Source organism: Sinohyriopsis cumingii, unplaced genomic scaffold (assembly GCF_028554795.1).
Source record: "Sinohyriopsis cumingii isolate HCF-2022 unplaced genomic scaffold, ASM2855479v2 utg000813l, whole genome shotgun sequence".
Classification (NCBI taxonomy): domain Eukaryota; kingdom Metazoa; phylum Mollusca; class Bivalvia; order Unionida; family Unionidae; genus Sinohyriopsis; species Sinohyriopsis cumingii.
In genome coordinates this window covers 1,333,289-1,384,809 of record NW_028315934.1, presented here as the reverse complement: position 1 = coordinate 1,384,809, position 51,521 = coordinate 1,333,289, and the positions used below count along the sequence as shown (strand labels likewise).

Sequence of the window (51,521 nt, the reverse complement as noted above, 5' to 3'; positions counted from 1 at the left end):
GTTTGAATTCCAAATAAAATTTCAATACTTGTTTTCGTCCAAGAATTATGTATGAGCACTTACATATTTTCCAGAGAAAAGAATTAATCTCTAAATCCAAATAATAAAAAAAAAAATTAAAGTATTCAACTCCAACTGGTCACAACTGAATAAAAGAAAAACACCTTGACGTCGAAGTGTTTAAAAGCCCAACTAAAATTATCTCTCAGTACATCACTAATATATCTTAATACTGCGCCATTCCGATAAAACCAAAATATCGAAAAAAAGATGCTATTCACGTGTGTAAAGTCACGTACGCCCTGTACAGCCTCGATTCCATCCTATAAATCCACACTAAGAATAAATAAAAACAATAAAAAAGGAATTTATTTATTTCAGCTCTTACTAATTTTATATCAAGGTCAGAATATAGGTCAGCTTTTAGATACCAAGTTCTGTTATTAGGTATTTGCGAGAAAACAGTCAGGTCAAACTAATTTCTGGAAAATGTCAAATTCCAGTAAACAAAATTACATTACTATAATATGTAATGGAATAAAAAAAAATAAAACTAACAATCCAACAATTAAATTAAATCAAATATAAATTAAGTCAATATAACATAACAATCTGACTGATGAGTTTCCTTCATGAGCTGAAATGAGATATTGGGAATGAACTTATCCGTGACGGTAACAACAGCTGGTCATTGCTGCGTATTTCCTGCTCTACGCTAATTGTGCAGGTGTTCTTCACATACAAAAGGGCGGATTTTAGGGGTAGGGGATCAGTTGATCCCCCTTTGCAATAGAATTATATCATATTTCTAAATATTATATAGCAAGAAATATGGTTATTTAAAGGAAAACGAAAAATATTTTTAATAACTCGAAAGGTGTTCAAAATCCTCCAGGTACACTCATTCTAAATCTACCTAGTCGACATGCTCAGCCAATACATGCGACAGCAATAATCTTGTAAAATATCTCTTGCAATTTTATTGAAATATTTTACCACTGGGGCAGTGAAGTCAAAAGGTTCTACACTTGCTATTTTCATTTTAACAAGAGGTGAAAAATGTCAAACTATATGAAATGCCGTAAACGGTTCTTTGTTCAAGTTACTAAATGAAAAAAGTTTACGATAAACACACACACACACACACACACATGGAATTGTGAAGTTAAAATTCCCCTTAAATTCTTACGAAGAGAAAAGAAAATCAGCTAAATCGCATTTAAAACCATTCTCTTCAGGGAGTATAAATGTGATTGTTTTGGCAGCTACCAAGCCATCACTCCTCGATTCCACCGCAGATACACACATATAAATAATTTTCATAGTTTCCGTCATGCTCAAACTATGTCGCATTGATTCACTGCGCACCTACAGCATGACACGTCACACGCGCTCTCGTCTGATTGGAAGAGAGACTGCGCTCTAACTGTATTTTGTAATGCGACATTGGTATCGTGAAAGATGTCAATCAGTTTCGATTCCCCCTTAGACTATAAATACCAGTGGCTCGTCTAATGAATTCACATGTTCACATGACAGGATGTGGACAAACTTTGAGTCGTATGCCCTACTTTGGGGGATGCTGTTCAGCATCATGCACTATCACGAAGATAACTGATACGGATATTTGGAAAAGAAGGATTTATGCAGAGAGACAAGGCTGTTTGAAGAGAGTCTTGATGTACAGTCCCTTTTTCATACGGAGTTTAAGGAAGAGAAAAAAGCCCAATGTGATGCTCTGTGTGTTAACAACTCCCCATGGCCCTTTTCAGGGCCACTCCTATGTCTAGAAAAGATATACTCTTTGACGATTGCCTCCCAAAATGTGTTTGTCTGTGTGTTGAACAAGTACTTGTTTGTGTATGTTTTCGTTTTCCCAATAAACTCTTTTGTCCCCTATACAACCTTTCTGTCCCTATAAACCATCTGTTCATATAAACCCTGTTGTCCCGATAAATCATTTTAAGGCTATAACAATTGAACAAAGAGTTTCCATTACTTTCCTGATACTAATTCACTACCCACTAACGCCAGTCTTTTGTAACAATGTTTCCCAATCTGATTAAAATCAGGTCTTCACGGTCAAACGTCTACAGTGGAGATCTGATTTTAATCAGATTGCAATGTTACCATTTTTCCCAGTGTCCAGTGCCGACCCACATAGGTAACTCACTAGACAGGCTACTTAACAGACCTGCATAGGCAATTGAATAGACACCACTTAACAGACCCACACAAATGACCCATCATCATCGCTAGTCAGGTTACGATATGAAATGGTTATCATATTGGAACCTTGGCTAGCGAAGATCATGACCCATTAGACATACGTCTTAACAAACCTTCATCGGTGACTTAATGGGTTCCAAAAATACCACTTGACTGACACGGACACCCCACTGATATCTTAATGAATCGCATGTGGAACATAAATGTTAGACGAAAAGACCAAGCTTGACATTTGAATTGGTAGCCGCCAGTTGGGGTTTGTATTATGTGCCGACTGGTTGAACGTTGCTTCCCGACATCGATAGGTCAATTGATTTATTTACTCAAAATGAACATCTCTCTCTCTCTCTCTCTCTCTCTCTCTCTCTCTCTCAACATAATTTAGCGAAAACACAATACAACTGAGTTCAAGGAAAGTGACTGAATTCATCAGAACGATCTACAGCAAATAAGACACGTGGACAGGAGTTATAAATTTATAATGTGATATCCAGTCAAGACTATGAATTTAATACGCTTGCATTAACTTGAAATATTATATCTCTGCTTATATTTAAACAACCATAGTGAACCAAGAAAAAACACATTTGAATATTTCTGACACATTTTGATTTTTAGGCACATACACACACACACACACACACACACACACACACACACATAATACTCTTTGAATTTTCAGCTTCGATATCCACGTTGATGCCCCAACCCCTAGCCCCCAATAATCCTAAATTATCTTCGTATAAGGCTTCAGTATATAGGAAGATAAATCTGATGTTAGATCTGACACTGAATTTTATGTTTATAACAGGACTATATCACAACCCTACCCCCCAAAAAATGTAACTTTTGGAATATACAATGAACTTATACTATTTTACTTAAAGAAAAACTAAAACCATGAGTTGTACATTACCCAAGATGGTGCTAAGTAATCAAATCATCATCATCATTATCATCATCATCATCATCATCATTTTAGAAAAGCTGTATTTTATTGCATTCCCTGTACGTTTTACCGATTAAAGTATTTAGTTCTTGTTCTTCTTTAATTGTGCAAAAATTTATCTGACACTTTCTGAGACAGCTGGAAGGTGTCCATTTTTGTGCAGATACGGTGCATTATTACAGTCTGGGAAACTTACTAACATATTACTAATTTATTTTTATTTCTAAGTTGTATGTTTTCATATATGGGCATAATAATCATAATTCTACTTGGTATATAAATCTATGCTAATTCAGCGCTAGTTGTAAAAATAAAAACAAAACACGCGATCAAGAACATTTTTTAGCTACCGGTGTCTTCTCCACACGTGATGTTCGATCACTACTGATGGGATATTACACCGAAAGTTTTTATTTACATCAGTTTCGCCTTTTCTGCCGCAAACCCGCAGTTCTACAATCAACTTTCTCAGGCGAGAAAACATTTTTTATAATTGGGATACGTAGCATATCGATACATTATTACTTGTCCGTTTTCTCTGTTCCAATTTTTTGAATGACTAATGACCTATATTCTCCGTCATGGAATTGTAAACTGTCTTATATAAATCAATTTAGTCAGTATAGTTATATTTGTAGCCATCTCTTTCAATGGCACTGTTTTTGCTGCTGACGCTAATAAATGCATACTAATTAGAAACAAAATATTGTTAAACATTTCTCTCTGATCTTATAATGTTGGTTCACGTTTGATTAATCTATTGTGCATGAGATTGGTGATACCATTTCTATACAGTGGGGTAGTGGTTTGAGAAAACGGAGTTGAACCACAAAAGCTTTTGGATCAATGGTTTCAATTTGAAATTGTGTGGCAAAGTTATGTCTTATCTATATAATCTTCTTGAAATGTATCGTTGATATGGCTAGCTAGTACGTTAAAGCCCAGTTAAGGTATATGGCAAGGTTTATTATTAGTTGCATAAAACATAACACCAATGCAGTCAATATTGTTTTTCAACTAAATTAATGATATCAATAAATACTCCTCGAAACAGTCAAATAGACGTAATGGACAAATTCGCAGGTGTGCCAGTAAGAGAGAGAGAGAGAGAGAGAGAGAGAGAGAGAGATTTGGATTTTTAACGTAGCTTTAAACAATTTCTCAGTCAATTCACTACGATGTCTGCAATGTGATAGTTTATAGTGATGTTTAGCACTGGGGCATCATGCCGCAGACATTTTGCATAAAGTCCCACCCAGTCACATTATCCTGATACCAGGCCGACCAGTCCTAACACTAACATCTTAGTGTTGAGCGCCAAGCGAGGCAACTGTTAGTACCATTTTTGTAAGTCTTTGGGGTGACTCTGCCAGGGATCAAATCAAAGACCTCCCGTATCCGAGACGGACGCTCTAACCACTAAGCCACAGGAGCGGTCTAAGAGAGAGAGAGAGAGAGAGAGAGAGAGAGAGAGAGAGAGAGAGAACATTGTTAAACTAAGCAACATAATACATTTTGTAGACATTTATTTCCCAAGAAAATACAAAGTGAAACTGTAAAAAAGAACTTATGAGTTAACTCCTAAATAGTCCAACACGTTTTGTCGACAACCAGGCCCAATGAATAAAGTTTTAATTAAATTATATATAAGATCCAACGCTAAAGGTGTTGATGTACCTGTAGTCTCAAATGTACTAATTACAATAACCTGAAATGTGATGATGTGACAACGGTCTTTTGATGAATCACAATAACTTAATCAACAACAGTTAGTTCTTCAGTTTTACATTAACTGTCCTAAACCTTAAAGCGCATTAAGCTGACTTATAGCGTTCTTGTGAGTGTATACTAGGAGTCGTTGTGTGCATGTGTGTAGAATATGAGACCGTGTCTGTATAATCTGTGTGTGTATATGTCTTTGTGTGTTGATAGAATAGAAGACCATGCGTACGTGTGTAAAATAGGGGTCAGGTAATGTGTATGTGTTTATGTATGTGTATAGAATAGGAGATAGTTTGTATATGTAGAATAGTAGACCGACTGTGTGTGTAGAATAAGAGGCCGTGTATATGTGTGTGCAAAACATGAGACACGTGTTTGCAGAATATGAGACTATGTGTGTCTATAATCTTAGACACTGTATATAGAATAAGAGGCCTTGTGTGACAGCGCAATAGGATATGTGTGTGTGTGTGTGTGTGTGTGTGTGTGTAATAAGATACCGTGCGAGTATGCACAATATGATCCCGTTCGAATAGGAGGCCATATATATATCTGTCTGTTTGAAACTATAATTATCGAGATCAATGACTAAATGTGTCATTCAAAATGAGAGCTCAATTGTCATAGGTCGTGTATCACTCTTAACTTCCCTTTCCGTGATTTGATTTAGTTTAGTGCTTCGCGGCACAACAACACAAGAAGGCTATTTAGTGTCCATGCTATTGGAGCAAATTGCCCTTTCGAGGAAAATATAACGAAAACTGATCTGTGCTTATCGAACTGTAGGATCTGGATATATAATATTTCGGTCGCAAATCTGACACGCTAACCACAAAGCCACTTGCAGCTCCTCTAATTTCATAGACTTTTTTTAAAGAGTACAACACATGCACTCTAATTTGAAGTATCTCTTTAACTTAAAAAAACAAACAAACAAATATATGTCTGCGTCATTGGTTTAAAGGACTCGCCTCATATTGTCAGCTGATACCATATATTGTAGCCAATTACAAGTTGTGTAAAGGAGACGACCCAGTAGGTACGTGGTTTGAGTATGTCAGGACTACATATAACGGTGTCTATTTAACAATTATCCGGTTGGGGTATTAACTTCTAAACCTACCTAGTGCTCTTCGGTATATTCTATTGAAAAGCTTTAGTATGTCATGCGTATATCCCCGTAATCTTCATCTAACTTCTACAATTAAATAATCGTAAAAGTAACATACACACACATACACAGACATACATACATCACCGTAACACGTCCGTCATTAAAAGCGATTATGAACCTAAATTTTATTTTCAGTGATTGTTAATTATTTCCAGAATAATTGACAATATTTGCATAGAGGTCCTACAATTATAATATACGACAAGCTTAGTAAGTAATGGAGTACATTTGACGAATTATAAGTTAGCTGTTCGCTGTTACGTAGCTCTTGCCTGACAAATTCCAAACGGACTATGCGAGAGATTTCGCTTGTATTTTTCATCTTTGAGTAAGTACGTTATAATTTGTACAAACTAGCAGGATGTTATGTGTTTGTTTACTTCGTGTTTGTGTGTCTGTGTGAGAGAGCCTCTGATCGAATACGATGCTCAAATATACGGGTATTTTTTCAGAGGTACAGGACAAGTAGGAACAAATTTCTTTAATGGAACAATATTCTTTGCATACATGTATAACACAGAGAAAGATGTTTTCAGAAATTAATCGCAGCAAATTATTCTCAGCATAAACTTCTTAAATCAAATTCGATTGCAAAAGCATGCCTCTTCCCGATACTCGGCCCATTTGATTCAAGGTTTTGTTATTTGTGTCCAGCAACTATTTTTCCAAATGTACCTATGACAAGAATGGTAAAGGTTCGCGCGTGTATCTATGATAATAGAGATAGTGCTTATGTCTGCGATCGTTCGGTTTACTTTTAGGAATCATGTCATTGTTATTGTTGATAAATGTATACCCCAGGTACCGCCTTGATATGGATACATTTTATGGGAGGTTACTGCACCAACCCCATCATGCTCTTTTGACGTATATTTAGATTCTTTCAGAAGCATCTGGAATGACTTAGTATTTAGTACAGAGTCAAACACCGAGTTACCATGCGAGTGTGCCCGCACCGCACTAATGTATATATCCACGACAAGGTTCTGTCCTCATTAGAGACGTAAGTGCATTTAGCTTATCGAGCATGCATCTTGGTACAGGCAAAGCGACCATTGCCGACACCAAAGATAATGCTGGCAAATTAAAATCTTTTCTAACCTGTACCCAATATATATATATATATATATATATATATATATATATATATATATATATATATATATATATATATATATAATTCCACTTCATATCCCCACATACAAAGTTACATACGTAGACTAAACAGAGCAGAACGCATGTTTTAATTTAATACCTTCTTTGATAAATACCTCTGGACGTACCCAGACATTAAATATACAGAAAGATCAAGGGTTGGTGTGTACCAATTCGAATTGAATATTTATGAGTGATATTTTAAAGTAATTTAAAGGATCGAAATTAAAACAAAAAAAATATATGTAAGATGTCGTTAGCAGGGCCGGCGCCAGACCCGGCCAGACTATCTGGCGCCCTAGGCAAGGTTAGATTCTGGCGCCCCCTCCCCCCCCCCTCCGGAACATATCAATTTCCAAATTTATAAACAATAAAAAAAAAATTAAAAATGCGCCCCCTGAAATCAGTGCCCTAGTCGGCTGCCTAGTTTGCCTATATGGTAGCGCGGGCCTGGTCGTTAGGCTTTTGAATTAGACATTGATAACATGACAAAAGTATATATTTTTACTGCAAACTATCCCCGTTCGCCTGGCTGCGGGATCTGAAATTTATCTTTTCGTCTGTTTCTTGAAGTGAAATAACATAGATAATGCGACGTACGTCGAAATTAGGATAAACGGAACTTAGATTTCAATAGCAATCCATAAGCGGACAGACGGATAGTCGCACAGCCAGAGTGACATGACCAGTTACAATCTCAGTATACCAATATAACATTCAATGAACCAATCTAGCATACACTCTGTTAAATGTGCACAAGTAGGTATAATATTATACTGTTAAGAAAAGTTTTATACCTTTATGTGACGATATGCATTGCATATGAGTCAATAGACCATGTCGTAATATTTTTAAAAAAAAAAATTAAGGATGATTTTATCCCAACGGAAAGGGAAGAAATGAAACATGAGAAAACTGAAATACATGGTAAAACTGTTGAAATGGTTGCAGGGCACAAGACTTTTATATTTTGCGCTGTATATATGGGTCTTTCATTATGATGCAAAATGATTACCACAATTTTAAATGCTCGACGTCTGCTGAACGAATCTCTCACGCTTAATAAAGGATTGTCTGTTTCTACTGACAACTATTGAGTTATCTTCAGTTTGTCGCAGCGACAGGTCAATAAGTCAAATGACTATTCTACCTTAATCCGGTACTAAACATCATTACAAGAAATAACTGAATAAAGATAATGCGATTTATTTCAAAAAGGTTCATGCGTTTAGTCATACGTAGCATCACGTTACAACAAGGGTCATGCATTTAGTCATACGTAGTATCACGTTACAACAAGGGTAGCAAACTGCAATTGCCGTAAACCATGGGTTATAGATACACTGTTTTTTTTTTCTTTCTGTTTCCGTTACGTAATTAAACATTTTGTATTGTTTCCGTTCCAAAAGAGTGCCATAGACCTTGCGGTGAAGTAGTCAGTCTTCACAGTCAGTAGATCTGTTTGAACTGGTGTATTGATATTAAAGATATAACTATATATTTAGGCAGATATACAGTTACAATGATATTATTTCCTTTATTAATGCCAGTAGTATTAGAAAACATTATTTCCCAGTGGCTAATTTGAAAGAATTCATAAACTTCTCACCATGATTGCATTATACACAACTATGCATGCAGAATCACCATGACTGTTTCATATACAAAAATACATAAAGATTACTAAGACTAACACACACACACACACACACACACACACACACACACACGGTTACCTCTATTTCACTGTTTATAAAGATCTGTATGTATCAGTGCGAGTCATTTCTGGGTGATAGTTAGCGTCAGTTTTATTTTATTGAGATAAGTGCCGCTAATAGGTTGTATAATTTAGTACTAGACAGGGGAATATGTTTTATAATTTAGTACTAGACGAATGAATAGGTTGTGTAATTTAGTATTAGACGGGGGCATAGGTTGCATAATTTAGTATTAGACGGGGGAATAGGTTATAGTATTTAGTACTAGACGGGGGAATAGGTTGTATAAGTTAGTATTAGACGGGGGAATAGGTTGTATAATTTAGTATTAGACGGGGGAATAGGTTGTAATATTTAGTACTAGACGGGGATATTTCGCATCTTTTAAGGCTTAATTTCTTCCATGAAATGAACTCTTCGTTAATTAGATTTTTTTCAGCTGATGCATGATTTGTAACGATTTATTTTATTTTCTTGTCTATCCTTGATCTTGTCTAACTGATGACAAAATTATACATACTGTAAAGACAGTGAAATTGTATTTATACTGCAGTAAACATCTAGAATTAAAACCCAGTAATGTATTATTAACCATAATGAGTACACATAAATAGTAAAACTAGACACCCTTGACCTTCTCGCCGTAGGTTCATATTGGGTGACACTCTGTGGCTCCACGGAGATTGTACATTGAGGGTACATTTTTATATGGTTAGCATTTGTAGTGTTCATTACTTTCAAAATTTCTAAGGGAATTAAATTATATTTACATCTGAGGACACTATGAGACTATAGAGGGAATGTAACGAAGAAAAGTTTCGATAACACGTCATCAGCCTACAAAGGTGGTGTGCTAAACAGAAGTTAATTGGGTGAGAGTAGTGAAAGGGGTGAGATTAGCGACAATGGGAATTAGCATTAAAAACACCCCCTGAGTAAGATTAGCGACAATGGAAATTTAACATTAACCACCCTGGGTAAGATTAGCGACAATGGAAATTTAACATGGGCAAAAAACCCTGGGTAAGATTAGCGACAATGGAATTTAACATTGGAGAAAGGAAAAAAAAGGAAATATTGAGATTAGCGACAAAGGCATTCGAACAATGGAAAAAAAAATATCGATTCTAGGGACAAAGGCAATTGAGCATGGGGAATAGAGTTTGGGTCTGTCTAGGGACAAGGGGAATTTAACATGGGAATAGAGTTTGGGTTTGTCTAGGGACAAAGGGGAATTGAACATGTTAGAAAAAAAAAAACTACTTTAGGGACAAGGGGAATTGAACATGGGATTGTTTTTATTTTTTTTTTTTTAATTTTTTTATAAAGGGGTAGGCAATCGAAAGGCTATCTCTTTTCGAGAAATGTGGGTGGCCCTGAAAAGGGCCTTTGGTTTTTCTTCTTCTTCTGCTTCTAATTTCTTCTTTTTCTCCACCAACTTCTTATTTTCTCTCCTACACTCTTTTTCTTCTTTTTTTTTCTCCTCCTCTTCTTTCTTCTTCTCTTCCTCCTCTTCTTTCTTCCTCTTCTCATTTTCTTCTTCTTTTTCAATTTTTTCATTCCATTTTCGTATTCTTATCCTTTCCTCTTCATCCTCCTTCTCCTCCTTTATCTCTTTCATGACACCACTTATTATGTCCTTTACTTTTCTTAAGTTATTAATTTCCATCTTTAGTCGATGGGGACTATAGGAATAGTGGTCTTCATTGAGTCTCACTAACATCTGCTCCATTATTCCTAAATTGTCTAAAACGTCTTGTAATTTTTGCATTCTGTCAAGGTGGTTCGAAGCCATCTTCTTTGTAGAATGGTTTGAACGACGAATACTGTGGGTTCTTATACGAAAAGCGCGGACGTGAAGGAAAACATCCCCCCTAAAACATAAAATTGATCTAACCTAGATCATGACCAAACAACGCGCGGACGTGAAGGAAAACATCCCCTACTTTTCTCATTTCATATAATATACTATCCACATAAGTGAAGCAACAATAAACAAACCACAAATCTACTATTTACACACGCAAATCATTAAAACAAAATCCATAATCTACTATCCACACAATCGTACGTGAGCCGTTACAAAACCCAAACTATACTCTCCACATACGCTAAGAAACAATAAACAAACCCCAAATCTACTATTTACACACGCAAATCATTAAAACAAAATCCATAATCTACTATCCACACAATCGTACGTGAGCCGTTACAAAACCCAAACTATACTCTCCACATACGCTAAGAAACAATCAAGAAACCCATAATCTACTATTCACACCAACGTACGTGAGCAGTTACAAACACAAACACAAACACACAAACACATACACATACCCTCGCACTATTAAAAAAGAGTTAGTGTTTATTATCACACTACTCTACCTACACACATTGGCAAATTGATGGTTATTTCTTTTCTTGAGTATTGGGTAGTCCTGAAAAGGACTGTTTTTGAAACTTCAGAGGCACCTGGCTAATGGTGGCACCTTCCGGGTCTGGCACCACAGACACAACGCCTACTTCAATCATTGGTCCAATTGACTGAAGTGGTTGGAAGAGCTGACGAGGGTTGAGTGGCTTCACTATCCCACTCCTCCGTTTGCCGAATAGTGAACACTTCTTGTTCCCTTTGTCTTCTTTGTCTTCTATTCCTCATTCGAGGATGAACAATTGGTCTCCTTACCTCTTGTGGGTCCTGTACTTGTTCTTGTTGTGGTTGTAACTGTGGTGCAGTCATTGCCTGTGGAGGTTCCATCACCCAGGGCTTCACCTCACATTTCTGTATCATGAACACGTGAGACCCTATCCCTCTCTTTTTTTCTTCCTCTTCTTTCAGTTTTCTTTCTTCTTCCTCTTGTTCTATCCTGGCTTCTTCCACAAGGGCCTCTGCAGCCAGCTCGTTCAGGAGGCATCTGGCATACTCCAGATGCATCTGAAGTTCCATTAATTTAGTCAGTCTGCTGCTCATTCTACTCATTTTTCTAGTGTTGATCAATCAACAAGGGTAGCTGGACTGTCGAGTGACTTTTAATTTATACAAAAAGCGCGGACGTGAAGGAAAACATCCCCCTAAGACACAAAATTGATATAACCTAGATCATCACTTAAAACGCGCGGACTTAAAAGAAACACTTAGTCACTTTTTTATACTGCTCATCACTATTCTAAAAATTTTTTTTATTAATCACTTCAATATACTATCCACATACGCAAAGCAATCCAACCCCCAAATCTACTCTCCCACACCTCAAACACCAAAAAAAATCATTTTAATCTACTATCCACACCAACGTACGTGAGCACTTACCAACACACAATCTTATACACAAACACATACACTCGCACTATGAAAAAAAAGAGTTAGTGTTTATGTTCACACTACTCTACCTACTCACATTGGCAAATGGATAGTTATTTCTTTTCTAGAGTATTGGGGTAGCCCTGAAAAGGGCTGTTTTTTGTTACGACAATCTTTTATTAGTTTCTAAGAATGCGATGTCCTCTGAGGATAGACTTTCTGGCGATAGGTCTGCTTCTTCGGAAAGAGAAGAAGAACTCTTTGGTGTCGATACGACAATCGACAAAGCCTCTGTCAGGTTCAGGTTGCTGCTGCTGCTGCTGTTGCTGTTGTTGTTGCTGTTGCTGCTGCTGTCTCTGAAGTCTGTACTTCTCTGTCCATTCTTCTTTCTCCCTGTTCACTTCTTCTCTGAAGAGCTCTTCTATCAGGTCTTCAGTAACTTTTAACATTCTCACATTCTCTATCTCTTCTGGCTTCGGTATCAGACTGTGTCTGACCCTATGCAAATTCACGTAGGCTTCGTTTAGCTTAGCTAGTTTGGAGCACATCTTCGTAGGAGGATGAGTCGACAATGGATGGTTAGACTGGAAACAACCCGGTTCTTAAAGTCAAAGCGCGGACGTGAAGGAAAACATCCCTCTACGGTTTTCGAGCCGCAACGTTCAATGAGTGTCATGAGAGGGATAGTAAGAAGTCAAAGAGCATAAATCAACATTCCTTTAGCCAAACAAACCACAAAGGCATTTTTTTCAAAACACAACATTTTTTATTCAAAATCACTTAACATTAACCAACAACTCTAACATTTTTTAACAATAATCCAACAATATAACATCAAACATTTTTTCAAATGACAAACATTTTTTCAATTTACACTCTACTTTAAACAGGGTTGGCAAAGTTGTGAATGAAATTGTGATTTCCACTGTTGCAAGTCATTGAGTCATGGATGGACACTACGTTTCCTAGCTTAAGACAACAAAATAAGCATACTAGTCACAAAATCAACGATTTACTTTCTCATCGTTTCTAGAAAAATCACGATCAAAATAAGTCACTAAATGTTCTTTTGCTGATAATAAGTGATCAATTTCGATCTCGACTTTCTCTTTGAATTTGTCAAAGAGGGCTTTGATGTAATGGATGTCTCGAGTCGTTAATGGAGGACAGAAATGTTCACGCAAGTCTTTATACCACCAACGTAACACGTCTTTTTTAAACAGACTCCAAGCTTCGTCCAGATATTCGTTGAATTTTTCTTCTTGACTGATGTTTTGACATTCATAGTAATCATGCTTCATCCATGTCGTAATTGTGTCTGCCAGGTATGTAGCACAGTAGGAGACCAATTGCTGTTCTTGTTCTGGACATCTCGACTTGATCACGATGTCCTTTTCGTCTTTGTGTTGGGATTCTCCTTCCACGGTCTCCTCACATTCCATCTTCAAAGCTTCTCCACTAGGTAAAGAGGGAGAACAGTCTTCCATGGTTTCTAATAATCTAGAATGACTTCTCTCAAACTGTTGATTTCTATCGTATTATCGAATTCTGCATACAGGATGACGTTCGCTGTCTTGTCCAGTGGTTCTGCAAACTGAAGTTCCACACGAATCTGGCCTGATTTTATAGGGTGGAAATGTCCCTCGCAACTGCCTTGGTCTGGAGTGAAATCGAAAGCCCACAAAGCATAGCCTCCTGCGTAATCTTCGTACGTAATGCCGTGACTGGTGTTGGTTCCTAACTGGCCGGTGGCTTCGTACAAGGACAAGAACGATCTCAAGTAATTCATCTTCGTGTCACTAAAGTCAGGTTCGAAAGGTCTGGTACACAAGGTCTTGCCATCGCGACTGACTTCGATTTTCTTCACCTTAAAGTGTTGAAAGTTGAAAGGATTTTTTTTGAAGGCTCCGTTCAAGGCTTCATTCTCGACCATACCAAGGATTAAACGTTTGGGTAACTGTCCTTGAAACAGATGATCTTCGATCATGGAATGGTGGCTAGCGGGAATGGTGAACGTTTTCACTTCCACCCTTCGTATGGGATACTTGGCGGTCGTTCTGCTCAACGTTTGACTGATGTCGTTTCCCACTTTGGGTAACACTTCCACGCGTCGTACGTAGAGTTTGGCCTCCTCAATTTTGCTTTTAGGATTGCCAGCATCAGTATCAGCCAACAAATGGAAAGCGGCACTGCTACGATTCAGTCTCAAGCGGACATTGACCCCGTTTAGCAAATATTTCTCTTGCAACCACATGTCCAAATGCAAACGATCCATCAGTTCTAAACTCTTTCCACCTAGGGTTTTGCTTCGTCTTTCCACAAATCCGTCATTGTCTTTATCTGTTTCCTCAAACGCCTTCGCTTCGTCAGGTTCCCATAGCACACAGGCATTGAGATGAGTATTCTTGGCATCTATTCCGTATGTCAAGAGATTTTCCAGGTAGGCACGGTAAGGGTAAGTATCCATGCTGATGCTAACCAGTTTGTTGTTCAAGTACAAGTCCACTGAGCTGAACAAGGAATGCATGAAATTGTTGACGGGAGCTATATTCTCAGTGTCTTCTACTGCACCATTATCCTTATCTAGAACTTTGATTTTCAAGTACAAGTAACTGCTATTCAGATCGATGTAATCTTCGGGCTGTCCCTTGATTTCAAACTCGATGGGAGCGGAATCTGCCAATGAGGAAACGGGATGAAATTACACCCATTGGGATTCTTGCATGGTCATCATGGTGGGCGGCATGGCAAACAGATCCAGTTCCGACTTGGAACAGGCGCATGACTCTCGGTGCATCATTTTTTTGTTGCTGTGTCTCAATAATCGAAAACGTCTAAGTCTCGAACGGTTCTTCTTTTCTTGGCCTTTCTAGTTTTAGAAGTGTGAAGTCTGGTGAAAGGGTGTTTTCTTCGTCGTCTCTTTCTGCCTTGTCCTTGCTGAATGCCTGACTCGGTAGCGTGCAGGGCATTTATAGGTGTGTCCCGTTGGCCCAAAAGGTCTTTACCCGTTTGCAGCAAGACATTTTTGCCTGCCCTCATGAAAGCTTCTTTAGGGTTTTGTTTGTCGATGATGACATTTTGGAGAAATTCTTTGCCTTGCGTCAGTGCCGCATCTTTCAAGGCGTGCAATCCGCGTGTCACTATCGGTTTCAACACCGGAGCCACCGAACGAAAGGCCGATTTTAACATATCTCCTAAACCGTGTCCTCGCTGTCGAGCAACCCCTTGGTACACTGGATACATGACTTACGAGTCGTGAGAGAACCGTTTTCGAAAATGGAGTTTCACCGTGACTTTTCCTTTGGTGAATGAAATATTTTGTCCCAAATCTCCTTTTATAGCAATGTTGACCGTGTCCAAATACGACTTGCTGACAGGCAAATAGTGAGGATGGACAAATTCGCGGTGGACGTGATAAGTGTTTCCACCTTCCTCGTCAGTGGCCGTGGCAGAATTTACTTTGAAAGGAATGACACGCAGTAACGGCACGGAGGTGTGTCCCACCACGTTATACTCCACAACATCGGAGTACACGAAGATCAAATTCAGTCCCTGGTTCAGTTCTACCGGGAAACGAAAATACCTCTCAAAATGCCCGTTGATGTCAATCTCTGCGATGTGAATTTTTTTGGTCTGCTTATCCGTGACCAAATTGAGGTCTCCACCTAAAATGTCATACAATCCAGGGCAAAATTTAATACGTATACTTCTATCCTCACTTTCAAATCTGATGAGTAGACGATGAGACTGTCTGTGGTACTCAATGGTGACACGTTTATTTAGTTTGGACAGAACTTTGTCAAAGGCTGCATAGAATTTGTCAGCGATGGCCTCCACCAGATGTTGACCACTAAAATAATGACCTGAGATAATTTTACAGTGATACACGTAAAGAGGAGAAGCGTCACTGCTGAGTATTGGGGCCTTGGGAAGTGATTTATGTTGAGAAGTGGCCGTCATGGTTTGCTGCACTGTTGGGTCCAGAATTTCGACGTCAAAAGTGTTTTGAGTTTCAGTGATGTTTTTGATTTGTGTTGGGTGAATCATTTCTACCAAAGCCACTTCCCAATGGGCTTCGTGATCTAAGGGGATGGCCTGAGGTAATTTGGCCGTGTAACAGCACAACGTGTTGTGGGGAAACACCTCCATGGAACTGTCACTGGGTAATTTTAAGTAAAATTGGTTTTGGTGACTCATAATTCCAGAGTTCTGTGGCTGTCCAAGGGGTTACTGGACGTCAGAGGCGTGTCTCCGCTCAAAATGGGGTTCTGGTTGTGGTTGGAGTGGTGACTGGCACTGGTACTGGACACAAGGTTCCCGTGGTTCCCGTTGGGAGAGAATTTCAGGGAGGGATTGGGAAACAGGTAACCGATGCAACTGCTCAATAAAATGGTCCACAATTGTTTGTCTCCTTGTTGCAAACTCAAATTGGCAATGGCTGCCCCGATGACACAATACACTACGAAGATTTGGCAGAAAAAGACGATTTGCGTTTTAGGCACACGTTCTCCGCACCACACCCACAAGGGTTGTTTTTGTAAATCTTGCACAGAAGAACTAGGTGAAGGAGTGGTCGACGTAGCTGCGTCTGTGTGAAAGGGCATGATGGTCACTTCTTTTTATAGTCGATGACTTGCGAAGCGTCGATCCAAGAATCAAAACTGGGTGGATATCCTTTCCAACGTACTTTGACTTCTTTGACACGTCGTTTGCCCACTTTACGGGTTCTGCGTTCGAGAATGCTTTCGATGTCGTACACGTCTTCTTTTTTGGTGACACGTTGTAACTCGGGCAAATAAAACGTTCCTTTGAGCACTTCTCCGTTCAGGTCTTCCAATTTATAGACGGCAGGATGACGACCATGCACTCGTCCAGTGACACGAAACAATTCGGTCGTCCAGTTAGGTAAGTAACCTTTGTCGAAAGTGCGTTTGGTTTTGCCAATGCGCACCCAATCTCCTACGGCCAACTCTCCACTTTTCTTGGGGACAGCCTTCGTCTGGGACGTACCAAACAGGCGCTCAAACACCAACACTTCGTTGTCGGGAGTCACTTCTTGCGGGGCACGTCCGATGCTTCGATGGTAAAATTGGTTGTACGCTTGCACCAGGTGCGGTAAGATGTCGATGTACTTCAGAGTGTGGTGATGCGTAAAATATTTCCACATGCGTTCTTTCAAAGTGCGTTGAAAACGTTCCACGATGCTGGCTTTGGTTTCGGGATTCTCGGTGGTAAAAAAATGAATGTCATGTTTCTTTAATTCTTTTTGGAAAGCTTGGTTCAGAAATTCGGTGCCTTTGTCCGTTTGCCATCGAAGAGGGTGACGACCGCTTTGTTTCAACACTCGTTGCAGGGCTCGCACTAACTCGCTGCTCGATTTGGAAGTCAAGGGCACGACCCAGGCAAATTTGGAAAAGACGTTGATGACACAAAACAAATATTTGTAGCCACGATTGTAGCTGGCCAAATGAGAGACATCGGCTAAATCGGCTTGCCATTGATGATCGATGCCTTCCACTCGGGTGCGACTTCTGGCAAACTTGGTTAATGGGTTTGTGTAAAGTGTAGGTAGCTTGTTCTTGTAACCATCGTTGCACTTAAGGTAAACGGAGACTTTTCGGTCGCGTTTAGGCAGCACGATACAATTTTTGAACTCCTGCGTAACCTGCAGGATGCGAGGGATCGTAGTAAATGCTGGCTAAGACTTTTTCCATTTTTTGTGTTAGTTGGTGTGTTAATAAGACACCCACTCTTGGAGGAGGCTACTCTTTTTCTCTTGGGGTATTTTCTTGGATTGCAATGCTTTGCGTGTGCGACCGGCAATAGGTGTTGAAGAGGAGGATGTCTGAGCGGGGGATATCGGTTCTTGTTTCACTTCTGTCTTCACTTCTGTTCACTTTCTTTTCTCTTGTGATGATGAAGGGGTGGCCATCATCTTTTTAATCCATCCAATTCTGGAGGTAGGTGGTGTTGTTAACTTGCGTACTTTTTCTGGTGGAGTTTGAAACCCTTCTTCTTCTTCTTCTTCTCCTTTTCCTTTTTCTGTCTTGGTCACTGGTAGTGGTGGTACTGGTACTGGTACTGGTACTGGTGATGGTGCTGGACTTTTCATCAAGTTCTTAAAATCTTTCAGAGTGGGTAGAGCTGTTTCGTCTAAAGCTTTCTGGTGAAAGAGTTGCAGTCGTTGCAAGAGTTGACCGTCCTTTTGCGATTTTTCTGTTTCGGACAAATCTTGGCGATCCATCAAGGACTGCAATTCGTGTTGTAACTGGGACATCTCGCTCAAATGGGGATTGGGAGGTAAATGCGGGGTGCGTTGTTCTTGCCACCGATGGTATTCCATCCATCGTTTGTAAGGCACTAAAGCTAGTTTTCGTCCTTCCATAGGGTTGTCAGGGGTCGATTCTGAAATCTTGGGACTTCCGAAGGCCTTTTTATCTTGCTCCCACCAGTCCTCCCAACATGGTTCCCAAGACTCCTTTCAGTAAGGGGCCTAACAAGAGAGGTAAAATGCCTCCACGTTGGACCAACATCTTCTTTTTTTGACGAATCGGAATTTTCTTTTGAACCATTTGGCGAAGAACGTGACGATGTTTGCTTAAGCATTGTTTCTGGTATTTGGACAAAGGGATCGTGCCTTTCAAGACGTTCAAACAGCATTCGCACACGGTATCGATGACCTCTTTGTAGGCCGATTGAATTTTTTTTTTTCGTAGAGGTGGAGAAGCTTTGGACAGGACAGATAACATGTCCCCATGTTTGACTAAACGTGGTGGTAGTCCTTTCCTTTTCTTTCCTTGGGGTTTTCTGGAGGGTGACATCTTTGAGTCTTCAGTAGCACCAAAAAACACTGATACCCTACTTGGTCACACACACCTTTTTTATACTGGAACGCGTCGCCACTGATTGTCTTTACGTCGTATCAATTTGAGGACAGGCATGACACGTCGTGCATGGGTACGTAACGGACTAAATCGAGCCAGTTCTTGCTTGGACAAATCCAGTAAACTTTGTAACATGCCCGATCTTTCTTGAACTTTGATTTTGGGAGAAGGTACTTTGTGAGCAGCAGTCACTGCCACTAAATTGGACGGTCCTGCCACTGGGGAAGTAATTTTTGGGGTCATCAACGGAGAAGTTCTTGGTGTGATCAACGTCTCCAAGTACTCTTCAGTTCTGGGTGTCATCAACGGAGAAGTGGATGAACGTGAGGCTGCCGGAGATGCGGTCACCGCCGTGGCAGGTCGTGGTTTGCGAGTGTAAAGTTGCGTCCTGGCCGAAGTGCCTCTCTTGCGACTAGTTTTCTTCTGTGGACTTTTCTTTTTCTGGGGACTTTTCTCTGTTTCTTTTTCTGGGGGCTTCTTTTCTTTTTCTGGGGTGGTGTCTGGTAAGAGGAGGGTCCCGCCACTGGAGAAGTTCTTCTTGGGGACCTGGTCTTTTTCTTCTTCTTGGGGCTTCGTTGGACTTTTTTCTTGGGGATAACTTTGGGGGCATTAGGATCCCATCTTAAGAGAGAGCGAATGATGACCCCTCCTAGAGTACCGCTCCCTCCAGGTTTCAAAATGATTTGTTTTTTGGTTTGAGTGTCGATGCGGGGATCGGCCAGTTGGACCAAAGCGACTTTGTTTCGATCGAAAAAGCGTTTGGTTTGATGAGGAATCTGAATGATTCCTTGGAGTAATTGACGTGCCGTCACCGTGAACCATAGTAAGACTTCTTTGAGACTAGCTTCTAAGACACGAGCTCGTATTTGTGGATTTTTTTCTCGACTGATGCCATACAAGGCACGAATCAATTTGACGGGAAGATGCGACTGAAGGGACGTCATGTTCACACTGTGTGTGAGACAGACAAAAAAGGGTCTGAGGTTTTTATAGATTTTTTTTGTGGAGTGAAATTAAGTCGAGGACGGAGACGTGTACAGGACAGGCCCTCCGTCTTGGCACCAGTGGTGAAACAAGTGGGTACGAAATCGCAAATCCTCGGGGGTCGTAGGTTTCAAATCGACGAGTAAATAGGCGTGTGGAGTTTGAGTGGCATCGTCGTACGCCTGAGTCAGCAAAGGCGTTCCTAACTGTTTGGCTAAGACTTACACTTGCGATTTATCTCGAGGGCTTTTAAACAAGACCACGTAATGCGCATTGAGACTGATGGTGCGATGGGCTTTACTTTGTTGAAACAAATTTTGGGTGATGTAAACGACACTGGCATTACGGTGATGCCCTTTGCGCGTGAACCACAGTTTAATTTCTTCTTCGTCTTCTCCTAACATGTCGTCAAAAATGACCAAATGGGTTAGACGGGAGTCAGAGACGATGCCGTCGTCTTCTTTTGGAATGCCTTCCACAAACACGATGGAATCGCCTTGACTTTCTCGCAAGAGGCTGTACGCCGATTGCCACTCTTTGTAACACCACACGATCCGTTGAGGTGGTCGATCGATCAAATGATGTTTATGTTCGATCAAACGTTTGACGAATTCGGTTTTTCTTGAACCGCTAGGTCCAGCAATGAGCATGTTAAAGGGATGGCGAAGATACAAAGGCTCCCAACTGGCACGATCTAAGTGTTCGTCGATGACTTTGACAGAAGAGGAAGAGGGAGCAGAGACAGCAGAGGTAGCGATAGTGTGAGAAATGTCACTTGTGACACGAAAACAAACAAGACAAGAGTTTATATACTTTTTTCAGAACACGTTTATTGAATGTTTCAAACACGAATACGAAAGACAAAAAAAAAAAATACATAAAAGCCAAAGGCTTAAGTATAAGGATAAAAGGCACATGATAACCATTAACGTGGAATAAACACAAGTGTCTGTACAACATGTTTTGGGTAATGTTCTGACCAGTTCTATAGTAGGGGGTAAGGTCACAAAAGTGTCCTCCCGAAAGGGTCTTTCAGGCCTGTCCACGACAGTCCCGTCCTGGGTGACGGGTTCTTCTAGCACCGTCACTAACACAGGTTGAAAAGTCGCAAGGCTCACAATCGCATTCCACTTCAGAAGCCCCACACTTGAATTGTGCCTGTCTAAACTTGTTTTGTGTTTCTCTGAAAGTATTCATCTTGTTCGCTCGGTCTTGGTAGTCACAATGAAATATCGATCTTGCCTAGGGTTCCTTTTTATATACAGGCCAATACCGACGTGTCCATACGGTAAGGTGAAATGATTGGGAAGTCGCACTCGCTTCTGGTACACGATTTGATAGACTTTTTCCAAGGGTCGACTGACGATGTGGTGAGTGGGTAAACGTACAATCTTGTTGGGTTGATAGGTGGTCACTTTAAAGTTTCCATCCTCTCCCGATTGCAAGGCTTCTTTCAATACCCCAAAGTTCACCACACGACTGGTACGATAATTCAGAGTCAGTCCTTTCACTTTGCACGTCGTGTGCAATTCTCCTTGTGGGTCCCGGTATTCGTAGCCGTAATTTTTGGGACCACCACTGACGAAACTTAGAATCTTGTCGTCGGGATGTTCGTCTGTCCAGGCTCCTAAACGGTCTCCTTCGATGTCAGGGTGCTGTTGACTCGGGTGATGGATGTAAATGCAACCGTCCGTGTCAAAGTACAGGACACGTTCCCCTAACAGTTCTAAAGCTTCGTACAATTTTAAGCGAGCATGAGCTGTCACGTAAGCCGCAATGATGACATTTCCAAAGGGGTCGGCTTCTACAAAGTCCAGATCTTCCTCGTAATTGACCAAGATCAAATCCTCCCGAACGACGTCCACGTGTTTCATGTATTTGGTTTTGTCGTGAATCATCTGAAAGTAGCGGGAAGGTTCTGTCAAATATTCCGTCTTGGGTAAACACGGTCGTTGTGCCATTTTACCCCACAAGCAATTTAACATCACTTTGGCAAACGACCGCCTGCCTTCGTTTTTCTCGATGTGGTCTAAAGAGATGCCTTCTTGTTCATAGTATTTCTCTTTGAATGTCTTTTCGTCTTCGGAAGTGTGACACCAGGAAGGATAGCCGCTGGCTTCTTGCTTCAGTTTCAAAAAGGCATCCACGTAGTCGGCGAAAATGCCTTTCTGACTGTGGTCACCCTTGTGGTATTGTTGTGTCTTGGGAAAGTGGCAAATTTCGTGCACTTCTAACAGTTGGTATCCCATGTCCAGAGCTTTGAACAATTCTACGCCGACCCAGGTTCCCGTCAAGGCACGTTCTTCCTGGGTGTGCTGACAAGGTTGGTCTTGGTTGCACGTTTCGGCACAAGTACGGCACAAAGGAAACATCAGTTTGCCTTGGCAATGGTGAGGTAAGACGGGATGGTATAGGTTCGTGGGAGGCAAAACTTCACACTTGATCAAGCCTTCGTATTGTCGAATGTTTTTCAGGTCGATGTGTTCCGTCAACAATTGTGGGTGCCCTGCAGGAAAGCGACAATATTTGCACACGTAAGGATACAGCGAACACACGTCCAAATATTTGATTTCTTCTCCTTTCTCTTCGTTGGCTTGGTACAGCAAACAGGTGGCATTGGTCCTTCCTCCGTACAAACTATCCCTCGGGTTTAGGAGGTCCATCAGCTTGTAACTTTCCACGGCACGTTTAAACTCGGGATCGGTTTTCATACGGTGATCGTACTCGTGTTCCCACATTTCCACCACTTGGTATCCTTGCTGTTCTAACTTTAGGCGTCGCTGACAAGTGTCCTGGTACAAGTCTTCCATGGTTCGTTGTAAAAAACTGATTTTTAGTGCTACGATCAGGGTAACAGACGGGACATCCGTGAAATAAGCAACCGTTAAACTCGTACACGATCTTGGGGGTTTTCTAAGTCCCAGCCATCGACCGAATACGTTTCGATGGTCTTTTCACCTCCTCCGTTGCGGGCATGCTGAATCCATTTGTCTTCCTTGTCGCACAAGTAATGTAACCAACGTAGGGCTTTGACCGAGTATTGACGTTTGACATAGTGGGTCGTTTGAGGACTGATGACAGCCACGGTGTTTTCAGGCATGAATCGTTGTCGATACACTAAGGAACAAGCTTTGGCAATGGTGCAAGCTTCTTTCAAAGGATCGACCCCTCCGTGTTCCATGAACAGTTCTCGAAATTTTCCACAGCAACGCCGTAAAATGTCCACGTCAGAACGACAATACTTTAGCATTTCTTCCTGAAAGTCGAAAGGGTCGGAGGCGTGAGTCTGGTACCAAGCGTAGAAAGCTTCTCGTTGTTCGGTACGCATGTTGTCGGGGTCGTAATAGTGAGCCTCAGGCAAATGGGGTAGAACGGCGTGTTGATTGGCTTACGTATTGAAAAGTGTGGAAAGTACCCTTTAGTCATTTCTGTCATTCCAAACGTTTTAGGCATTCGACTCAAAGGCATGGCGAAATAGCTCATCGAATCTTTAAACTGCACTTGTCCCACTTGCATGAAAATGATTTTGGCTCCGTTCAAAGTGACTTTAGGACGTTCGGTGCCTTGTTCCGTATAGTATCTGAGAAGAAACTGTCCATCGTATCCGGAGAAATTGTGAGCCATCACTGTGGCATGACGATGACAATCTCTGTAACGTTCGATGTCCTCTTGGCTCCACGTCTTGTCGATGGGGTCTAAGACCCATTGGGCAAAATCGGCTAACGTGTTCGGTCCTCGAAAATTTTTTTCACGCCCTCCGGGAATCTTGCTGCAGTGAGGGCAATGACTGAAGATAGGTTCTTGAATGCACTTCTCGCACGCTCGATGAGCCACGCAGAAATTAGGAATGTGAACGCCAGTCTCTTGCATGCATTCGAAATCGAAAACGATGAAATTGCCTTTCTTCTTGTGACCGTCCTCTTTCTCTGGTGGGGGTTTGTATTTTTGCACGAAGCATTCGTGTTTCAAGTCCACGATGTGGTGAAAAATGTGACATTTTTTATTTCCTGAACATACGTGTGCTTTGGCATTATTGGTACGTAGGCCTTGTCGACACGTAGGGCACAGTCTCAGCAGTTGACAAGCACATTTCTGCTGTGAACCTTGCGTCTTCAGATGTTGTTGGTAACAGGCAGGGCTGACAAACGTGCGCAGACAAGAAGGACAATGTACTCTTTCTTGTCCTTCGCTCAGACAGGGTGGAGAGGCCAAACATCCTGGGCATTTCCATCCACAATGTTTGTGTTGCTCTCGATTGTTATAGCCATAGTCACATTTCTCACAGTAATAACTGTATCCCAGGAATCCAGTGATAGTGGTGATGGTATCGAAATGGTCATCGTGATAATAGACATGAATGTATTTTCCTTCCTTAAAGTCTTTCCCTCGAAACAACAGAGGTCCGCGCATTTCTTGAGGGTGAACTTTCAAGGTGTAGAGTGGAGCTAGGACATCTTGCAATTTCTGCATCTCAGGAATGCCACAGGGTGTGTCTTTGGACAGTCCGGCTTGTTGTAACAGGAGTTCTGCTTCGTTTCGTTGTTTGGCTCGGTCGGATCGTTGAATAGTTTTCCAAGCTCTTTTCCATTCTACCGTGTCGTTCTTGTTGGCTTAGGTTCGTCCCACAACGATGGCTCGGGCTAAACACATCTGGTCAATTGTGAATTTGGACGAGACTCTTTTTGGTGTTGCGAAGGTCGTTCACCAATAACACCTTATTGCGTTGTCCGGTCCCTTGAGGAGGAGAGACGTGGGCCATTTTCAGTGTGGCTTTACCATCGTTGATGTCAAACTGGTCATTAGGTTGTTGTACGTGTTGAATCTTGTCCATGACTTTGGAAGGGGTTAGTTCTGCGGGTCTGCTAAACTCGATCTAAACAGGGGATTTCAAGCTGTCGTGATCTATGGATAGTGTCAAGCGATCGTCTTCTTTGGGTTGACATTGTCGCTTGAGTGTGGTGATCAAAGAATCCCACATCTCGGTGATAAACCCTTCTGCTTTCTCCAATGGTACGTCGGCCTTGAAATCTTTAAACTTCACTGTGTAGGTGTAAGCCGTGGTTCTAAATTTTCTAGAGGAGCGCTTTTCCGTCTCTCGAATGGAATAGTACTTTTCAGGGTTAACTAAGGGTGGTGAACTTTGTTTAGAGGGTTCGGATTCTGGTTCACTCATGTCCTCTTCAAAATCACTGGCATGAATTTGTGCCAAGACTTCAGCTCTGGTACGAGGCGATAGATCACGTTTCTGCCTCTTACTTTCTTCTTCTTCTTTCTTCTCGAATGAATAGGATCGTTTCATCTTGAGTGCAAAACGTCAAATGACTCAGGTTTAAACACCATAGACTAATTTATAGTCATAGCAAACCAGCGTATATAAAAAGGGTGTGTGTCTTGTCCTTTCACTATTCATTTCACTCTCAAACCGAGCACAACGATGGAAGAGACTACCCAGATGGAACGCTTCATCAGAGCTTTGCGAGGGGTCATTAGAAAATTCTCTTCAGACCAGCCGACGGACTACTCTCCTTCATTTCGAGATAAAAGTCAAGATACTTGCTATATCTGTCAGAAGAAAGGGCATTGGTCTTCAGAGTGTCCAGACCGTCAAAAAAGAACAAAAACAGGGGCTAGAAAAGACAAAAGTCAAGATACCTGTTATTATTGTCAAGAAAAAGGACATTGGTCTCCAGACTGCCCAAAAAAGAAACAAGAGGAGTCGGAAGAAAAGAGGGATTCTTCAGAAGAAGAGAGAGATTCTTCAGAGGAAGAAAGCAGCCAGGTGAAGAAAAAGAAACAGGAGAAGAAAAGAAGAAGGGAAGAAAGTGAGGAGGAAGAGGAGGAAAAGACTGTGACGGTGATGAAATTGAAAAAAAAAAGAGAGAGTAAAAAAAGAAACAGAAGAAGTGAATGTAATTTATAAAGTGTTCTGTTGTGAATTGTGAATTGGATTGTAACTATGGAGAACAGAATACATTAATTATATAAGGTAAGTGTCTTTGAGTTTTGATTTTAAAATAAGAAGCTACACTCACGCACTCATACACAGACATGTACTATAAGGGTAAAATGGGGGGTGGGTTGTTGATTTTTGAGTTATTGGCAAATTGAAAGGCTATCTCTTTTCGAGAGAAGTGGGTGGCCCTGAAAATGGCCTTTTTTGGTGTAGGGATGAGTTTAAGCAATCAACTTTAACTGCCTTAAGCCTTTGCCACGGCCGAGGCCTACTTCTGATGATGATGATTGGGTTGAAATCACTAAGGGTGGTACGATAGGCTTAGTCACAGGGTTGGCGTGTTTAGCTCGGGAAGGTCGTATTCTCTTCGGTCGTGATAAAGAAGTCTGATACATTTGTTTCAGACTTCTTAACTCCGCTAAAATGTCCAACAGTACCGTAGCCGTTTGATTTTCACCCTCTTGTTTCTTTGCTGCTACTTCTTGTTGTTGTTGTTTTTTTCTTACCTCTTCTTGTTGCTGTTGCTGTTGCTGTAGGAGAAAAGCTTGTTCCGCTTCCTTTTGTCGTTGCATAAATTTCTCCAATTCTTCTTTCTGTCTCTGTCTAAAATTCTCCACTTGCGGTAATGAAGAATGAGACGAAGGTTCCGGAACAAATTCTTGCGAGGTTAGAAAATCCACAAAATCCCAATGTACCTCTTCTGAAAGTAAGTCCGGGTTCCCTTGGGCGGTCTCCACTGCTGGTGCACCCCAATGGATCGTTTACTGAGTTTCCGTCATGTTGAATCACTGTCGCATAGATTGACAGCACACAGGCGCTAGCGAATCTATATAGACCACATGACGTCACAGACTGCTCTCTTCGGATTGGATGCGGACTGACTGAATTTTGTAACGCGTGTTCGGATTGGTGAATGAACTCAATCCGTTTCAATCCTTCCTCTACCTATAAATAAGCGCAGTTCACTGCATTGATTCACCTGTTCTCGTCGCCTCACGATGTGGACTGACGTTGAATCTTCCACCCTTGTGTCTTCCATGATGTTTAGGACGGACATACCCATGTATGTCCGATCCAAGTGGACTGTTGTTGATAGGACAGATACTAGTCTATGGATGAGAAGAGTTTACATAGAAAGACAAGGATGCCTCAAGAGGGTACTTGTGTATGGACCTGCAGTTAGAAGGAGTTTAAGAAGAAGAAGATGTGACAGATGCCGTCTATGTTAATATTAATATTAACATAAAACCAAAGGCCCTTTTCAGGGCCACCCACATTTCTCGAAAAGAGAATGACTTTTCAATTGCCTACCCCTTTATAAAAAAAATTAAAAAAAAAACAAAAAACAATCCCATGTTCAATTCCCCTTGTCCCTATAGTAGTTTTTTTTCTAACATGTTTAATTCCCCTTTGTCCCTAGACAAACCCAAACTCTATTCCCATGTTCAATTCCCCTTGTCCCTAGACAGACCCAAACTCTATTCCCCATGTTCAATTGCCTTTGTCCCTAGAATCGATATTTTTTTTTTCCATTGTTCGAATGCCTTTGTCGCTAATCTCAATATTTCCTTTTCTTTCCTTTCTCCAATGTTAAATTCCATTGTCGCTAATCTTACCCAGGGTTTTTTGCCCATGTTAAATTTCCATTGTCGCTAATCTTACCCAGGGTAGTTAATGTTAAATTTCCATTGTCGCTAATCTTACCCAGGGGGTGTTTTTAATGCTAATTCCCATTGTCGCTAATCTCACCCCTTTCACTACTGGTGAGGTTCAGGAAAAATTTCATAACTTATAGGAATACAGTAAACGTTTAAAAGACGTATTGCCTCAAAACGAGACTCATTCACAAAGCGTGTCTGCAAGACAATTACTAAATTTCTTCGATTGGATTCCTATTGGCAACAGTATGAATATGTCCTTACAAAATACATTCTTGTAAGGAAGACGATAATATTTAGAGTCTACTACTGGAATTCTGAGAAGTCATTTACAGAGTATGACAAGATTCTAGTACTTGGCGCACAATACCGACTTAGAAAGTGTTCGGATAAATTATGCAAATGTGAAGCAAGAAAAACCATGCAAGAGTGAAAAAGGAGTGTGGATGCTGGTTCATTAGTTAAGTAACGGAAACTTATTTGAGTTTTGTTGAATTATACAGTTTGCTACTAATGTTGTCTTCGGTGCCTAGGAAATAGGGGAAACGTCGACCTCAAACCAGCTTTATGCAGGTGGGTTTCTTATTTGCTCAGTAGTGAGACGCAGTAAGATGCCAGGCATGCTACAATATTTCCTTCTCTAAATATTTGTTTAGGAATACGAAACTAGTTAAATCGGCGTAATACCCATGATCTATCCAGGTTTAAATAAAAATATCAAAATTTCTTGAGAGAGAAAGAGAGAGAGCATGCCTATGAACCTTCAGAAAATGCTGATATTGATGCCAGATGTAGATATAGCGGAAAGGATTCAAAAGCACATTTGCATTTAAGAAAAATAAGATTACGGAAATCTATGTAACTGTGAAATAAAACAGTCGAGTTATCCCGTGAATTTGAGGAAATCTTCATACTTTTCTCAAAGATAAGAAAACCCCGTTTTATGGAACATTCAATGTTGTATGACATTAATTTAATCCATGATGCATGCTGAATTATCAATGAGAAAACCTATTGTTACCAGATATTCCAAAAATTCTTAGTTTGTGAATGAAGTTTTGAGATGGATAGTAAAATTTAAGACAAATGTGTTAAGGCCTTCAAGAGATCGCAACTATCGTATTTGTTTAAGACGGATCATAATCCAACTAGATGAAGGAAATGGTCAGAATAAAGCCATATTTTATTTATTTGGCAGATTATAGGTGTGAATAGGAATAAAATGGACGACTCCAATCTTATGGATCCTTACACTGCGAAAGGTATGATTAGTCCAGATTCAAGTAAGGTATCTTTAAGCTCAAAAATGTCATCTACATTTCTGACATTTACGGTTGTTACATCTTATAACATTACTTATGATCATATTACATTTACAGTAGGTACAGTTCATAAAATTACTAATGATCATATTACATTTACAGTTGGCACAGTTTATAACATTACTTATCATCATATTACCTTTACAGTTGGTACAGTTTATAACACTGATTATGGTTATACTACATTTACAGCTGGTACAGTATATAACATTACTCATGATCATATTACATTTACAATTGGTACAGTTTATAACATTAATTATGATCATATTATATTTACAGCTGGTACAGTATACATCATTACTAATGATCATATTGCATTTACAGTCGGTAGAGTTTATAACATTATTTATGATCATATTACATGTATGGATGTTACCGTATATAACATTGCTAATGATCATATTACATTTACAATTGGCACAGTTTATAACATTACTTATGATCACATTGCCTTTACAGTTGGTACAGTTTATAACATTGATTATGGTTATACTACATTTACAGCTGGTACAGTATATAACATTACTTATGATCATATTACATTTACAGTTGGTACAGTTTATAACATTAATTATGATCATATTGCATTTATAGTTGGTACAGTTTATAACATTAATTATGATCATACTGCATTTACAGTTGGTACAGTTTATAACATTATTTATGATCATATTACATGTATGGATGTTACCTATATAACATTACTTATGATCATATTTTTATTTACGGTTGGTCTAGTTTTTAACATTTTGGATAGTGCTATATTTACTGTAATTGATTTAAAAATGATATTTCATCAAAGGTTATTCAGTTTAGGGGAAGTTTTTGTACTGAAGAGTATAATGAATGGGACTTAAGTGGCAACTCCATTGTCTTTATATACATCAATACCGCAGCTTTATATACAGCTTTACCTCAGCTAGGACCTACAAATTCTGAAACGGACGCACAATCCTCCCTTACATTTTGGTTATTTTAATAGATAAGTGTATTTACCCCAAAAGTGAGGTATTTTTCACTGACACTGTAAAAGCATGCAAATAACTAAAGAATACGAGTAGACTGTTCTGCCTTCTAATAAAAAGTAAAAATATGAAAACTAAAATCAGGGTTTTCTGTTTGACAAATATCGTGTTGATTGACAGGGGGCCTTAAATTTGCGGAGTAAGTTTCATGACAAATGGCAGACAATGTTGAAGACAAAACATCTTGAAACTGTACATGTCGCATAGTAGAACCCACATTGTTGATCTTGCTGGCTTCTGAATGACTAGCTACGATGTCGTAGCCTCAACTTGATTTGTTGTGGTTGAGGCTACGAACTGATCCCATATCATGTAATGGAGCAAACAAAATCATCACTAAAGTCAGAAAAACAAACAGTGTAGAAATCAACTACATAAGTATAATCATGTTGTGAAAGAAGTTTGGCTTATTTTGAATTTATTAAGCCCTTACACGATAAAATAAATTGGCATGGTTACTCTAACCGTATCCTGTCCGCCATGACAGATAACGCGAGACTCTCGCCGTGACCCCTTTTCTACGTAAGGCTTGCCAGACCATATTTTGGATATTCTACGCTACATTATTATCAATTAAGTGCGAATAATCGCTTCTTGGTGGAATTTCAAAGTTGCCGATAAACCGTATTTACTTTTAATGCGCAGAATTTCTGACCCAAACGGCGCCAAATTTTTACTACGATTTGTTTACATTTCCAAATATGGCGTCAGTGTCCTTATATGGCACACAAACAAACGAGGCCGAGAACGGAAGTAATCATTATTTGAAATAATATGGCGGACGATCTAAACAAAAATATCGGCTAAAAAAGGTAAACGAGATTTTACAACTATTTCAACAATGATTTTCGATACTTCCGGTATTAAATAAGAGGACTACTCAATTTATTGGATTATATGCAAGGACTATGTTTAAAGTGTTATTATTAGGCTAAAAGAGTGCTGGGTGTGAATCACACCCGGCTTGCTCCATTAACACGTATATGCTCATGTTAGTACCCTGTCCACGAGGTACGAGTAAGGGTACTAATATTAGTACTACTGAATGACCACATGGCCGGCCCACATAAGTGGGTTACAAGGCTCATGACAGACCATTTGACCTACCCGTATAGGTGACCCAAAGGTTTCTTGACAGACCATTTGACCGACCCGTACAGGGGACCAACCGGGCTCCTGACAGACCATTTGACCTACCCGCATAGGTGACCCACTGGACTCGTGACTGACCATATGACCTATCAGTGTAGGTGACCAACGTAGCTCAATATGAATCACTGGAGCCCGTGGAGTTCATCCGTTAGTAAACATCAAGATGGTATTTAGAATGGTCAGATGACCAATGAGATTTCTGATATGCACTAGATGATTGACATTCGCGATTCTGCACGAGAGTTACAGAGGTCAAGATAATTATGTTTGCGCCATGAGTGGTTTGAATATCATTCTTCAAATGTTTTACCGCCATGAGTGTGTTGTTAAAAGTTGTGCCGTCTAATCGTGCGACATATAACGTTTCTATCGATAATACTAATACACTATTCCAACATTATTTCGCTTAAAGAATCACAATACACATTCTCTCTCTCTCTCTGTCTCTCTCTCTGTCTCTCTCTCTCTCTCTGTCTCTCTCTCTTCTCTGTCTCTCTCTCTCTCTCTGTCTCTCTCTCTGGCTCTCTCTCTCTCTCTCTCTCTCTCTCTCTCAGCACAAATTTAGCGAGATCACATCTGAATACATTGACATGAACTGAATCACATGGCTTGCGTACGTGGCTAATGAATGCGAAATATAGGACAGTTTCAAAAAACCCAGCAGAGGGTATGAATTTTACTTGGATGCATTCTTTTTAATATACTTCATATCACTACTTGTCTAATGTCGAATGACTGCTTTATGCCGAGGTAATCATTGTGAACTAGAGCAGACAGATTTCAAAAAGTTCATATAATTATTTGATAAGCCTACCCCACTTCCGTCACACCGACAACCGCACACAATTTATACAACACAATTATTTTTCTAAAGTTTTTATGTCAAAACGTCGATATCCAAGGACATCCTAAATGGTATTTACACAACTTCTTGACATGTAGGACAGAAAATCTGACATTGAATTCCATGTATATATCAGGAAAATATTGCACCCATACGAAAGAATATTTACCTTTCAAAATATAAAAGAAATATATACTGTACATTTAAAGAAAAACTTGCACATCCACGTTTATTAACTTTTTCATGAATTGCACTTACACGTTGATTAAATTATTAATTAAATCTAAAAAAATATTGTTATTATTATTATTATTATTATTATTATTATTATCATTATTATTATTAATATTATTGTTATTGCTGTTGTTGTTATCGTTATTGTTGTTGTTACTTCTGCTGTCGTTATTGTTTTTCAGTAAGTTATCTATTTGCTCTAACCAGACGTTGTTTTATATTGTTCAAAAAAATCCAATATACATCATGGTGCTTCCAACAGGTTAAAAGAAAAGTATTTAATGGAAATCTTCACTCTCTCATTTAATATTCGTACACTTATTTCCTAAAACAACCTTTCAGAGATGCAGGAAGCCTTCTCTCTATTTGATAAAAATGGGGATGGCAAAATCTGTACCAATGAACTGAAATCAGTTATGCGAGCACTGGGCCAAAATCCAACTGAGAAAAATCTTGCCGACATGATGACCCGAGTTGACAAAGACAGTAAGTAATAGTTAATGCCGAGTCCAGAGTCTTTATTATGCGTAAGCATTCGGCCGGCGAACACACACACACACACACACACACACGCGCGCGCGCGCTTTCGAGCGCATGAGTTACCGACCGTGCTGAGGTAGTTTTCAAAAACTCAAGGTAATCGCTGACCAATGATATACTTTAAATGCTGTAGGCAAGGAACATAGAAATGCCATTTACCACGAATCATTATACTCGTTTAACAATACAATGCAGTATTTACCAGGTATCTTTATATACTCGTTTAAAAGTACAATGAAACATATACTACGCATCGTTACACTCGTGTGTGTGTGTGTGTGTGTGTGTGTGTGTGTGTGTGTGATTTGGATTTTTAACGTAGCTGTAAAAAGTGGCAGTGATCGGTAAAGGCGAACGCTTAAGAACCCTCGGCCAACCGGTAAAATGAAACCATCTTCTTCTTTAAAATAATTTCACCACTGTTGCGGGAAGAGTACCTTTTCCATCCAAATTTATTCCACTTACAGAAATCGTTAAGATCAAAGTACATACTGCTTTGAGTCAAGGTCTATAACATTAGCTATAGATTTATATCAAAAGTAACAAAGATTTATATAAATAGAAGCAAAAATTTATATCAATAGTAACAAATAATTATATAAATAGTAACAAAGATTTATATCAATAGTAACAAATAATTATATCAATAGTAACAAATATTTATATCAGTAACAAAGATTTATATCAATAGTAACAAAGATTTATATCAATACTAACAAAGATTTATATCAATAGTAACAAAGATTTATATCAATAGTAACTAAGATTTATATCAATAGTAACACAGATTTATATCAATAGTAACTAAGATTTATATCAATAGTAACGAAGATTAATATCAATATAAATTGTTTAGATATGCAGTACTATTATTTTATTTCTGCGATTTTTGTATATAATCTTCTTTCTGCTGCTCTCATAAATATATAATGATTTGAAAAAGAATGTTAGTAGTTAAGTGGAGTCTTCTTTCTTCCTTCCAATGTTCAAGATTTGGCTGTTATTTGCGGGGTATCACATTCTCTTTGAGAAAGACTGCTACAAAGGGAAAATGTAGAAGCGAGTTACTACCGTATTGATAGATACTATTCTCTTAAATGGATCACAATTTATAAAGAAAGACTTCTTTACCTCAAATAAATGTATATTTATCAATATTACATTAGCTTTTAAAAAACAAGAAGAAACATGACATTTAATCGAAAGTGTAGGAAACAATGCGAAAAGCTACCGAAAAACTTCTCTCTCTCTCTCTCTCTCTCTCTCTCTCGATATATATATATATATATATATATATATATATATATATATATATATATATATATATATATATATATATATCAGATGAATAGATAGATAGATAAGTACAACTGATGAGAGTTATATGGGTATGAAGATACGATTATAATCTTAGTAAATGAAACGCTTTTCATATCCTTTGCCACCTACTCATTAGAGGTAAAGAAGGGTTTTGTTGTCCTTGCGTTCTTTGCGAAACGGGACGTTAAGATTAATGTCATTTTTGTACGAGCTTTCAAAGACTGGGAACGCATTTTTATACCTAGTTTAACCTCTAGATTAGGTGGCCCTGTACCATGGTGATATAACTCTTAAGAACGCCAACTTCAAAGTAAAATGTGTTCAAATCGGCATGGTTATGGGCAGTAGTTTATTTAATTTTAATGCCCATTGTTAGCCTGGATTATACTTTGTATGGCATATTTTCTCTATCTCTCTGTCCAGACAGCGGTTTTGTTGACTACAACGAGTACTGCGAGCTGATCAGAGAATTTTCTAAACCAATAGAGACAATTAAAGTTGAGCTCCGCGAAGCGTTTCGATACTTTGACAAGGACCGAAATGGGAGTCTGGACACCAAGGAATTGAAAGGAGCACTCTTGTCTCTTGGAGACCCTCTCGGAGAAGAAGATATTAACGAACTGTTTGCTGTGATGGATTTGGATAAAAATGGCAAGGTTGATGTGGAAGGTATGCATATCCCCACCTACCACTATCCTATCTTCCCTTCAAAGAAAAATACAAACAAACAAGACAAAATGGAATATGGTCTGGATATTTAAGCTTGACGACATAACTTCCCATATATATATATATATATATATATATATATATATATATATATATATATATATATATATATATATCACTTTATCTTGCTGTTGACGTGTTCGGTGACATCGCCCAATTCATTTGAGTCATTATATATATCGCTTTGGTGCACAAATTGAAAGACGACTGAGTGATGACACTGAAACATATCGTTGTTTGTCCGATAGCGCGAATGACTATCCCCGACGAAGATGTATGACTGCACAAAAATATAGATTTTACGACGTGAGATATTTGACTTACTAAAGAAATTCTTGGTGCGAAAACCTGATCTCAATATTTTATATGTCTATTTCAATGGATCAATAATTGCTTTATTTATCTAATTTCAATCATAATCCTATCTTGTTTTCTTCTCATTGGTCCGGGAGCGATGGTGGTGGCGTGGTTATATGGCGCTCACCAATTTGCCAGAATCATTATATATTGGTTAATGTTGCTGGAGCGGTACATCATGTCACTCCCCATCCACATGAATATACGTGTGTGTGTGTGTGTGTGTGTGTGTGTGTGTGTTTCGCAATGTTAATTTTGTAACTTTATATTTCTTCATATTTCTGCATATTAGTTTCCAAGGAAAAAATCTCCTGGTGATGGAAATAAAGAGACTAAAGAATTGACACGTACATTTTCTTCAGTAATTCCCCATCTCTAAGCAGAGGATTAATTTTGTATTTGGTTTCTTTCTCACCAAACACTATGACCCTTGAATAATAGTGCGATACCATTATTTCCACAAGCATTATTTTCTTTTTTGTGTTTTTTTGTTACTGTGGTGGGCAGAGCAGTTCTTCAAGCTTATTAATCATTCAATATTAAGTCAGGTCATTCTTGTAATTATAGATCCTAACTTTAGGTAAATTGCGTTGGAATAAGCAAGCCAGCTGAATATTTTGCAATATGTATATCATCAATCTCATCTATATTAGCGGTCTCTCTCATGTGTATCGCTGCCACGCTTGGCGCTCAGCATTAAGAGATTAATGTTAGGACTAGTCGGCCTGGTGTCAGGATAATGTGACTGGGTGGGACATCAAGCTACATGTCTGCGGCATGATGCCCCAGTGCTAGACATCATTATAAACTGACACACTGCAGACATCGTAGCGATATGACTGAACAATTGTTAAAGCTACGTTAAAAATTCAAATCACACACACACACACACACACACACACACACACACACACTCTGTCATGTGTATCAGCGAAATCTCTCATGCATATCAGCAATCTCTCTCATACATATCAGCAAACTCTCATGTCTATCAGCAATCTCTCATGTATATCAACAATCTCTCTCATCTATATCAGCAATCTCCCTCATGTATTCATGTATATCAGCAATCTCTCTCATGCATATCAGCAATCTCTCATGTATATCAGCAATATCTCATGTATATCAGCAATCTCTCTCATGTATATCAGCAATGTCTCTCATGTTTATAAGCAATCTCTCTCATGCATATCAGCAATCTCTCTTATGCATATCAGCAATCTTTCTCATCTATATCAGCAATCTTTCTCAAGCATATCAGCAATCTCTCTCATGTATATCAGCAAACTCTCATGTATATCAGCAATCTCTCTCATGTATATCATCAATCTCTCTCATGTATATCATCAATCTCTCTCATCTATATCAGCAATCTCTCTCATGTATATCAGCAATCTCTCTCATGTATATCAGCAGTCTCTTTCATGTATATCTGCAAACTATCTCATGCATATCAGCAATCTCTCTCATCCTTAGTACAGTGAGATTATGATGAAACTGAGTTGGTCTTTTGGTCAGGCCAAGTAAAATAAATTTAATTATTGAGCTTAAATTGTATACAATTTAATTATTTTGGAATCTTGGGAAAGGTGCCTGGTATCGAAATTTGGCGAGATTCGTACACTAACACCGTAATCTCATCAATTTTGTTTCAAGGATACTCTTTGATCATTGCTTTAGAAGAGGGGGGTAATCCGTGAATGCATAGAAAATGTTCTGGTACAGGGTGAACAGAATTATCGCCAAACACTCATTGAGCAATTAAATGTAAATTTTATTTATCTTACATGATAAATGCATGCATGTCACATGACAAATGCATGTATTTGACATTCCAAATTAATGTATGCAACATGCCAAGTGCATGTATATTACATGACAAATACATGCATATCACATAACAAATGAATATGTGACATGCCAAATGCATGTATATGACATGCCAATGCTAGTATGTAAAATGCCAAACGCATATGACTGAACCAATGTATGCAAGTGACACGCCAAATGCATGTATATTGCATGATAAATGCATGTATATGTCATCACATATGCATCTATGTGACATGACATTCATGAAAATCAAATGAAAAATGCATGTATTTGGCGTGTCATACACATGTGTGACATGACAAATGCATGTTTATATCCAGTTTTCCATTGATAAGTCTGACTACTATACTTATGTATCTAAGTATATGTTTGCCTTAAATTATGCATGTGTCCATTTGTATGTCTGTCTCTCAATCAACTGATTTGTTTAGCTAACAGGTTAGTTGTTTGTCTCTTTAAACTTCTTTATGACAAAATACATTTACTTGCCTATTGAACTAACTATAATAATTGCAATAACAATATGAACTATCTATAACCTTGTCAGTTTGAACTGATGCATTTCATTTTAAGAAGGCAGTGACCGTGAATGCTATTTTGAAGACACGCCTACATTTGAGTTCCAGCCCTTATCGAATTTTTTAATGCTTGACTATCATTGTGCACCAACCCCAACAGGAATGACTAGTTTGAAAAGCTTATACTATAAGCAATTACTAAAGCAATATTATTGGCAACTTACGATTTCAGGTCCAAAATGGAAAGGAAGAAGAAAAGAAGAAGAAGAAGAAGAAGACGATGATGATGATGATAATGTTTGGCCAGATTGTTTTGATATTTGTCATTTCCCGGATTTAGTTTTAAAATCGCAATTACTGTAAGCTTTCGTTCTTTTTCCTATAATAACTATTACTCAGCATATGACAATAAACAAAAGAAATGTATCGTTAAGAGAGAGAGAGAGAGAGAGAGAGAGAGAGAGAGAGATGGACCTGTACGAGGCGCCTCAAACTTATTAGTGAATATTTAAAAGTTCGATGAGGACCGAAGTTATACAAAGAATAAAAGAAGAGCTTAATCAAAGCATCAAGACTCGTTGAAGGCACTTTTGGGTCCACTGTATTAATACATGTATTTTCTCTTTTCTATTCTCTTTCAGAGTTCACGAAGTTTCTGTGTGAACCAGTTTTGATCAAGCAAGGTTAATAGTAATGCCAGTCTGATTCCAAGCTGTTCTGAGGATAATTTCGTTCTTTTTAGAAAATATATATTTTTGATCATTATTGACATTTTAAAGTTATAATCTGTTTAAGAACTGAAACACTGGTCGATATTTTTTCAGTTATAATTGCAGCTTTTAGCGGACTTGCCCTGCTATTTATCGTTTATACAAGCAATTCTGATTTTCCTTTTTTCAATGTCAGTGATACAAATTGAAAGACAAATTTACAATGGGGAACATAATTGTACCGTTTTTATTATAATAACATCGGATAATTTTGTAGTAGAAACATTTCCTTGTGTCTTTTTAGACCTTAAACTTAAGAGAATTGTTTACTCTAAATTATTAATTCATATTTTATATATATATTTTCAACAAACTCCATATATACTTCACATATTCCCTGTATACTTATTATTAAACTCTTAATCCGTTTGTCATACAGTTATAGATGCCAAATATAAATAAATACACTATTGTTTCTTTAAATAATTGCATTGCAAGTGTCTTTGATTTTCTCAGCATGACGATTGAGCTTACATGGACTAGTGGATTAGATAATAATCTAGAATAATGTCACTGTATATAGCCGACAAGTGTCGGAGCCAGTCACTAGGTGGCAGTATTTTCAAAACCTGATCTCGTGTACAAATTTACTTCCGGGAACAACAACAGCATGAACAACAACCAAACTTCTCAAAGGATTGCATTGCTACAGGTATATACAGGTAAATCAAATTAGAAATTAAGTTCCACCTTCATCTTTAACACACCATACTTTGTGTTGACTGGAATCTGCTTCCAGCATTCAGTAAGACTGTATTGAAAGAAAACACGGACGGACATATGTAATATAATTTGTCCTAATGCGTTTATCAGCACAGTAAAATCATGCATTTTATGGGCCTAAACAAATCGTTCAAATCAAAAGTAGGGAATCGACAAATGGTTGATGTAAAATAGGCATGGAATATACACAACGGAGTAACATCTCATGATAATGTTTGCGAATTATAATCTGATTATGCAATTGTTCCATTCACACACACACACACACACACACACACACACACACACACGCTGTGAAGGGGCAAATTTCTGGCGATCTATGAAGTACACATTAACTTGGGCCAGAGAACAATTAATTACATTTATGGGGACAGGCGCGTATCAAATCGCCATACTGCCATGATTGGTAATGTCTTTTCGAGGGGAGAATTTTATTCTTAACTAAGCATTCGTTTATTTAGCCAACAGAAGAATGATGAAAACAAAAGCTAACTTCGATTCCATAGTGTACATGTCAGGATTGAAAGATTGCAGAACTCTGTTACTCAAACTACAAGGTCAAGTTGACCACGACTTTGGCGTCTCTGTAAAAAGGCGGCAAATATATTTAATCCTGATTGGTTACGCTAAATAAGGGGCGTGTTACCCACACTAAATTTCTTTGTTTTAATATCGCCACATCGAAAATTTTAGTCACTCTATAAGCTTTTCTGCAAGAGAAAACAAGTGTAAGAAGACACCGAGAGTAAATCTGGGAGAAATTCTCTCGTAAAACTGTTGTCCAAAATGACTGTTGTCGAGGAAAATAGACGAACAAATTTGGCGGTAGAAACGAGGAACGCTGAAAACTCAAAGGTATCTGTGACAATTCCATGTAATTTGTGATGCCCATATATAATGCTGAATTGTTTTTACTTATATTTGCATGAATCTATTTGCTACACTCGTATATCAATTATCTTAAGAAGTATAACTGTGTTGAGTTTATGCATAGGAAGTCGTACATTAATCTTTAGATAAGTTTGACGAATTGTTTGAATTTGTCGTCTTGTTTGCATAAGAATTAGGTTCTAAGAATTTCATGCATTACATTCGTTAATGTGAGTTACGAGAATCCGTGTGAATTCACCGAATTTAGAAGATTTTACGTATGATTAAGGTTGAGTGTGTATTGACTGAAATGATGTAGCAAGCGATGCAATATATCTCATTCATTCGCTTGTGTAAATTGAGGCTGGCGCGGAACCGTTATGCCTCGTGTAGTGTTAATGTGAGGTGTTAATGCGTGATGAATTAGCCATTAAACTAACTAGGGTCATTATAGGACACGTGGAGCCGACCGATAGCCTTATCATCTGTTTAGCACCGATAGTAAGATCTGATAACGAGAGGAGAATAATGCAAGCCTCTGTTATCATAAACAACAGAAAATTTAGGTTGTCTCTATTTATATTTTTTTAAAAGGGAGAAAATAGCTCCTGTGACGTATTAACTCTGCGACGTATCCTGTGACGTATTATGTCTGAGACGTATTCTGAGACGTATCCTGAGATCCAGGTATCTGTGAATCTACGTGCTTCGCAGAGTTGAGGACCGAAAAAGGAAGAAACATAAGGAAGTCGAAGGAACAGCTACAGTGGAAGTGGAGTGAACCGGAGAAGCAGGTTATGCAATTGTACAAGGGATTGGCTTCGAGTGTTCACTCGATCCTATGAAGAACTAAATCTATCAGTAAAACAGATCGGCTACTTTATTTAAATATATCTGTATTTTTTTGTTGTTGCTGTAATTCGGTGAATGTTTTATTTCTAGAAGCCAAGTATATTCCTGATGTAATGAATTCTCATAGTTGTTTTATGCAATTGATTAAATTGTTGACATGTACGGGGGCTCGTGTTGGTCTGTTCTATATATCTGTTCAGATCTCTATCTATTCCACCTATAAGTTTCACCACTTATATTTATATTTATTCGAACCGGCCAATAACATCGAAGGCGGTCAACCTCTAGATAACGAGAACCAAATTAAGCGGACACCTTGAAAGAAGGTACAATCTGCCAACCCACACGCCTCTTGCAATAAGAGGGGACTTTGTGTAAGGTTTCTACAAACCCTGGGTCGCTTACACACGCACACACACAAAGTACATAATAAAAGTAGTGATATGATCGACAACATGTACAAGATATAGGCTTCATTGCAGAATCTGTAATATAAATGCGTCTTTATCGTGCAAACGAGTATTGAACTTGAAAATATTGAATGACCGCCATTGAGATACGCAGCTCTAGGACAAGCAAAGATCTAAGTCACAGTGCTATCAGCAACAATTACGACATATAAAATCCAGGTTATATATGGATATAGATTGTTTGTCTGTAACTTAATAGACCACTTTGCATTGTTTAGCTTCCGTTAGAACGCCATATTATGCACCGGGAAGCAAACGGTTAAGTGAACATTTTTACTTGTACATTTTACACGGATTTTATTTCGAATTTTTATTTATACAAATGCTGTAATTTATTGTTTATCAAGCAACAAAATTTCTCAATACCATAACAAATCCTGAAAGGCTTAATATAAGATACACATTCTACTTTTCAATACCGTACGTTAGATATACGCAGTTATACACAATTTGCACTTTACCGAACAGTTTTGAACTTAAAAATAAGTTTTTAATAAACGTAAATCGACAGTCAGTTCTGAACTTTGTTCTTGATTAAGAGCTTGCATTATATATATTATTCACAGAATCCTCGCATATGATATTTTTCTAAACAAATTCGGATTCATATGTTAAAGAAAATTATGGTTATATAAATAAACTTTCAGTTTTGTGTTCAACTCTAGAAAAGGGTCACTTAAAACTAGTTGGACTGAGAAAGCTTCCTATTATACCTGGTAATCTGATAATTTAATACATATAGTGTTATTTCAATAATGTAGGTTACACGCGCAAATTACGTACTATGTACAAAATGGACGTCATACACATACATGGAGCAATAGAATACGAGTATTCTATTATTGTCTTCTTCCATGGAAAACGTTCACCTAGAATGTTGTTTGCAAGGACATATTACTCGGGATGAAGACGAGGTACTAAATTCATCCAGATAAGATTAAATGAATACACTTTCCATGAGAAAGACAATTTTAAAGTTGATACATACATGAGGTCATGTGATATCTTGTGACATTGACGCTAGGCAACAATGCTGCTGAGAGAGGTGTTTTGACCGTTGCCAGGTATATTAACGAGAAAGGCTCACTATCCTACTAGTTCGTCTACGAGAACTCGATAAATCATCATGTTATGTAAATATATTATACGTACAATTTTGTAATCAAAGAGTTTCTAGACAACGCACATTTTGGTCGTTATCTATATGAAGGACATGGCTATCTCCGTAAACGGTCCTTTTGAAGGTAATGTACAAGGCAGCTTGATGATACAATGGATTGAAGGAAGAATAAAAACTTAAACCAGACATTAATTTCCTTTACCGTACAAGGTACGCATGTAATCATATTGTAAACATGTTTACATCAGCCACAAAATAACTTTATCATCTTGACCGCTCCGGTGTTCTAGTGGTTAGAGCGTCCGCCTTGGATAAGGTAGGTCGTGGGTTCGACCTCCCGTCGAGTCATACCAAAGACTTACAAAAATGGTACTAATTTCTGCCTCAAACATCATTGAGAGGTTAGTGTTAGGACTGGTCGGCCTGGTATCAGGATAATGTGACTGGGTGGGATATAATTCTACATGTCTGCGGCATGATGTCCCAGTGCTAGACGTCATTATAAACTGTCACACTGTAGACATCGTAGCGATATGACTGAAAAATGGTTAAAGCTACGTTAAAAATGTAAATTACACACACACACATACACACACACTTTATCATCTTACCTTGTAGGAGCATAACAAGGTACAGGCTTGACCGTGTTCCAAAGGGGTTTATTTTATCAACTACTTAACATTATCATTGTAAGTAGTAAAAGCAGTACTAGGTACTGACCTGATCGTCTTGTAAATGGGTTTATATTTTATCCGTTAAATAACGTTATCATCGTAAAGTCTAAAAGCAGTGCAAGGTTCTGACGTGACCGTTTGATAAAGAGGTTTGTTATCCCTTAAATAACGCGTACCATTGTAAGGTTTAGGTGCAACTTTATCCATGTTGATGATACACATGTCATGATTACTGCTATATAGTTAATTTATTTCTTCCAATTTTCCTTGTGATTATGTGAAAAATCGTTGTACATACTTTCTAGTCACTCAGTTTGATTCTTTAACAGACTTTCCATGCCTTGTTATTGCCCTACATTATTAGAGGTTTCATCTTAATCTACAAAACTGCACGTGGATTCTTAGTCAGCTTGTCTTTGAAAACCCTCGATATATTGTTATTATTTTGTAACACACCATACATGATGTTCTTTTAATATTCACTGGTTAAATCTCTGTAAACGTGCTTTTCTTCACCATAAACGCCTAATGAATATGTGCAATTCGTGCGTAGTCTCGCTTTATAACAGTACTTGTTTTTAATTATTTTGTATTAGAACTCGTACATCAATCGAAGACACCCATTTACACGAATAAAATGTTCACCCTCACACCGTCTCCGTGGTGCCCTTGGAAGTGTACTAAGTAGAAACCCGCGTCTGCTATGATGATAGTGTCGCTATAGTTAATTTGGACCAAACCGACAACGTTCTGCATTGCATCCCAAAGATAACAAAAACCCGACACGTTTGGTACTGACCGTCGCGTTCTCGTCTTTAATGCACACAGTTGTGGTGCCTGGCGCATCTTGAGGTACAAAAACCAAGAGATCGGATATAATTGCATACTGTGACCAATTGGTCTGCTGTGTAAAACTGAGAGCTCGAAATGACTACCTCGTACTATTCCATTATTAAACATTTAAATGCCGTAAAAGCTAAAAGATACACAATTTAAGGGACGGATATAACATAAGGCGGTCCAACAATTTACATTTGTTTGAGACTCAAAAAACTTACAAATCATTGACCGCCCCGAGATGTGGTATACGACACCGATAGCGGAAAATGTTTGACAACCTTCTCCTCTTAGCGCGTTCGTTTTCCTATAATAAAAAAATGCCGAATTTTACCGGGCGTGGTAAAGCCACATTCAGGCAGGGAACCCACGCCATCGGAAATTCAGGCAGGGAACCCACGCCATCGGAAATCATGAGGTATAAATAAATTAACCACTATGCTTCTTCCATCAAATGAGTGCGCCGAATCATCAAAGTCTGTATGTAATGTCTTAGTGGGCCGCAAGCACAACCCAGACACTGTTTTCACCATACTAGCATATACACAAGCCTTTGTGGCAGTTTATTTCACGTGGGTCCCCAACATTTTATTTTAGGTTTAAGCATGTGTTTGAAAGGTCTTCCATGATGCAGCCTACGTTTCAGAACCCCTGTCCGTTCCTCGTCGTTAACGTACATTTGTTTTTACTAGATCTTGGTCTGCGGAGAATAGGGCACATGCACGATCTTGTTCGCGACCATATTTAGCAGATCGGCCATGTTGTCACCGTGTCAAGTGCTGTGTGCTACCTGTATTTATTTAAAGATTGTATTTATGAAAAGTAGACAAATGTAACAATGAGGTATATAGTTTTGCTTGCATCAAGAAAATAAGAACACAACAGAAGATAACGATATTCATCACCAATTTCGTCCGCTTTTCAGAGTGTACAATGTGTTATGTTATAGGAAAATTAGCGCATCTATCAGTTTCAACAGTTTCAACTGGAAATGTTATATTTGCCGTTCTATACTTTATTAAGCTTTTAAAAATAGTTTTGGTAATGAAAAATACACCAATTTTGAATGAAAAACTAGTTTTACATAACCAGTAATTGAGACGTACATGGCGTATTCCTGTCGGCAGCCCAGTTGGTTTATACTGAGCTACTAGTGGCAAATATGTAGCTCTTGGTAATCGTTTAACTCACAGCAGACATTTTGTTTTCTCCATACGTAGCTAATCTCAACATCAGACAATATAGAGTTTACTTCTAGTATCCATTTCATGCTGGGAGCTACTCTCTCCACCTCTTGGTAAACAAGTATGCGTCTCACACCAGGCCTTTTGTTATTTATAGATCGTCTTCGTGGGCCAATAAATCCATCTAGTAGGTGGGTGGGTGGATTGGGTTGGCGTGCCACATTTCATATAGCGTCCGTCGTCCTGTGTAGAACCTAATGCTTTGTGGACAAATCTGGCGACTACTCAGGTAGAGCAAGAACCGAGATGTTCCTCCTTCCGCCGCCCGCCCGCCAGTAAATGACCCAAAAGCGTGCGGTCTCCCATTCCGGCTGAGGCAACCCACATATTTTTCTTTTGAGGTTGGCTTTTTCAGTATCCGATACATGTTATGTCTACCGATTTTTCTTGTGCACTACACTTACTTCGACGGAAGTTGAACATTTTTGTTCCAACCTGAGCTTTTTGCCCTAATTCTTGAGCGTTTTCTTCCGGCTTTGGGGATCTTGGTCCCGGCCATCTTGTTTCGCTATTCGTTAATATATAGGCGGATCTTTTCTGTTAATGTCTTCACCAATGTAGCCATATTTGTCCTGGACGCAGACGGGTCTCCTGCGCATTCATCGAGTTGGCTATAGCGTGAGTCATCACTTCCAATGCCTCGACGGTTTCTTCCCCCACCTGCAAGTCCTGCTTTACGCTGACCTTGCGAACTTACTCAGCAGCCTTTACAGCGTCCTCTCTGGGCTTGATAACTGGCTCGATGTTTTGAGACCTCTCATTGTTTAATCTGCTAAGCATTTAGCTTGTCAGGCATCCATATGCTCATCAAGCAAGCTATCATACCTTGTCTTTCGCGCTTGACATTTTTAAAATAGATGTTTCAGCAAGAAGGCAGATGCTCACGGAATCTATTTTTCACGCGTTAAATCAAACCAGCTCGAAACCTTTGCTAGTCAGTCCACGATGACGAAGCTGTGTGGTATGGTCGTCACCTCGTCAACAAAGCGGCGACATTGGTGTCGGTCATTCGGCGGCTCACATTGTTACTGCACGTCCTGCAGGTCATTGGCGTCGGAACTCCAGAAATGAACGTGCATTTTGACTTTGTCTCAGATATTCTTTGGGATGTAGGTGTAGCAAAGGGTCAGGTACAGCAAGCCTACAGTTTTTCACCTCTTGCGGCTGATGAATCTGGCGTGGCTTTCCGTGCATCCACCGTCACGCTATAATAAAGAACGTTATTCTCTTTGCTACATTCAAGGTCGTAAGAACTCGAGGCCGCGTCGCCTTAGAGGTAAAGGTCACTGGTTTTTATAGAGTACACAGTGACCTTATTGTGCAGCTTGGTATCGCCATCTAACGCACCCAGGAGCCGCAGATGCTTGTGAACGGATGTGTCACATATTTTCTGCAGCAAGTCGTATTGTTTTTAGTTGTCTGTGCTAAATTTCACCCAACGCATTTAGAGTTTATCAGCAACTGCGTCGTCCTGTTGGCGGGCAGGTAGCACTGCAACGCGTGATGCGGTCGGGTGGTAGTGATCAGATGTGCCACAATAATGCCAAAGATGCTGTTGGACGCACAGAGTCATCTTTAAACATTCTGCAGTTCTGCCTGCATTACAAATGAAAGACCAGTCGCTGGTCATACTGATACTACTCTCCATCAGCAAACACTCAATCTGGAGGGTCTGCGTGGTAAGAGGGGTAGATATATTCCACGACGGGGTTGGGGAGGGGCTCTGTCGCGCAGAGGCATGGTATTAACATCGAGACCAACCTCAGAAAGATACTGTCTGCTCAAGGCGATTTGCCCCGAAAGACGTATCAGCCAAGCCACAATTATTGAGGATCAGGCATATGGCCCGACATCCGACTAAAGGTCTTTGGCTTTCCCGGGCCTAGAAAGACTCCTATTAAAAGCGTGGACACTGCACAATACCAGTACGACTACGCGTATTTCCGTGTCTCAGTCCGTTGGCCTGCACAAGCGTTGGCAAAGGCTGCCAGACCTCAATATAACTCTGCCCTGGAGGGGCTATAACAGGCCGCATGGTAGGTATATCTTCCGGTACACCACCTCCTTTTGTAGCACCTCTCAACGGGATTTACCAGACCGACGTTTTATTTCTACTTCAAGACAAAGTAGGAAGACACACCTACAAGTACGCTCTTACTAATGTGTACGAACGAAGTGACATGTGATCCATGCTGTGGAGGTTTTGGACACCATGTCTCATTGTATGGCCAGGTAAAGCGTTCTAGTGCGTTAAGACGAGACTGGGGACAACTGAACACAAGCCATTGTGTAGTAGTTCAGTCGCACCCTGGCAGGGTTGCTGTTTAAGCATCACTGCGCCAAGGCGATGTTTATTTCTGAGAGCAGTTGTGTTGGCTCACTGACAGTTAGGTTCGGTGTCTGATGGCCGTGATTGCTGACATCTTACAAATACTGCACTGATCGATTATATCAGGTGCGACGTCACAAAATACAGAGGATACACCTCAGTGCAGGGTGGGGTACTCGTCAGCACCTGGGGAGCTGGAGATTCGGACTTATCATGATATCGTCGACTTGCGGTCGCTCAAAACATATGCCCTGGCTGACCAGTTCAGTGTACCGTTCCAGATCTCTTTGCAACATCTATATGGACCCGTTTCTTGGCGCCGACGCTTCGTCAGTTATAAGCTGCAGGAACCTCCGGTTGCCCATGTGCCTTCATATAGATCACGACCAACAGGCGAGAGGAATATTTGCTTTATTGTTCTCTATACTATTAGCCCGCAGAATGGACTATGTCGTTGGGTGCAGGCCCATGAGCAATCGGATCGTGGTGTCATAGCCTTCCTTATTTGACTTGATTGCGCCCTTATTGTGAACGCAGTTGCCAAGGTGTTAACTCTTCCGATTGTCTGATGCGATCCACCTCTTTGTGTGTAAAGATGAGATTCGTCGACTCTTTTGACCTTGCCTCTCACCTTTACACACGTTTCCAAAGGTTAAACATAGTCTTGTCAAAGGCAGAGGTGTTCATGAGCTAAAGAAGTCATTCTCAAACTCGTTATTTGCTTTGGCCTGTTGGCTGGTGTTGAACTGGTTGTATAATGCTATCCACGGGCTCGCATGTTGAGATTGGTGTATAGCTGGAGGTATCATTATGGGACCATGCAGTGCATAATCTTGAACAGAGCTTGGCACGAGTCTCTTGCAGCCATGAACTTGCCTCCTAGCTTGTCGGCAAGATTGCGCTTCACGTCACTCAGTGAAATAATTTGACACAGTCATGGGTGATGTGATAGTTAGTTTCCTATTTAAATCCATGATTTTGTCGCCCTAAACCATGAAGTGTGGTTAACTGACCCATACGGTTTTACATATTTTGACAGGGTAGCAATGTATCCAGTGTGATAATGTGTGTATGTGTGTGCTGGGAACAAGCGCATTGTTTTCCGAACTCTTGGTACTCCTTGCAGAGCCTTGCGACAATCGATTGTTTTTGGAAAGATCCCATACGAATCATAGCTTGCTCATGCTGAATGCACCAATGCCAAGACCAATTTTCATTCTCTCTCTCTCTCTCTCTCTCTCTCTCTCACACACACACACACACACACACACACACACACACACACTCAAGCATTATGCATGTTTCAGATATTTTACTTAGATGATCATATGCATTGAATTTCTAACTTGTTTTACAGACTTTACTCAGACTACCTCTATTTTTCGAGGACAAATAAATCTTCCATCGATTTCCATAGATAAATGGTGCAAAGGCTGAACATTTACCGGACTTGTAAAATTGCAAATAGTTATAATAACGGAACTAAAAATGACGAATTGCACCACTACAACATTAGTTCCACTTAGTGCAAATACTTCATGGGGGAAATCAATACACCACTCATGTTTGCATGTTGAACTGTAAGAGAAATTTAGTAGATCATTAAACCAACATTGTAAGTGAACTCTCCTGTGAATGTAGCAATCAGTGATAGGACTGTTTACCGTTATCCCTTATACCTTACACTATGTACAATGCATAGCAGAAACGAAAGTGAAAACTCTACACAAAGTGAGTAAGAAATCGTGGGGATACATGTTTGACAGTTTCACGGTCTTTTCATCATTTCTTTTCGTTCCGCCTTTGAAAAAGGACCTTCACTGCAGCTCTCCATGTCACTGTCTTTTTCTAACTGGTTTGTCTCCCTTTGTAGCATGCGGATGGTTTTAACTTGGGGTGTCCATGATTCTTTGCCAAGTCATGGCTTGTCTCTCATTTTCTTATCTACATGTGGATGACCTGCTGTCCAGGATTCTTCGGTAAGTCTTGGATTGTTTCTAATTTTCTAGTTATTAACAATAAATGTTTATATTTATGGACATATGTGCATATAATTTTCTGTATTATTTGCTTTTTTTCATTGATTCTGGAGATCTAGTATGCGAATCGTGTGATAAGTATTACTTAAATAATTAGCAGCATGTACGTACACACAAAATTGTCGAGTACAGAAGTAGTTATAGTTGCTAAAGCAATATAAATTCTAAATATTTCTGTTAAAATTAAATGAACTCGAATGCATGCTAACTTTTGCATCAAAGGAGAAAACTGTAAAGTCATAAATATGCAAATTATATAAGGAACAAAATCCATGTAGATGAATTCCAGATAGTTCCAATACGTCATTGGCAAGAGAATCTAACCAGAACAATATGATTTTCATCATATGAAAAAACTTTGTCTATCTTGTTATTCCAGAGAATTTAATTGTATAAGCTTTTATAACGAGCTGTTAGCGTACACGCCGTTCACTCTGCACTTCATTTGTATGATCTTTTTGATGCTCCATCTGAATTTTTCATGCATGTGAAAAACAATGCAATCTGTGCAGTATGGATGTCGGTGAATGGGGGAGTAGGATATGATAGAATGTGTGGCATGTGCAGCTTTGATATGCCATTGCGACTTTAAATCGTCTTTGTGCCAACATCATAAAGCAAAAAACGAAACAAGTCAACAATCATAAGATATGCGTATCCTTTTCAGCACACGGTCGCGTAAAATAAGTTGAAGTACGATTATATTCGGTTAAGTCATCTGCAGACATATACACAGTTTATCGATTCGCCCTTATGCCAAACTTCAATGTATCTGGTCATGGGTGTATTTTCTTTTATTTAGAAATATGCGCACAGTTATCTTAATTTGTTGTTATTCTTTGGTGAGATGGCGATTAAGGTAGAGTGAAGTGGTTATCAATAAAACTTGATAGTGGTGTCTGGGGATGGGGGACGGCAATGTTATTCAAGATTTCTAGTCACTCTATATTTCGTGATAAGAGTGGTTTCTTGTAGAAATGCAAAACAGTTTGTCTGTATGTATCACTCATTGACAATACGAGTTCTTTTTGCCTTCCCTAGATAAGTATGACAGAATATTTGACTCCGCACCGTCGTTAATAATGTTAAAGTTTGGCGTTGACGCTTCTGAAAATGACATCTTCAACTTTCAAGTGAAACTGAGATAATTTTTATAGGTCCATAGTTTATGACTTGTCACTGGTTTGTTTTGTCTGCCTGAACTAATTAAGCTTAAAATGTATTTCATCCAGTATACAGTGTTTAAGTTTTGTGTTCAAATAACTACATTCAGCTGAAATTGTAGGGTCATTTTTACTAATGGTCTGAACTGCATGTACTGGTACTATAGGTCCAAATTGTATGCACTGATACTATAGTCCAAATTGTATACACTGATACTATAGTCCAAATTGTATACACTGATACTATAGTACAAATTGTATACACTGATACTATAGTCTAAATTGTATACTCTGATACTATAGTCTAAACTGTATACACTGATACTATAGTCTAAATTGTATACACTGATACTATAGTCTAAATTGTATACACTGATACTATAGTCTAAACTGTATACACTGATACTATAGTCTAAACTGTATGCACTGATACTATAGTCTAAATTGTATACACTGATACTATAGTCTAAATTGTATGTACTGATATGCTGCCAGTTTATGTCTTGCCTGCTTATGCGAAAATTTGTTGTTTTATATTGTTTTGCCTGCAAGTTTTGAAAGTGACACAGTTTCAACATAAGTTGTGGTTTCAATGAAAATTCAGTTTAATTTTACAATATCTATAAAGTGTACATGCTGATATCACACAGTGTGTTACGTCGATCGGCTTACACTGAAGTCACAACACAACACCTAACAAGCCTTCAATTTGCCAACAATATAAACTTTTTTACATAAAATATTATCTCAAACAAACTAAAATAATAAGAAATACTTACAATGTATGAATTTTAGAACACCTTAAATTATGCTGTCAATTTCTTAT

The 51,521-nt window shown here is 39.0% G+C and overlaps 1 protein-coding gene across 2 annotated transcripts; it reads left to right on the top strand.

Moving 5' to 3' along the window:
- Positions 1-6,285: 6,285 nt before the first annotated feature.
- Positions 6,286-38,707, top strand: LOC149773214 (neo-calmodulin-like). 2 transcript variants are annotated; one of them, XM_089946647.1, is made up of 6 exons: positions 6,286-6,402; positions 28,926-28,989; positions 32,650-32,793; positions 34,591-34,836; positions 37,837-37,963; positions 38,246-38,707. In XM_089946647.1, exons 2-6 carry the CDS (start codon positions 28,950-28,952, stop codon positions 38,265-38,267), a joined length of 579 nt encoding a protein of 192 aa, XP_089802773.1. In that variant the 5' UTR covers positions 6,286-6,402; positions 28,926-28,949; the 3' UTR covers positions 38,268-38,707. The 2 variants fall into 2 exon arrangements, with proteins under 2 accessions (XP_089802773.1, XP_089802774.1); XM_089946648.1 differs by lacking the exon at positions 37,837-37,963.
- Positions 38,708-51,521: the final 12,814 nt, after the last annotated feature.

Coding starts and splice junctions, on each gene's coding strand:
- LOC149773214 (XM_089946647.1), top strand. CDS start 28,950: ATGGACGACTCCAATCTTATGGATCCTTACACTGCGAAAG. Junction 32,794..34,590: donor GACCCGAGTTGACAAAGACA/GTAAGTAATAGT, acceptor CTCTCTGTCCAG/ACAGCGGTTTTGTTGACTAC. Junction 37,964..38,245: donor GTTTTAAAATCGCAATTACT/GTAAGCTTTCGT, acceptor ATTCTCTTTCAG/AGTTCACGAAGTTTCTGTGT.